This window comes from Dreissena polymorpha, chromosome 5, assembly GCF_020536995.1.
Source record: "Dreissena polymorpha isolate Duluth1 chromosome 5, UMN_Dpol_1.0, whole genome shotgun sequence".
NCBI classification, from domain to species: domain Eukaryota; kingdom Metazoa; phylum Mollusca; class Bivalvia; order Myida; family Dreissenidae; genus Dreissena; species Dreissena polymorpha.
This window is the reverse complement of record NC_068359.1, coordinates 13,419,250-13,491,338: the sequence shown is the minus strand read 5'-3', so window position 1 is coordinate 13,491,338 and position 72,089 is coordinate 13,419,250. Positions and strand designations below refer to the sequence as shown.

Sequence of the window (72,089 nt, the reverse complement as noted above, 5' to 3'; positions counted from 1 at the left end):
GTAGTAGTAGTAGTAGTAGTAGTAGTAGTAGTAGTACTACTTCTACTACTACTGCTTAGAACTATTTACTTAAGAACTACCTTAATTAAGTGCATATACTCTTGATACGATTTTGAAGTTTCGTTAACTTCAATCGATTTTAAGGCGTGATATGTTTGTTTATTTGCCCGTTCTATTTTATTATAAACGGTATATGCAATTCTCTATGGCCTAAGGATATTAAACTACTACTCTTCCATTTCAATTGTATCTACACGTATATATTCTCGTTTAGTGTGTTTGATGGGCATACCTCAGTGTCTATAAGAAGCTAGTCAATGCGGACACTAAACGATTTCACAAACATGTTTCAGGCCGGAATCTACGACGTAGTGTTAACATGTGACTGGAAAGAGGGTTCAGGCAGATGCCCAGATCAACAGTCCTCGTGCGTTAAGACGCCCGATTTTCTTGACGAAAGTTACAAAACGTTTATATCCCCATTGCCTTTCTTCACAAACGAAGAATTACTTGTTAGTAAAGCTTCTTCATGTTTTGTCTTGCGTACTATTTAAAAGCTTGTTAGTAACAGACAAATCACGTATATCGTTTTAAACAAATATTTAACTTTTAAACTTTTACATATCATTTGTAAATACAACGTAATATGATTACTAATGGTACAAAGGGTGCACCCAATTACGCCATCTTTGTAATACGTATTAGTCCACATGCCTGTTTACTGCTAAGGTATGGGCTATGTGAGAGGTAAGAATATCCATCAAAGTTCTTTATTCGCCATCGCATCGCCATAGCCGATGAAAATCTATATTTCTTTCTTGATAATAAACTTAACGTTTTAAGTTTTAAATAAAAAATATGTGTATGTTGTTTTAAGTTATATACTTTTAGTCGCGTATTCCATATGAAAATATTCGTATTTATACGCACAAACATATTAAAGCGATGATAGTTATCAAAATCTTTAATATCAAGGTGGATTAAGACACTCCTTATTTTCAATCATTTTCAGCTACACAGCTATATGGAATTCACTGAAACGGGTTGTACCCCAGAAATCTACTGGAGCGTCACGAATGTTCAAACAGCAAATACTCCAGTATACACAAATCTAGATTCGTTAGTACAGCCGAATACCTCCGTTCTGAAGCTGGAGAAGGAAGTTCTTGAACCAGGCGATTACATCGTATGTCTTGAAGTGAAAATGCCGAGCAAGGGACCAACTTTCTGGGTTTCGGATTGCATAGTTATTCGAATAGTTCTTCCGGAACTTATTGCTTACATCGAAGGTGGGGAATTTCGAACAATTCCTTACGGCGGTGTAGCGATCATGAACGCTTCCGTTTCGGGTGATCCTGCAAAGAACATGTCGTCAGTAAATGCCATACCGTTAGAAGCAACATGGGCATTCGCGAGATATAATTCTGGAAATATTTTTGACATTTTCCAAATGAATACTCAAGCGTTACCAGCAGGAGGGACCTATAACACGATTCGGAATGGCAATAACTATTTGTTGAGTTTGGACACATCTTTGTTCAGTGACGGAGACATGGCTTTGATTATGTTTAAACTGACAAGGGGGCCAAGAATATCGTCTGCTTTTCAAGTAATCAAGATGGTCACTAACGCTGTGCCAATGGCTTTGAGGTATATTCCTTGTAACATGTAAGCAAATACTCCAACAACTGTTTATATTTAAGTCGGTGGACATGTTTTATAGAACGAAATATAATTAATCAGAGCTATTTATGTGTCACGTAATGGTGCTTGTGTCTTAGCAAATGTTAAATTGTGTACGTTGTATTCCGTAGATTATAACTGCTATCGATTTAAATCACACATAAAAAACGCTGAAACGAAAAACTTTTGGCAATCTGTACAACCCAATATTTCAGAAATAGTACCACATATGAAATTCTTGTCTTTTAATAACCGTCCATATGCCCCCGCACAACTAATATCGGACCGAACTGGAGGAATCATTAGAGAGGACCAAACGTAAATTATTCTAGCCGGGTAAACATTAAGGCATCTCTCTCTGTTACAAACTATTTCTCTTGTTCTTCCGAAAAGGACACCCTGGCGAAATGTTTTTCTTTGACAAAACACAATAGTTTGATTGAATAATAATTCATCGAAGAGATATAGAGAATACTAGGTTAGCGTTGAATACAGAGAAGTTTATGTTGCGAGGCTTACAACGCCGGGAACGCCATCAATCAGCTGATTCATTATACGGATGGCGAAAAATTATGTCCCTTGACCAGAGTTAAAGGTTGAAGGTCGTATATGGTCACTATGTGTAAACACATAAAAAAGAGGCCACACGGGGAGATAAACTGAGTAAAGAAAATTACCGACAACCTATGCAAAACAAACATTACGCTATGACTCTACACTATTGTTACACACATACAAAAGCATTAACCATTCAACAAATTCAAGTTGACATTATAAGTAAAAATAAAGCAAATTAACAATTAAGCATAAGAAAACTTTAATAACTTATTGATTTGATATTCACAAGAGCAAAATAATTTCGAACCTGTGAGGTACATTATATAATGAAGACCATTAAGCTAGCATAAAATTTTGGTGTAGTAAGTATGCAATTGTTTTATAAGTAAATTAAATTGAATACCATATTTGAAATGGATTTTCTGTGGTTACTTCTTTAAAAAAATCTAAAAGTAGAATAGCGTGATAATGGCAGGTATTAAGGATATACCTCTCTACATTTAAAGAGAAAATTAAAAAGAAATAAAACTGATACAGGTTTTTAAAAATAAAACTCATTTTGATAATATGAGCATGTTTTTTGTCCTTTTTATGCGTACCTTTCTGCATCATAATTGTGCGTGTTCTATATATCATCATTTGATATATAAAACACACTATCGCAATCGGTTAAACACATGTTCACTGCAATATACTCGTGTGTCTCCGAAGTAATCGGTTTCATAACGTTTTATACGTTTTGCTTATTTGTTTATATCAATTTTTGTTTAATTTTTATTTTATAATATTTAACACACCTTCATAAAATATGTTTTATAAGTTTCATCTATATACCATAAAGACAATGAAGATTGCAGAAGAAATCCACTTTTTCCTTGCAATTGTCCATTTAAGCGTTTACGTTACCATGGTAATCGGTTTGCTACAAACACACTTATAACTACATCCGCAATTATGTCATACGATCGGTTAAAACTAATCATTAGTAATTTACAGTAGAATGCACTAACAATTTACGTGTTGGCTTTTTGTTGGTTTTTTATGTTAAATGTTATTTATTGCATACTGTGTATGCATAAACTATTAATCCAATATATATGTAATTATTATAAATCATATAAAACTGTTCATATTTATGCATTTAGTTTTTCAAAGAGATTTTAATTAAAGTAAAAATAATTCTTTATTTTTAATTTTGCACAACTATTTGCAGATGCGTTTACAATTGCTTTACTGGACGCGAAAGACTGTTCAGTAAAGATAAAATAGAAGTGGATGCTGATCTCGATCCCACCGTTGACCCACGGACCTTGAAATACCAATGGACATTACGCATATGGGATTCATACTATAACGTTTTTGTACCCGTTCCTTTTTTATCAAAAACAGGTAAGAGACCCTTCCTTTAATGAGCAATCCATCTAACTCATTTAAATATGTTTTGTATTGCACATTGCTTGCAGATTGGTCATGCCATTACTGGACGAATGAACCAACACATGTTGAAGGTGTATTCGTTCCAAACAAAACACATGCCAATAAGTTGAATTAAATATGTATGTGTCAATATTTACGTCCGTTAATGCACTTCTCATCGACGACTACCGGTACATAAGTGCACTTAAGATTATTGTAATCAAGAGGCAAGTGTTTTTGAATTTATTTAAAACACAATTTTTCTTGATGCACATATCATCGTATTTAAGGTTTTCTTAATAGAACATTCCAAGCAACTGCTGATAATTTACCTATTAAGTTCTACGTTTCTTGTAGGAACTACATCACGTGCTCTCTTAATCGACGACGTTTTGTTACAAGCGAATGTTTACGAGATACTTCTGACTGTAACAAGGAAGGGAGTTTCAACAACGGCTGCCTTCTATAGAAGGATCAATGTCCTGCCAAAAGGCGGCATTTGCAGTTTGGATAATTCGACAGGTAGACTGCACAATGCCTAGAAGCACCTACAAACTTGTATCATACTAATGTACAACAAATTTGTGGGCAAGATACTTGTAAAAACAAAAGTGTTGGTATTCACAATGACCATACTTGCCTTGCGGCATCATTTTCAATGCGCAACGCTCTTAATTGCAAATGGTTAAAGTGATATTATGGGCATTTTACACTGATGAATTGAGCTGAAAAGAATTTACAGGTCAAAAGAGTTAGTTAAAATGTGGTTACTGACCAATTATCTGCAACTCATCTTGCTATTAGTTGTTTATAGAAATATGTTTTATATTCGATATTCTTACGTGACCCACCCAGTCCTGTAAGCCGAAATGATCCGTAAAACGAAATTGTGTCGTTGTGTCTTTGTGTCGTATGAACGAATCTGCACTAAAACTAAATTTAGTATCACATCATACATGCATGATCAGTTGTCAAACGAAAGTACGGTGATATTCAAATTCATTATTTTTTCTTTTTCCGGGCTAATGTTTTAGTATGTTGATGCTGCATTAACAATTACAAGTGTATATGAAGTGAAAACACCAAAAATAAACAACGGTTGCGATATACACCTATAATCTGTTAGATGCCCATAATATCACTTTAAGTAAGGCATATAATCCACTAGAGAATACGGTAAACGATTATCTTACAATCTTTCGACTAGTATTGGAAACCCATATTGATAAATTTCACCTTCTGACATTGTGCTATCTAACTACACTGACCGTGTTGAAATGACAAGCAAGTTATATAATTACAGCTGTGTCAGCAAGAGACTGGGTAACTGTCACGTGTAACGGTTGGACTGGTAACGTTCTGAATCCTCATTTAACGTTTCTCGTACGCCAGTTTACAGAAGGAGCGCTGGTACCACAAGAGCCGATCCTTAAAACAAGTAAGTGTTGTTTGAAGAATTGGTATCAATTACCAGTAGTCATTAACTACGAGTATATTAATAGTCACGTTCGCACATCGTAACTAATTGGTGCCGATGCGTATTATGTCACTTGTTTTCTTTATACAAACAAATCTTCAAAAAATAATATTGACCATACCTGTAGTTTATTATGATAAATAGAGATGTGTTTTTCTTGAAGAATGCTAGCGGTGAAAAATAAGATTAAGGTAATACAGCGTATACTTTAAATTATCCTTTAAATTTATATAGCACACACATCATACCTATGTCTGTATTAATGTCGAGGAATTTGCGTTCACACGTTAAAGTTAAAACTTTCATGACGATAAACACTTTTAAATTACATTTGATAATACTTAACTGATAAATTAAAAATATGAAAAATACACACACACAAATAAGTCATATAGTGTAATCTATGTTCCCTGTGTTATATGGTCTTTTAAAGATTACTCATTTGGAATCAATGCACATTAGTACAATTGTAGTGCAAACTTTCAGGGGCACGAAGATCGCACTTGATTCTGAAGGTGGGGGCTGTTGGAAATTACGCTTCCACGTTGACTGTTGAAGTCACTGACGAACTGAATAACTTTCTACCAGTGACTATTTCCCTAGTGGTAAATTTAAATTTATACCAACAGCATCCAATAAAATATCTCTCGATATATTAAAATCAGCTCAGTACAATGTTTAAGTTAAGTTAATCATAGAAAATAATTCATCTCCCGATTATATTTTGGCGCTTAATTGCTCTTTTAAAACAAAATACGATAGCTAATTGGAATCATTAAGTACCGGAAGACCGTTTTTGCTTAAGTCCATGTATCATGCACATAAATTATTTGTGTAAATTGTAATATTATTGTGTCAACATTAAGTGAATGCTATACATTTTGGATGCTCTAGTGAACATTAAAAACGGAATCATCGAATAGAAAAAGTAATATATTAATTAAAGGGATCTTTTCACGGTTTGGTAAATTGATAAAATTGAAAAAAGTTGTTTCAGATTCGCAAATTTTCGCAAATTTTCGTTTTAGTTATGGTATTTGTGAGGAAACAGTATTACTGAACATTTACCATAGTCCAATATAGCCATTATATGTATCTTCTGACGATTTGAAAACCTAAAAATTATAAAGCGTTGCAACCCGAAACGATTGAATAATTTGGAGAGTTCGTTGTTGTCGTATAAATTTACGAAACTACGAAGATTGCTTATATAAGGTATAAAATACTTAAACTGTGTATACCCGGCGGAATACCCGAGAGGGCTCATGCGTTTTTACTTCAGACTAACTCCAGGAATCCGGTGGTCACTGGTTCGAGCTCTGATACAGGCTACTTTTTTTCCTTTTTTTAATTTTATTCTTGATTTTTTACTGGAGCTTTTAAAGGGATCTTTTCACGCTTTGGTAAATTGACAAAATTGAAAAAAGTTGTTTCAGATTCGTTAGTTTTCGTTTTAGTTATGATATTTGTGATGAAACAGTAATACTGAACATTAACCATGCTCTAATATAGCCATTATATGCATCTTTTGACGATTTTAAAACCTAAAAATTATAAAGCGTTGCAACGCGAAACGATTGAATAATTTGGAGAGTTCTGTTTTTGTCGTTAAATTTTGTGAAACTACGAAGATTGCTTATATAAGGTATAAAATACGTCAAGAATGTGTACTCGGCGGAATAGCTCAGTAGGCTAAAGCGTTTTTACTTCAAGACTCTGGCAGGACTCCAGGGGTCACTGGTTCGAAAACTGCTCCGGTCAATGTTCTTTTCCTTTTTTTAATTTTTTTCTTGATTTTTTACTGGAGCTTTTACGATCCAATGTTTACATTTATCAATATAAAGCATTTAATGAATAAGTTTAAAAAATGCCAAAATCTGTGAAAAGGCCCCTTTAAGATCCAATGTTTACATTTATCAATATAAAGCATTTTATGACAAACTTCAAAATAAGCCAAAATCTGTGAAAAGGCCCCTTTAACGCATCTTAAAGTAATTGTACGGTATTGCTTATTGCTTAATATATATAAGAATATTCTTGGAGTTTCGTGTATAATTTGCTAACTGTGATTTGAATGTGCTTGGAGCAAGTGAACACCTCAACATATTGCATTGATCGTACTTATATAAAACACATTACAGCGCAGTTGTGTCAGCAGACGAGACTTAATATGCGAATTGTTTTTGTATAGCAATCTACTAAAATGCCAGGCAATCAGATGCGCATCAACACGGCATGGACACCACTGATTCAATTGAATAAAGCTGGGGGTACCGCGTTGCGATAGTACATGCTAAACATAAATGCAAGATGAAGCAACGGGTATCACAACTAATCCTTTTTAAAGAACATTTTTTTAAATGAAACCAAATATGGCTGTCCTATTCTAATTAAACGCATTAAAATGTGATGCTGGAATAGTTCTGCATTTTCTTTTGATATATATTAGATACTTTACACAGGTGTATCCTGCATTCAACTATCAGGACGTCACCCCCACACTAGCAGGGGCAGCAATCATTGAAACATATTCAAAAGTGGATTACCCTTTTGCGGCAAAGCAATTATTAGACATGGGGAAAAGTGACATGACTATCTCCCTCATATCCGCAATTTGCAGCAACTTCCACCTTGTGGATGTATGTAACAACTAAGTGTTTTTTCTACGACTTATGATTGGTAGCTTATGAAATGACATGTTTAATTGAACTTTTATCTAAACAGTCCAATATCAGATACACGTTAGTTTATGATTGTATTTTGTATAAAAGATACATAAACAACGACTACGTCAGAAGTTTTACTATCTTAAAATTATGTTGATAATACCACAGCTTGTATTCGTAATTAAAACTAAAATATATTGTAAAAAATGCACTTCAACATTTTTCACTTTTCCTGCTTGGCTCATTAAACATGAATATGAAGGTTTGACAATTTCAATAAAAAATGTAAAAATAATGTTTAGCTGCCAGTTTGGAAGCCACCAGTTCCAAGAGTTCTTAATACCGAGGGTTCTATTCTCGATCTTAATCCAAATGGAAACGACCAAACAATTACTTCTTTGCAAGACGCAGCCGCTAAAGCTAACAACGAAACCGTTGATCCAGCAACTGTAGCAATACAGAAGGTACATCACGTCCGAATGCTACCCGTGTTAGGACATTACGATACACATATCTCTCATTTAATCTTCCATTGCAATGGTCATTATATCCATACTGTTGCATGTAAAAATCTTTGACTGACCGCTTCAAATCATGAGAGCTCCCTCCGTTAAGTGTCTGTAATACTTTTTATTAAGATTTGTTGAGTAATAATTGCCTTATTAATATAGATGGGTAACGACCTGAGGTATTATCAAGATATCGTGGTTCTTTAAATTCCCTGCATATACTTATTATATACGTAAGAACATTATTTCATAAATATAAAACAATCTTCTCAGTTTGAGCGAGATCAGTATACAGTTCATTTTACTCGAAAATCCAATCATTTGATTTATGCCAGAATACATCGTAAACGTAACACCAATAAGTACGCTTTCAATATTGTTAATTGTTCAAAATAATACAAATTAAATTGTAACAAAATATTTAGTAAAATATAAAATTTTACTCAAGTTCTAATTTAAAAGCTACACAATAATAGTTTTTATACCTTGTCCATTGCATGGAGTCAACATGCTGATGCTTTAAAAAATATTATTGTTCACACCATGTCCATTCCATGCTAAAACAGGGTGGTTACGTCCGATATAATGCATTGCCAATCATTAAAGTACATAGAGAACAGGATAAAACAATATCATGCTATTAATATTTCTGTCTCAAAGTCTTTGCAATCGCATATTAGTATTACTATAATTGTGTTAATCAGGTCACAGCGAGCATGGCTGCTGACCTCAAAAGAGTTGCGGAAACTGATATGCTCGGATACCGCAAGGGCGATAGGTACCTCTCATCAATTGTCACAAATGGCTTCACGAACCTTGCAGCAAAGTCGCAGTTCATTGATGATGATTCAAAGGTAAGCATTTAAAACATATACTAACAAGATATGTCATTTTTATTGTTTTATGTAAACAACAGAACATTCTACATTTAAATGAAGAACAACCACCAAGATAACACTTTCCGCTTTTATGGTATTTTTAGTTTCAAGGAAGTTCCTCCTTACCGAAAATCAAGTTTAGGCGGAATGTGTCGTCCCTGATTAGCCTGTGCGGACTGCACAGGCTAATTTGGGACGACACTTTACGCACATGTATTATACCCAGTTTGATCAGAACAAGACACAATTCATGACGTAAGTTTGTTAACCATGCTTTCTTTAAATATCAATGAATAAAAATGCGCCCCCTTTACGCAATCTGTAAAGTGTGTTATTCAATGGTTATTTAGTCGCGCTTTAAGAAAACGGGGTTTAATGCATGTGTCTAAAGTGTCTTGTCAGATTTACCCGTGCAGTCAGAGACGACACAGTCCGCCTGAAATTGATCTTCGTCAAAAAGAATCTTCATTAAAATTAAACGGAACGTGTCGTTCCTGATTATGCTTATCTGAGACAACACTATACGAACTTACATTAACCCCCTTTTCACAGACCGAGGCTCATATCTTTTCATTTAGTTCGAGCTGATCTTTCTGAGTGAAACAGTGGGCGGATCATCGCTTGAGTTTCCACAGGAATCGGTAGTCGACTTATCGGCCATTATTGAAACAACCGCTGGAGGTATCATACTACGATTTCTTCAAACACAAATCTTACACACATTATACAGGATACATGAAGTTGGTGTTAGCTTGTTCATAGTTCTGAAATGCTAAATTGTTCAAATTCGAAAACTAGAAAAAATTAAACTCAACAATTGAAAGTTAAATGCTTAAATCATAAAACATGCATTTGAAGTCATTACAACTCAATGCGTAACTGCAAAAGTAAAGTGCTATTTTATTTAGAAATAATGTAAAATCATAGTTCAAAAGGTTAATTGCATGGGTTGGCTTCTAGAAGTGGCTGCGTTTAGTGAAGGCTTGGGGACCTAAAATGGCCGTGTAACACCGCATTACCATTTAAAATTTGTAATTTTACCATTTAATAATGAAAATAATACAATTATATTAAATGTAGATCATCAATTTTAATCATATCATGCACTGATTGATGCTTGAAATCGGTGGGCGAGTATGGAAGGGGTCGGTGTGTGTGTGTGTGAGTGTGTGTGTGTTGTGTGTGTGTGTGTGTGTGTGTGTGTGTGTGTGTGTGTGTGTGTGTGTGTGTGTGTGTGTGTGTGTGTGTGTGTGTGTGTGTGTGTGTGTGTGTGTGTGTGTGTGTGTGTGTGTGTGTGTGTGTGTGTGTGTGTGTGTGTGTGTGTGTGTGTGTGTGTGTGTGTGTGTGTGTGTGTGTGTGTGTGTGTGTGTGTGTGTGTGTGTGTGTGTGTGTGTGTGTGTGTGTGTGTGTGTGTGTGTGTGTGTGTGTGTTAAGGTATCTATCTCTTTAATTCGTTTTGATCGAAATAAGATTGAGACAGTGGGGGCATACGTTGCAGAGATAGTATGGTGTATATGGTGCAGTGCAAAAGGAGAAACGAATAACATCTATTAATGTAACTTAAAGTACCGCTGCGCCTCTAGTAAATTGAACGGGTAGGTAATTGATTTAGATCTCCCATCGGACCAATTGCGATGTAAGTGATTATTCCGATCGACATCACATCCATTGCAACCTAGTTCTCTAAGCCTGTATGTTTCATAGTAGCTATTGAACGGTACTAAGTGGCACAAGTTTAAACAAATGAGTAATGAAACTACAGTCATCATATCTATTCCAATAGAAAGCATTTGTCGTTCGACTCTACTAAAAATCACTAGTTCTCCAAACAATACGAGACAATACATGATTTTTTTTTAAATTTAATTTAATCATTTGACATTATTATTCACTATTGTAGAGGTGTATTACATGATGCAAGCAGTGGCGAACTCAGCAGTCCCAGACAATATGAAACAACGCAGGCCTGTAAACAATCTGGACGCTGGGCGGGCACAGGTTCGTCGTCATTTATATGAGTCTTGTTGTAGGAACACTGGGCTTGATGTGTATGTTGGGAAATTGTACATGTTACGACGCTTTCGCGCCATTGCGCGGAACGTCACGTTACGTTAACGTCATAACTGTGAGTTCGTTGTTTATATACATTGAGATTTGAAATAGATTCAGAACTAGACACAACGCTGTCTTCCTTTTATACGATCAAAAGACATTTTGGTGCCGTGACAAACTATTAAAGAGTCGAAATATGCAGCTGAACAAGCTCATTGCGATGCGCGACGGTCATCGTCGCCTTATATCCAGAGAACTAGAGAGATTCTACTCAACCGAGTTAACGACATCAGAGTACGAGAGATTACTTCACATGATTGTGGAAGAAGCAGAAGAAGTGAGAACGCTGAACGATAAGATCGTCAACCATAACGATATCGAAGATTTATCATCGGAACTGGTCGAGGGAAAATCATATTCATTCGACCTAGAGTTAAAGATACAAAGACTTAGAGATAATCGGAATAAACGCATCGGAAACAAAGAAGAAATAACATCGAACGTTTCACAAGACATTTATCAAAACAGGAAGCAGCCCGACTACACCGTGCACAGCATTCCGGTCGTGAACAACGCCCCCTACCCTGCACAACAACTGCTGAATCAGGCGACACCGGCCGCTCCCTACATACAAGCTACCGCGCTACAAATACCACGCCATGGAGAAGCATGTGATGTGTAATTCAGCGATAATCCTGACCAGACCGGATGTGCTTCTGGGAGTGGATAACGCTACGATCGAGATGTGCACAAATAGCAGAACCCGAAACACACACTCGGAAAAGAAGACACAAACGGATGCGGTTAATCGTTCAAATTACAAAAAGTATACATTGACTCCCCGGCGTGTATTTCTAGTACAAAAGGGATCTCACGCCGGAAACCAAGAAGACAATCTGATGGAAGCGGTACAAGAGAGTAGTTCAGACGACTCGGGTAGAAAAGATGTTTCGTTTACTTTTGGTGGTAACAGTCAGGAAGAGAGCACGATGATCTCCACGTTTATCACGTTTATTAATTATTATTGATCACTGAAATAGAAGCTGTAATAGATGATCGACCTCTGACCTACATCAGCACCGCGCATAGTGACTTGCAGCCGCTGACACCTTATCATCTTGTTTCCGGTCGCCGAATCACAGTGCTACCCAACAGCCGTGACGTGGATTTGGATTCTCAAAAAATTTATATTTACGAGAGAATATTTCCAAACGAGCGCGAATGCAGCAAAAACTCATCGACGATTTCCGCTGCAGATGGAGAAGAGAATACCTCACAGCTTTACGCGAAAACCAGCGGATTTCCGGGCGTAATGAACAAACGATTAAAGTCGGCGACATCGTCATGGTACACGATGAAGGTCCACGGTCACGATGGAAATTGGCAAGGGTCGAGGCGCTCATCCAAGGCAACGATGGACGAGTACGAGCCGCTTACATTCGGACAGACGGGGGAATTACGAATCGCCCAATTACCAAACTATATCCATTGGAGGTCGGAGACGTAACAGTGTCATAAATTGACTGATAAATCTTGTTGCGAAAGACAATAATCGTGCTAAGAACATTTTGTTTTAAAATGTATTTTCGTTCCAGATATAACATTAATGTTAAATTTATATAATTATTTGTTTCATGCTTCGATATTTTAAGTGCATATTCACGTATTTCTATATGTTTATTCACATTTTGCGGCCCCGAGTATGTTGGGAAATTGTACATGTTACGACGCTTTCGCGCCATTGCGCGGAACGTCACGTTACGTTAACGTCATAACTGTGAGTTCGTTGTTTATATACATTGAGATTTGAAAAAGATTCAGAACTGGACACAACGCTGTCTTCCTTTTATACGATCACAAGACAGTGTATGCGTAAATTGTCGTCCAAGATTAGCCTGTGCAGTTTGCACAAGTCAATCAGGTACGAAACTGTCATCGTGACGGGAATATTGCTAGACGAGCCTAACGCTTAATAAACAAAATTTCGTAGAATCGACACTGAGTTGCCTTCGCAGAGTGCGAAGTGCATTCAGCGCATTTTTCGAGAACGAGTCTTTTGTATTCATATATGCATTATCATTACAGTTGAACTACACGTGTAGAAACAAGCATATTATTTCTGGCCACGGATTCCATTTTTAAGAAAAATGAGTAATTTTTAGAGGAAACTTGCAAACAGCAATTCAAGCCATAGTGAGCACATATAACGATGCATTTCATTATTAAATCTGTATGTTTAGGAGAATACTATGTTTGAGTTAAATCGTTTTTCGATCATACACGGTCCGTACTATTTATCAATGTTAACAGATCAATTGGATACATAACAAACTAAATATAAAAATAATTATTAACAAAACTGTATTTGTAATACAAGCTTCAATGCGAAGAAATGAAAACAACGCAAACAAACACAACTTTAAAAATTAGATCATACACTCAATCGCAAATATGGAACAGTGTAATCCACGAGTTACTGAAAACTTAATACGATCATCGGTATACACGAATTAATAAAAACTTAGTTCGACTTTGGGCGTCACGGTTGATTGAAAACTTAGAATAATGATCATAACAATTAACGAGTTTTATTAAAACCTTATACGACCATGGATAAGTAAGAGTTAATGCAAACAGAACACTATTATTTACGAACATAATTTGCTGAAGAAGGGATTGATTACTCATTTTATGAAAAATAGTTAACATTCACTTGGCTAGATAGCTAGTTATAATACAAGTTTTACGTGAAAATGCAAACCGCTGCAACTTGATTATTATGTAATATTGTTTTCCGTAATAACCGTGTACCGGTTTATTGTATAATTCATTCTGTTCAGATTTCGGACATGCTGGCAGTGATCGGGCAAGATATCAATCTGACAAATTCTACGATGTTTGACAGCGAGAGGGCATACTTGTACCAGAGGATGCAGAGGAAGTTATCATACGAGCTAGCTAATAAAAAGAACACAGTACGTACACCAAGGCTATGTTATGACCGATACTGTCGACAATTACATTCAGCTCGACATGTAGAGTTTGATTGTTTTCTTAAAGGGAAATTAATGCGCTGCTTATTCTGCTTTGCTAATTTTCGTTATTTCGTTATTTCGTTGTATGTGTTTATGTTAACGAGAGGTTAGTCCACACAAAACGTTTATGTATCAACTGGTATGTCTGCAAATTTAATCGCATCATCTATACCTATGGTTTATGTGTTTTTTTTTAGCTCTACTGGCCAGAGGCCAGCGGGGCTTATGTCATGGTCCTGTGTCAGTCGTGCTTACGTGCGTCCGTGCGTGCGTTAACTTCTCCTTAAAACATCTTCTACTCCTAAACTACTTGACCAATTCTGATGAAATTTCTCAGGAATGTTCCTGGGGTGAACTTCTTGCAAATTTGTTCAAATAATGCTCCTGGGGTCACATTTGACCCTGCCCCGGGGCTCACAAAAATTAAAATTTGCTTATATAAGGCATATTTTGTGAAAATCTTTACGTCGATAACCATTGGACCTAGGGCTATCAAATTTTGTATGTAGAGGCATCTAATAGTCCTCTACCAAATTTCTTCAAATTATGCCCCTGGGGTCAAATTTGACTCTTCCCCGGGGGTCACAAAATTGAACATATGCTTATATAAGGCCTATTTTGTGAACACTTTCAAAATCCTTTCGTCCATAACCATTGGGCCTGGGCTATCAAATTTTGTATGTAGAGACATCTAATAGCCCTCTACCAAATTTTTTTATATTATGCCCCTGGGGTCAAATTTGACCCTGCCCCGGGGGTCACAAAATTAAACATATGCTTATATACGGCCTATTTTGTGAAAACTTTCAAAATTTTCTCGTCTATAACCATTGGGCCTAGGGCTATCGAATTTGGTATGTAGAGACATCTTTTAGCCCTCTACTAATTTTTTTAAAATTATGCCCCTGCGGTCAAATTTGACCCTGCCCCGGGTGTTACAAAATTGAACATATGCTTATATAAGGCCTATTTTGTGAAAACTTGCAAAATTTTCTCGTCTATAACCATTGGGCCTAGGGCTATCAAATTTGGTATGTAGATACATCTTATAGCCCACTACCAATTTTTTCAAATTATGCCCCTGGGGTCAAATTTGACCCTGCCCCGGGTGTTACAAAATTGAACATGTGCTTACATAAGGCCTATTTTGTGAAAAGTTTCAAAATCTTTACGCCCATAACAATTGGGCCTAGGTCTATCTAATTTGGTATGTAGAGATATCTTAAAGTCCTCTACAAAATTTCTTCAAATTATGCCCCTGGGGTCAAATTTGACCAGCCCCGGGGTAACAAAATTGAACATATGCTTATATAAAGCCTATTTTGTGAACACTTTCAAAATCTTCTCATCCATAACCATTAGGCCTAAGGCTACCCAATTTAGTATGTAGAGACATCTAATAGTCCTTTACAAAATTTGTTCAAATTATGCCCCTGGGGTCAAATTTGATCCTGCCACGGCAGTCACAAAATTGAACATATGCTTATATAGGGTCTATTTTGTGAAAACTTTACAAATTCTCTTGTCCATAACCATTGGGCCTTGGGCTACCAAATTTGGTATCAAGTGACATCGTATAGTCCTCTACCAAGATTTTGAAATTATGCCCCTGGGTTCAAGTTTTACCCTGCCCCGAGGGTCACAAAATTGAACATATGCTTATATAAGGCCTATTTTGTGAAAACTTTCAAAATCTTCTTGTCTATAACAGTATGGCATAGGGCTCCCAAATTTGGTATGTAGTGACATGTAATAGTTTTCTTCTTAGTTTGTTAAAGTTATGCCCCTGCGGTCAAATTTGAAACTGCCCCGGTGGTCACAAAATTGAATATATGCTTATAAAGGTATTATTTTTTGAAAACTTTTAAAATCTTCTTGTCCATAAACATTGGGCCTAGTGCTACCAAATTTGGCATGTAGTGACATATTATAGTCGTCTTCCAAGTTTGTTCAAATTATGCCCCTGGGACCAAGTTTGACCCTGCCCCGAGGGTCACAAAATTGAACATATGCTTATATAAGGCCTATTGTGTGAAAACTTTGAAAATCTTCTTGTCCATAACCGTATGGCATAGGTTACCAAATTTGGTATGTAGTGACATGTAATAGTTCTCTTCTTAGTTTGTTCAAATTATGCCCCTGGGGTTAAATTTGAAACTGCCCCGGGGGTCACAAAATTGAATATACAGTGTATGCTTATAATGTTTTTTTGTGTGAAAACGTTTAAAATCGTCTTGTCCATAACCATTGGGGTTAGGGCTACCAAATTTGGCATGTAGTGACATGTTATAGTCCTCTACCAAGTTTGTTCAAATTATGCCCCTGAGGTAAATTTGACTCTGCCCTGGGGGTCACAAAATTGCGCATACGCTTATATAAGGCCTATTTTGTGAAAAGTTTAAAAATCTTCTTGTTCATAAACATTGGGTCTAGGGCTACCCAATTTTGTATGTTGTTAAATCTTATAGCTCTCTACCAAGTTTGTTCAAATTATGCCCTTGGGGTCAAATTTGAACCTGCCCCGGGGGTCACAAAATTGAACGTATTCTTATATAATGCCTATTTTGTGAAAATTAACAAAAAAATTGTCCATAACCATTAGGCCTAGAGCTACACAATTTTGTATGTAATGACATTGTATAGTCCTCCACTTAGTTTGTTTAAATTATGCCCCAGGAGTCAAATTTGAACCTGCCCTGGGGACCACAAAATCGATTATATGCTTATCTAGTGCCTATTTTGTGAAAACTTTAGAAACTTCTTCTCCTTAACCATAAGGCATAGGGCTACCAATTTTGGTATGTAGTGGCATCTAATAGTTCTCTACCATGTTTGGTTAAATTATACCCCTTGGGTCAAATTTGAACCACCTGCCCGGGGGGTCACAAAACTGAACATACGCTTATATGGGGCCTATTTTGTGAAAACTTTAAAAAATTTCTTGTCCATACCCATTGGGTCTAGGGCTACCAAATTTGGTATGTAGTGACATATAATAAACCTCTACCAAATTTGTTCAAATAATGCCTCTGTGGTCAACTTTGACCCTGCCCTGGGGGTCACAGAATTGAATAAACGCTTATAAACGCCTATTTTGTAAAATCTTTTAAAATCGTCTTGTCGAAAACCATTCAGACTATGGCTACCAAATTTGGTATGCAGTAACATCTTATAGTCCTTTGGGTCAAATTTGACACTGACCCGCAGGTCACAAAATTAAACATAATATACGCTTATATCTTGCTTATTTTGTGTAAACTTAAAAAAAAAATTCTTGTCCTTAACTCTAGGACCTAGGGCTACCATACTTTGTATGTACATGTAGTGAGATATAGTAGTCCTCTACTATGTTTGCTCAACTTATTCCCCTGGGGTTAAATTTGACCAAGCCCAGGGGGTAACAAAAGTGTACATGTGCTTAAATAGGGCCTATATTTAAGTATTTGCACATGCAGAGAATATTTGTTTCAGTCTTTTTTCAGCAGTGGAGGTATACAGTGCCATCATGACCATCTTTTTAATATATATTATTAAGAGGCAATTACTTATGTGTAATTGTTTTGCATTTGCGGGTAAGAGTTTGATTTAATTGCCATTACATTCAGACACGTTGAATTACACAGAACCTCAATAATAATCATTATTATTATTAAGTTATTGCCGTTGGCATGCATAACATGTCGGATTTAGAAGAATGTTTTGCGATGTTTGGGTTTCTTTCCATCAGACAAAGGAGGCAGCTAAAATGGCCGAACGTCTGGCACTGCGAATGCAAGACCAACTTAGAGTTTGTCTGGTCTGTGACAATTCTGACAACACTAAAACAGAGCAGTTGATACGTAAGAACACTGCTGAGGTCCTAGCAAACTCGACTTCGACAACAAAGACTTCGGAATTTACACTTGACGGGCTCGAAGAAGCAGTTGGACCAGACGGGCAAGGTGGTGAAGAAGACGTGTCCGTATCTGTAAGTGTATCGGACATAAGTGTACATGAATATGTGAATGTAAATTAATTAGCAAAGAACCACTTGTAGAGTGTACGATTTTAAAACCACGACTTCGTGTAATGTTCAAGCACAGCAATAACGTTGATCTACGTATTATCGTTTCGTACAATACAATCATGTTTCGGGAGAACTACGCAGCTAACACTCCATATTTGTTCAACCGAGTCAAGGATGAGTAGGTCAGCTCTGAAAGAGTTAAAAAATGTATACCACAATACTGTACACAACTATATGTAATCATTTTTTATAACACATCTTGTATATTATTTGACTAATTTGCATTAGTCATGTTTATATGCTTAACAATTAATCCAATGAATGGGCGCTCTCGTTTACTTAATGTATTCAATTGTTTGACATAGGTTGTGAACAAACGTGAAAAATATTCCGTCCATTATCTTTGACTGAGGTATATAAATCATGTTTTAAAATAAGGACACATCATAGAGCAGACATTTGTCTGCAGTTTTCATATCTGCAATGTGTCTAGTTGCAATAGGTTGTTAGGTCTGTAACACGACTTAAAATCATTTTTGTCGCGAATGATATTTCTAAAAGTACTCAAGCTTGGTTGATAAAATTTCTTGAATTTCTTATTGGCACCCGACAAAACTTACCAGTATGTGACAGCTGTTTTATTTTGACAAAGGTCTCCTCTTAATCCAATTAAGTTGAGTTGTAGTCAAATTATATGAAACAACATAACAAAACAAATGAATTGTTAAATTTAATTTGGTATGCATGTATTCGTTTAATTATATGATTGCAGGCAATAGAGTTCACAGAAAATGTATACATGTATGATAACGACGGTACGTCAAGCTTTGTGACGTCTAATATTTTGAGAATAGACACAAAAACGAAGTCACGTCGGATCACACCGGAGAGAATGACGTTTTCACAAAACGCCGAAACGCCCACGCCAACCACGATTACGCCAAACGAAACAGTCATAGCAGAAGACGCATCGGAATTTTCGTATCACAGATTTGTATATGGCAAATCCACTGACAACGTTTGCTTAAACGTGGTGCCGTTAGGTGATAACAATATTACGTCGTATCGGATGTACTTTAGATTCCACCAAGCTCCGAGCATATTGGACTTTGATTTTGATTTCTTGCTCGAGGAAGACGATGATTGGCAGCATTGCATAAATGCAAGTGCAATGATAGGTCATACAGGGCTCACCTATTTCGCAGTCCAAGTCCCTGGATTCGGTAAGCTTATACTGATTTATCATCATTTACTTTTCCTTTTATAAAGGGTATTAAAAGCATTAAATACGTGCATCATTAGCTCTAGTATCTTATTGAATCTATCATGGCTATAATTGAACGTGGACTAGGACAACGCAAAATGGGTGATTAAGTATAGTATAGACACTTATTCACATGCAATGAATAAATCACATGTCGTTGATAACAAGAACTTCTCCCGTTAAAATGATCACTTAGTTTATATTATTATTTTATATATCATGAACATAATCTGATATTTTTATGTTAAGATTTATTTATGCATCTTAATAAATTATTGCAATATTTAAATAAAAATAAAAACTAACGCGAAACACATAGAATCCCCACACACAAATAATGTCCTTAATTAATCGCAGAGTTTATTGTAAACAATAAAACATACTATCCGAAACACCTTAAAAGTATTTCTTTTAATAGTTGTTGGATTTCTACCTTTTGAACAATCCGTTATGTTTCAATGATTACAACATCCCAAATTTCAGTGAAAGACATCCAATATAACCTTACTCTGATCACTGGTGGTTGTTTAACTTGGAACGAGGCCGAAACTAAATGGGAGACCGACAAATGCAATGTAAGAACCTTTTTGTAGACGTTGATGCTTTTAAAGTACATACTTTATAAGCGTACACATTTGTATAATCAAAATATATTGTTTATGTTGCTTTAAGAGCTGTTCCTATTTTCGTGCCACGTTATAAAAATAACCGTTACGTTAAGAATAAATTGTATTTGTTATCTCCTTTCATTGTATGTCACAACTGACAAACTGATGTGTGTCAGGATTATAATGTTACAGTATTATGCATTTTTTCCAATCTAAGAAATAACGTCGTCAACATGATTTGTATGTACCGTACATTCCGCCATCAAAACGGGAACCTGTTCTATGTATAATTATACATTCAAGTGACTCCTTACAATTGGGTATATACCATACATCGATCGTTATTTAAGTGTGTTTAACCTTAATAGATGACGTGGAGACCAAAAGAGAACAAAATAGACTGTCAATGTACTAACATCACAGACCTGGTGTTCGCGAATTCATATTTCGTTGCTCCTAATTCCATCGACTTTGCTACCGTGTTTCTGAAGTTCTCACCACTAAATCAAGCAGCAGTAATGGGGACCTTTGCGTGTCTGTTGCTTCTTTACATAATTGGCGTTGTTGTCTTTGCAAGAATGGATAGACGGGATAGGCTGAAGGTATTTATTGTTTCTGTTTTGTGTTCAAAAATACATATTTACTTATATGGCATATATTAACAGACAAGCAGCCTTTGTTTTGTTTATTTTTATTTATGATGATAACTACTAATCAGTCATGTTGATCATATAAGTGCAGCCAGTACCAAAAAAAAATATACATTTGCTAAGTGTTGTATGAGTTAAACTATATAGAAATATAAGGTCTTCTTAATGTAAAATAGTCATGTTTTCGTGGTTCGTATTAATTTTTGGCAGACGGACAAGTAACCGATATGTTTAATACCCTGGCAATTAGGAGACAATTCAAGAAAACATGTTATATCATTCCAATTTCGGGCCAATATAGATTTGCATATCGACCCAATATAATGATTTATATCGAATTAGAATTGCAAAAGCTCGCGAAGTCGGCATTCACTTATGTACACGTCTTAATAACACTTAACATGATATCATTCATTTAAAAATGAATGCAACACAGTACAATGCAACGAATACATTCTATTAAATTTTCATGTACTAACTAGGTGGTTTTATTTACACCAGTGATACAGAAAAACAATTAATTGAGGCGCGAAGAAATTATGCAAATGCAACTAATCACCTAACCGCTTTGTTGCTTCCAATATATTTATTGATAAGATTAGTCTTTCAATCGATGGGATTCAAATCAAAATACAATATCAAATGCAATAATACATTTTGAAAAGTGCTATTTCTATTCAATTAGTTCCGATATAGGTAGCATACATTTAAATAACATTATACATACTGGATGTTGTGTTCATCAGCTAATGTGTTTGTCTTAAGTTGGACATATATCATATATGTTTCACAAATAACACGTGTAATAAAAGACACCGATGCGATGGCGGACCCAAATGCGTGTACATGATCGTATTGTAATAACATTGAAATGCACATGTATTTCTACGAAATGCTGTGACAGAATTTTATCAATATAAAATGATCACAAAATTAATATTTCGGAACATACAAGCATCTTACACATTGAGACGATCGTCTAAAAACACACATTAACTCATATTGTTAGCAGGTCGACAATAATTAAATATTTGTTGGAAAAATATGTTTAGTGGGGCATAACTGCACTGCGCGACAACCGACTCTCGGGCTCATCTTATTATCTGATACGGGTTCTAACGGGCATGCGGAAAGGGGCTGGTACAAGGTCGCGCATAGCTTTTGTTTTGACGGGACAAAATGGCGACACAGGATCTCGGGAGCTGTTTGATGGAGTTAGGGAGGTGAGAGAATGTTTACATAATGAATGCATTAAGATGTTACATCATCATATAACATTTATCAATAGGACTAGCAAACCGTCCTTATATATAAAAAGGCATACACGTTCAGTTGTATCTGATTTGCCCCATGTAGATCCTGATCAGTTATCCAGGAGGCTCGAGTTGTTTATAAATTCCGCGCTATCGTTTTTCCTAAATGTGAACAGCGCGTTATCCTAGTTTGTATGTTTGTCTGAAATACTTATATGAGGTAACTGTGTATGCCAGTGTATAGTTTGGCCATGATTGAACTATTAACATTTATTTCGCTCCTTTATTAACAAAATTAATCTAGCAGATTTGTTCATAGAATATATTGTCGTTTGCCTTATTTGCTTTTGATTATTACACTAATCAACAGCTCTCTCAAACATCTTGCTTTATCAAATAGAGACGACATAGAATTGGAGTAAGAAATAATTTTTCATACGCAAGTATATTCAGAAATACATTAACAAATCGACACACATTTATAGGAATTCAGCACTGGAAGTGTCATGACCTTCTTGATGGCGACGCGCAAACCGTTGGGAACTCTAGAGCACATGTGCATTTGGCATGATAACTCAGGAGAGGGTGACAACGCTTCCTGGTACCTGAATCAGGTGTCTGTGTATGACGCCCACACAAAACAAGCGTACGTTTTTTTAATTTTGCAAAAGTTAATCAGTCTGTGGGTTTTTATATTCTTTATAATTAACATATTTTATCACAGCGGTTTTAAGTTCGCGAGTTTATTAAGACAATTATGATGCAAATGAGTATGATATATAGAGGAGATAAAGAACATACAGAGAAAAAAACGTAATTTCAGATATACGTTCGTCGCTGAGAAGTGGCTCTCTGTTGAAACGGAAGTCTTTGTGACTATGAATGCAAGGAGTGAAAATGAGCCCATAGAGTTCGAAAGCAGGTTTTTCTATCAGGTACTTAGTATAGAGGACAATCATAGTAGAAACTTAACATCCGTTCAACAGAATGTTTGTAAGATGTAAACCTTCAATAAATTATTCCCATGGCTAAACATAGACCAGCAAGTTGTATTATGGTGTTCGATTCGATGATTTCTCGTGTTGATTTTGATTATCATATAGCTTACGTGCTTTAAGCATTTAGTGCATTAAGTATGGCCTGAAATTTCACTTACTTTATCATTTTCGTCACATTTCCGTTTGTTCATTCATTCATTAATTTATTAAGTCATTACTGCACTTCGCTAATAGATGCATATCTTTGTGAATGTGTTTTACATATAAATTCATTTACTTAATTTACATACAGTTATAAAAAAAGTGTTTACTCTATATCCGCACGCTTTGAAGATTACTTTGGTTTATTTAAACTTCTAGACCCGAGACCGACTGTCAGAGAGTCATATGTGGGTCTCCATTATCTACCGGCCACAAACCAGCCCGTTCACTCGTGTCCAGCGTTTGTCGTGCGCGCTTGTCTACATCTGTCTCACTATGATTGCTAACGCCATGTTCTATAAAACGGAAGCCGACTACGAAACCCCGCCTCTAATACAAGCGGGACCGTTCCGCTTCACTGCACAACAGGTGAGAATTTTAGTTAAGCTTAAAGCGGATCCATCCTGTTTGAATACTATTTGTTTAACTCTTTCACTTATTAAAGCAATTTCAAATTTATATAAAATACATTATATTCTATATGTTTATATGTATAAATGATACGGCATTACTTTTTGAAATTTTCACAAGTCATAAGGAACAAGATTTTGTTAGCGCCTAGCCAATCCCGACATGTTTTCTATTTCGTGTTTCAGCTGGACTAATTGTGTATATCTTTTGCATAACCAAACGGTCTGCATGTCCGTAATACATAAATGAGTGTCCGATTTCTCAAACAAAACTTGTTTGAAATTGTATAAATAGAAAGAGCCTTGAGTCCGTTTCCTACAATGCGTTGTTGGTTGGAGTATTATATTGAGATTTGAAGACCGCCCATTGATTTTGTACTGTTACCCGGTCACGTACACAAATCATGGACACTTGTTCAGTATTAGCGTACTCGTGTTTGAAGAATTGAAGCTATACGATCAGTTTGTGCAGTATAAATTAAGTGATTAACACAATGTGGAATTCAATGCAGGTGGGCATTTGGGGGCGGGGGGGGGGGGTGTTCACACCGTGCAATCGACTAACGCATCGTCTGCGGTTCATCCATCGGCTGCGGAAGTGTAAACATGTCGGGTAAAATCGGAGTGTAAGTATTTCGCTATTCTTTATATTTTACGTATTGAATTGAGCAGATTTGCGTGTGTTCTTTCAGAGCCTAAGTAAGAATGACTTTGTGAGCGTAATCCTTACCTTCCTAGCTGCTTACTTTTAAAGAAATATGTTAGAATATGGTAAAAAATCAAACAAAATTCACCACTCTTTCTGTCAAACTCTTATTACACAGGATTTACACCAAAGATAAATATGAACAACATTTTATTGAAATATTTAATCGTTCTCTTCGATTTATTCCAAATTACAGCATCCAACATGAACACACAACATTTTTATCAACGTTTAAATTCGAGTTGGGTTGGAAAAACGGCTCAAGACAACGGCCGTGGCTTCTTATTCAATGGTAATGACATCGGCTGCGAAAATAAAATTATGCTCAAGCCATCCCTTGGTAATATAAGTATGTTCTTCATCGGCAACAAGGTGAGAATACCAGTCGTTATAACGATTAAGGATTTCACTCAATTAATTTTACCCAATCTTCGGCATAGCGAGAGTCAAGTGTACTCTACATGATGTGGAGACATATTGCGTGTAAATGACTTGTTTCAATATTGCCAAAGTATAAATTATTTAAAGCGAAATCCATCCCATTTATTTCAAAATACGAATGAAAATCTTAAACTGTTTTTGTGATTTAAACATCTGATAATTCTATCGAATATCGTCATTGAGTAACGTTCACATCTCATCATGCAACTTTTCATTGCCGCAGCCGATGGCTTGAGCATAATTTTATTTTCGCTGCCGATGTCATGACCATCTAATAAGTAGCCACGGCCGTTGTCTTGAGCCGTTTTTCCAAGCCCACTCGAATTTAAACGTTGATAAAAATGGTGTGTGCTCATGTTGGATGCTGTAATTTGGAATAACTGAAGAGAAATGATTAAATATTTCTATAAAATGTTGTTCATATTTATCTTTTGTCTAAATCTTGTGTAATTAGAGTTTGACAGAAAGAGTGGTGAATTTTGGTTGATTTTTGACCACATTCGAACGGATTTTTTTTAAATAAATAGCTATAAAGGTAAGGATTACGTTCACAAAGTCATTCTTACTTAGGCTCTGAAAGAACACACGCAAATCTGCTCAATTCAATACGTAAAATATAAAGAAGAGGGAAACACTCCGATTTTACCCGACATGTATACACTTCCACAACCGATGGATGAACCGCAGACGATGCGTTAGTCGATTGCACGGTATGGGGTTGTTAGTAAGAGAAATGTGTTTACCTTTATCTACAGTTGAAAAAGTTCAATTAACAATGCAACTACTTTGGAAGCGATCCATTAATGTCATATTTATGGTTTAATTTCAGATATTTGTGTCCATAATATGCGCTCTTATTACAACACCGCCAGTGATGCTGCTGATATTCATATTCAAGCGAACAAAGCGGCGCCAGGACATGCTTTGTAAATGCTGTACTTGTCCTGGTGTGTGCTGCAGGTATGAGGCACTACGGAATGTGTTTAGTATATATGTTTGTGTATTTATTATATTTATGTAAAAACATTTGGGTTCGTGTCATTGCATTCCGTGAGGTAACGTAAACAGATTGCATGCGTCCTCGTTGTCAGCTGAACTGTTTAAATTGAAAATCTGCTATTTGGTGTACGTATGCGCGGTTTAAGGTTATAACTAAATACATACAATACGAGCAATGATTATTTATATAGGTATACATCTATTTCATATTAGATTTCCGTGTTCATCAAAGAAAAGGGACGCATCTCCAGACGTCGCAAATAAGTTGCGATCGATAATGTTGACATCGGAAGTGCCAGAGTTTACAGGTTCCCGACTTCCATGGTGGTACGTGCATTCTCTTCATAGGTTCATTTTGAAACACATGGCAACGTAAACGTTTCGCCAAGCACTAACGAAGTAGCGTATTATTGCGTACATATTATACATACATTCATAACTTTATTATTTACATATACATAATCCTTTACATCATACCTATTATATATAGTTGACTTATTTTAGTTTAATCATGAAATAAGTAATTAACATGACTCATTCCATGACAAAAATGTGCAAATCAATATCATGGTGGCTCTTTTCCAGGTTTATAATATTCGGGTGGTTCCTGGTTGTTGCAGGCACATTGGTTCCCGCCTTTTTCGTTCTTCTCTACAGTATGCAATGGGGGAAGCAGAAATCAGAGGAGTGGCTCACATCTTTCCTTCTGTCAATCTTTGAATCCATGCTATTTGTTGACCCGATCATGGTATCTAACACGTACAACATATACATGCATATTTCAAGTGTAAATGTGTTGCAGTCTTTTTTTTTTCCAAAGTTGGAATAAGTATATTTCCTATGGCTGAACCATAATAATTGTTTACGCAGTTGATATTTTATTATTCATATAAAAACGTAAAAAAAAACCGCAGAATTTTAAATGGTTTTAAATTCTTGATTGTTTGATTTAAACCAACACATTTATATTGTTTTTAACAGCTGTGTTTGTGCATGTGAAGGTGTATATACTTGCAGGTGATGTGTTTTGCCTTTGTACTCGCCTGCCTTTTCCGAAAGTCTAAAGTGGAAACAAATGTTGATATAGACACCGTAGTTCAGAATTATAAAAAGCTTACAGGCGAAGACAAGGGTAATAAACTGTGTTGATATTTGTTGATTAATCACAATAAACTACATTAACTCAATAAACGTTTTCTATATGAAACGGCATGAATTATTTCCGAGTTTCTGTATATGCCATGCACACAGTTCATGTTTAAAAAATATTAAGTTGAATACTACACAACGAACAATCATTAGTTTGTTTGAAACGTTTATTATGCGGGTTTACCGAAAGTTCAAGGTGTGATTGGCATTTTTACTAGACGTCTTACTAGACGACTTTCGCTGTTTAAATAAATTTGGATATTGTTCTCTCATATGTGACAGATTTATAGATAAGCAACATTGTATTCGTATTTCAGATGATATGACCTCGACAATAAGGATCTTGAGGAAAATAAAAGATGAATATTTTTCGTATACATGTAAGTTTAAAGAATGAATACCGTATAAAATATGTTCATACAAATTATTTTGTTCATCATTTACGTTGACTTCACCGTTTTAGTTTAGCATTTTCTAAATAATAAGTAGTGTTTATATAAAAACGTTTTAACACACTTGTCTGTTAAAAAACTTGGACAACTATATTTTACATTTCGCGTAAAAACAATCCTACCTGAATTGCTATAAATTGTTGAAATATTTGTATGAAAATGCAAAATAAATAACACCTTGTAAGGCTTCCAAAAAGGTGCAGCAAAAAATCACTATTTTCGCCGTACATGTAAGTACGAATTATAATTATGATTGGACTGAATTTGCGTGTGCCGTAATGGCATTTGACTAGTAATTATTTTTTGTTTAATTGTTGTCTCTCCGAACGCCCACCATTTCGTAAGTTTACATCGCTTCGTCCCGGGCGTTATTGCCCTTCAAATAATAATTCCTTTCCAGTGTTCACCTCTGACGCTCATGGTCCGAATTCAATGACCCTTCTTGTTCAAAATCCTTCTTTCGTTAACAGTATTGTTCAGGTAGTTTTACCTTCTGATTGATGATGCAGTTTCCAATAATGTGAACGTTTATGTGAAGACGCACAAGAATTGAAGATACCAATTTCTATAACAAAACCAAATTTAAAGTATGCCTACAAGTCTGCGCGTACTGTCCGCTCGTACTGCTCAAGTGAGATTTCAAGGATGTATTGCGCATTGAACAATTATGCGCTCCCACATAATAAAATACAGTGACAAAGTGAATAATCGGGGATAATCAATACCATTAACTGATAGTCTTGTTTTGAACTTCGATAGTTGACGATGCTCATTATTGTTCGTATCCCAATTCATAATAAATAAATAATCATACATTTTCTTGTAAGCCACTCCTAGGAACGTATCGATGCCCATGACGCCAGAAGAGATGGAAGAGGCGGCAAAGCATAGACGACTGGAACTGAACTTGATCAAATGCATCATGGACTTCATCTTGAATACACTTCTTATGTTTATTGTCTGCGTAATAGCGTTTGCTAACCGGGATGATTTGTAATTGTTATTTATTCGTATAATATTAATATCAGAGAAACCTATCTTGTTCAAGAGTTTTTTTCAAATGCCTACATTTCATAGCACTTAATTTAAATTGAATTAAACAATGATCGAGTATGTGTACAAACGATAAAACACACCTCATCAAATATTATGACAATTTGAATCACTTGTATAGTTACTGATCACTTGACCATGGAACTGTAAACGTGATAAGTTTTAACCTTAATACAATTTTATTCATTGTGCAGGTCTTACTATCATCGAAAGGAGCTCATTCGGCACTTTGTTTCGCCAACACACCTTCCAGCTTTCGAGTCGGTACGCTTAATATTATATACAATTAGAAAGGAAATGTTTGTTACCGATTGTTTGTTGGGATTGGGTGCTTTGCATTGCTAAAAGCAATAACGATTAATAAAATCTCATATGAATGTTTGTGTCATCAAGGAAGACTCCGGAAATGTATAGTTCATGACAATGCGGTCGATGTTGCTCGACATATTATATATACGCGTATTATATTTCGACGCAAACGATTATCAGAAAATATACTCAAATTAAACTGAATTTGTTATTCACATTAACATAATTATGATGTTATTTGCTTTCAGATTATAACTCAAAGGGATATGTTTAATTGGATCAAATACACGATGATACCAAACCTGTTTCCGGAGACCGATATCAACGGGGATGCTCTACACTGGTATTACCGCACATTTATGACAGGCCTGAACAACTACAGGTTAGGGCCCCCAAGACTGCGTCAACTGCGGACACATGCAGGTATGAATCTGAATTTGAAGGTAATAAATCTCTAACAATAGTTAACAATCTCTTACAACAGCAAGCGTTCATTCTCTGTCACCGTTAAATACCGCATACCTTAGTCCGATGCATGTTTGTTTTTAACGATTACAACGAACGTTTTATCCTAAAAATGAATACAATTCAACTGACCAATCAATTTGTAATTCTAACTCTCCATTTTATTTGAATTTGTTCTATTCAGAAACAAATCAGTGTCATTTAGATATCATGTTGTATTTTATTCCCACAATTCAATGCCCACAATTCAAAATGGTATTAATGCAAACTCCATATGGCCCATATTTTGTCAATGACTTCATCAACAGGTTACTGCAACATACCTTACTTTGGTAATAACACTTGCTACGGAGGATACAACCTTCTAGATGAGGAGACGGAGGGCTACTGTATAGGATGGCAATCCAAACCGTGTTCTTTTGTCCAACAATCCTTCAACGTAACCGTAGACGCTTGGTCTTTTACTTCAGGTATATCAATTAAACTCCTCACTCATCAATACTCGTGAACCTTCTTCGAAAAAATGGCTGAAGCATAAAGAATCGTTTAATTGAAGGCGTACTTTTGACAAATAGTTCTGCACATTGCTTGTACATGCACATTTTACTTAATCGATTCATATTTCAATTATGATTGGTTTGACTTAAATCTTTTTTTTCTAATTCCAATGCATTATTAGTGCACCGGTATCCATTACAGTATTCTTACTTTCGAGATTCTAGCTTTGTGAGATCAGTTAATATTATGATTATTTGGAACGTTTCTTGTTATACATACATACATTACTAAAACCACCAATTTCGGTAAAATAGTTTTGTTATTTTCCCGCTGTATGTCATATTGGAACGTATTTGTAGTTTTGCTATCTATATTTGTGTTGCTTGAATGTTCAACAGCGCTCGATATATGGGGTCTACCTCTAACTGGTTTCTACACGACATACGGGGGCGGAGGATACATCGCGCCATTTGATGTTAACAAGAATGTGAGTGTGGACATCGTCGAAGAATTAGTTAAAAACCTGTGGGTCGATCGTCAAACTAGAGTGGTGTTGTTTGAATTTACATTGTTTAGTCCAGAAACAAACATGTTCATCTATAACGTCTTCATGGTTGAGTTTCCGCAAACAGGTGGCGCATTTAAAACTTACTGGATCTATCCGATCAAATTGTATAACCACGTTGGACCGAACGGCATGTTTGCCCTTGTGTGTGAAGTCATATTCGTTATCTATCTTCTGGTCTTGCTTTTCAAAATATGCGTGAGAATATATCAGCAAAGGCTTAAATACTTTGGTCAATTTTGGCAATCCTACGAGTGTGTACTATTTGTTTTGGGCGTATCAGCATGTGTGATTTATTTCATAAGGTCGGGCTTTACAGATAGTACCATCAGCAAATACCGAAGCGATATTAAACGGTTTGTGAACTTTAGCCATATAGTGCTTTGGGACGAAATTCTAGGTGTCTTGTTAGCAGTTATAGTCTTTATGTCAACTATTAGAATACTTGACGTATTTGCTACCTCAAAGAAGGTTAGTAGCATTGTGAAAGTATTTGAGCAGTGCGGAAAAGATTTGTTCTGGTATGGAGCTACGTTTGTGTACATACTTCTTGGATTTTCTTTCTTTGGGTTGGTTTTATTCGGACCATATCTACTGTCGTACATGAGTATCTACAAATGTTTGACCACTTTGTGCCTTTCAATGATTGGTAAGAGCACGTTTACGGAAATTGACGAAACGAATCCGATCTTGGCTAAAATATTTTTCACCTTGTACATAATTACAGTAGTGTTTTTTATATTGTCAATATTTTTGTCAATACTTGGTGCAAGTATAGACAACGTTGTCGGCAACAAGACAGAGGAAACACACACAGACATAATTGAATACATGATGGCTAAGTTTACAAAGATGTTCAAAAAAAGTGGAAACAAAGAAAAGCATGTCAACGTGTCACTTGTAAGAGAAGGTAAGCTATTCCATGAACTGTCTTTGCCATAAAAATATGGTTTTATTATATGCAGAGTAAAAGGCTAGGTGAAAAATAAAACTAAATATAAAAATATTTTCCAAGACATGACCTTCTTTAATTGTTTGTTCCTTCCCAATGTTTTAAGTATACCAGGTGGTGGTGTAAATCAATCTGCCACATTCAAACATATACACGCAATTGACTACCATATTTTATTGAAATGCAATTGAATGCTTTGTTGTCATTGCGTTATTTAGTTAACCTTTGAATTTAAACATGATATGTTGCAGAATCTCATATTGAAAACTGTAGTATCTTTATACTGTAAGATTGCGCACAACATTAATAACAAAGTCGTTGTTTTGAGATTCATTAGTAAAGTAATGCACTTATAGCAATTTCTGTACAAAAACAATGTCTTAAACTGTTTTATGGCATTATAGATGTTGAAAACGAATATTAATCTGTATTCAGTGCGAAAACACAGTGTTAAAATCAATCAGTGCACACATAAAAATTACAAGCCAATCTTAAATGTGTACATATGGTTGTCACAATAACATATGCGTGGATATGAAACTGCGTTGTTGCATTTTACAGAGGTCAAGCAGCCGACGCTCTACAAGTTGTACAATATGGATAATAAGGGAACGCCGACGTTTACGTGTCAAGTAATAAAAGCTATTGAAAACCAGAAGGACGAAAATAGCAAGCCTCTAAGAAAACGCCGAAGACGCATCAAACCAGTATCAGGCATTTTTGATTCGGTGTAAATGTTTGAGCTTTCATGTGATATTAAATGTGTATATATGCAACGAATTATTGATACTAATGTTGGACACTTCTCAACTGAAAAAACTCAAATATCTGCATCGATGTTAAATGTTCCTTCGATATTATTGACGTTTTGATTAAAACGACGTATTATGTGATTAGTTCCGTGGCATTTGTTTTATCACCCTACAGTGATAATGATTACATTTAAATGTAAACATGATCTCCGGTAAGCATATTATACGTTACGTTTGGTGTTGCAGAGGATCTTTTTGTAAAAAAATTTTATCTGCATTTTTGTATGTACAGATTCAGGGTTACGTTGTTGTTTTTTTACAGCGTTCAAAATATTGTGTATACTATATGTGTATGATTTTCATTATTATATTTAAAAAACAATAGTGTTAAATCTGGAACAATATGTTTTGCTTCCCGCTGATTCGGCTCAGATCAAATTATGCTCGATCTGTATGTCTAAAAATGTGTTTGCAATGTTTAAAATTAATTCTGCACGATTTTAGTCTTTTCTTCATTAACTGTTTTCAATGGAAAAATAACAGTGGTAGGGTTAAATTATATTTATATGTTTAATATGTAATAAGCACGATGCAAGTTGAGATATAATTCGGTTTAAATTAATTAGATGAAATTTGATGTGTTGTTTTGAGCATAATAAATGCAGATGGTTTCAAAAAATATTTCTTAATCAGTCAAAAGTAGTTTTCTTTTGTTGATGTTCGCAGATCAGCTTTGAAATATTAGCTCATGATTATTAACCTTATAAGCTAATATTATATATAGTAACGTGTGTGTAATGTGTTTTCTATTAATATAGTAAAATCCTAGATATCGAAAAATTTGTACAGAGCGTATTAAAAACTAAGCCGATATAAATATTTTCAAATAGATGAATCTTGATTATCTGCAAGTAAACACTTGTACAGTAATTTCCCATGGAGTAATACTTTTGATACAGGAGGTAATATTGGCGTTTTTCAACTAAAATGGCCTGTTTGTATGCCATTATAAAAATGTAAAAACGATTTAGCTTATAACGCCATCAACGACAGCCTTTTATTATTATACAAAATCAAACACGCGATTTCTTGAATTATTCTGTCGAACTTGTTAGTCATTTAGTTGTATAGTTTTTTACCTCCATGATGTTATGAACGTTAATTTGCAAATTATACGTACAAACAACGTTTTATATATGGCAGTATTCAACAAATAAAATACTTCATTTTAACCAAGCGTATAGGACTTGACTTAAAGGAGTGATCTGTGTAAGCAACTAGAATATCAATTTAACATTTGTTGTTACCATGAGAAAAAAATATGATACCATTTTCATAAGATACAAGTGGTGTGTTTTGTTGTTCTTTTTTTTCATTCCACATGAAAAAGATTTTAAAACACAAATGTAACAAATATATTCTGAAATGTGATGACGTGTATTACTTTTAACATCAAAGTGTTAAAATTACTAAGTTTGTTCAATAAGATGACACAAAAAAGCTTTACCACATAAGTCACAAAACATGTTAATTAGCATTTGAAATTATGCTACTACATACTTATGGCTCAACGTAAGTAATTAGTAATATTCAAATGCGAATTGTTTACATTTAAAAACGTGTTTACGGAAATAAGACAATCGCTTTAATAAATAGCGAATGCCTGTATTTATGCATCCATAAGTTAAGTCCGTGACAGCTTTGAATGCAATATAGTTATTACAATCGTTTCACTGAAATCGATAAAACCAATTGTCATTCCCATACATTCATCTTAATTACCAAAATATATTGACTAAACTTGACCCCTTCAAAAAAGACAACCGGGATTACATTGGAACAAAGCGCTAGTATATCATGTATACTCTATCAACGGAAAACTGAAACACCAAAACCAATTGAAATCCACACTTTAGTCAATAAATATACACACACGCCAAAAACTGCGCTACACATTAATTTTATCTTGCCTGCAAAATGCTCCAATCAGAACACGAAACAATCCACATGTGACAATCGCCAACGACAGAAAACGCAAATAAATTGATTTATCACATGTTATACCCTGTTTCCCATGTAATACAGCCATTACATATCTGTTTTATTAAATTGATTTATCACATGTTATACCCTGTTTCCCATGTAATACAGCCATTACATATTTGTTGTTTTACACATGATATTTAATATTTTTAAGAGTTTTCATTGGCTTAGTTTTCGTTCATTGACCAATCGCATTTTGTTATTTTGCTAAAATGACGTCACGGAAAGTAAACAACGTTCAGGATTTATCATTATGTTTGCGTAAATATTTATTTGATTTGCTCATTGAAAAGCATGTGATAAAAATCTGACACTCGTTGTCATATCATAGCATATTTTATCTAACTCGTCCAGGAAATTCGTTAGTAAGCTCGCCAAAGGCTCGCTTATTAAAAAAATCCTGTACTCGTTTAATAAAATATGGTATGATATGACAACTCGTTCCAGATCCTATATTACTGTGCCACAGCAACGTAAACTTACCGCGCACCATCCACCCCCGTTTATATCTCACAAAACCATGCACTTCAGTAAAACAATTAGAGAACTCAAACAAATCCACGCAGTATAAAGCAAAAGGAAATCAAGCTTGAAAGCACATACATACACTATAGGGCCAATAATACTAATCTATGAACATACCAAAAGACAACTACCTCTCAAAACGGACATCTCAATGGTACACATACCCGTAACATAAGACAATAATTTACGAAATGCATTCACTACTGGTATGATATATATTTGATCCGCGCTATAGGAAAGCGGGACTGAATGCAATAATGAATGAATGAATGAGTAGTTTTTTCGCAGATTACCCATGTGAAGTCCGCTAAGGACTAACATAGCCAATACTTACCGCTTTGTTAAATGTATCGCTTACAGAAAGTCTCTTCTAAACGAAAATCCTGTCGCCTAGACTAAGGAGCTTCTCTGATAAACTTGTGCGATCTGAAAAGGGAAAGTTGCGAAGATACGTTGCGCGCATGCATGCACCTCTTTTTCCTACAGCGTGGCTCAACGTTCTTGAAAACTATACGTCAGCTATATCAATATTTATCGTTAGGCACATTGAATTGCAAACACTGCATTACAAACGGAGCGTAATAACTGGGTACATATATAGCGCAAAACGCGCATCTCTTTATGTAAGAATATTATGTAATATGTTTATACTCAATGAAAACTTAAAGGGACAATTTAACGTTTTAATTAATTTACAAATTTAAAAAATATGTTTCAATATTGCAAACTTTCGTTGTAGTTATGTTATACCGAACATTAACCATGCTCTTAAATATCAACTATATGCATCTTTTTACGATTTAAGACCATGAAATTATGCAGCGTTACAAATACGAAACGTTTGTATCATTTGAAAAGTTGCGTTGTTATGCTTGTATTTTGTTACATTACGCGGATTGCTTTTATATGTTATAAATACAAGCAGTTCTACGTTACCACGGATGGCAAAGTGGCCTAAGCTATAGAAGTGTACTCCAAGAGTCAGCGGTTCTAGCCATGGTGTGGAATACTTGAGTGGTCTAGGCGCTAGACTTGTACTCCAAGAGTCAGCGGTTCTAGACCAGGTGTGATACACTTGAGTGATCTAGGCGCTAGATTGTACTCCAAGAGTCAGGGATTCGAGCCCTGGTGTGGAATACTTAAGTAGTGTAAGCGGTAGAGTTGTACTCCAAGAGTCAGCGGTTTTAATCTTGTAGTGGGATACGTGGATGGTCTAAGCGCGAGACTTGTACTCTTAGAGTCCGATATTCTAGCTCTGGTGTAGAATACTTGAATGGTCTAAGCGCAAGACTTGTGCCCTTAGAGTCAGGGGTTCTAGCCCTTGTGTGGAATACGTGAGTGGTCTAAGCGCTAGACTTGTATCCAAGAGTCAGCGGTTCTAGCCCTGTTGTTGAATACTTGAGTGGTCTAAGTTTTAGACATGTACTCCAAGATTTAGCGGTTCTAGCCCTGGTGTGGAATACTTGAGTGGTCTAAGTTTTAGACTTGAACTCCAAGATTCAGCGGTTCTAGCCCAGGTTTGGATTACTTGAGTGGTATTAACACCAGACCTATACTCCAGGAGTAAGCGGTTAGATCCCAGGTAGGTATTACTTGTGTTCTTTCTTTACTATTATTTTTGTTTGTGTTATATACTGGAACTTTTTTACATTTATCAATTAAACACATTTAATAACATACTTCAATATATTCCGATTTTTTAAAATGTCCTTTTGTCCATTCATTTTCACCAATAATGTAAATATCTGAATGTATTTCGAAGACGTATGGGCTGGGGTCACATCGCAAACAAGTCAATAAAAAGCAATGTGTCTATCTATTTATTGGTAGATTCTTACCAATATAGTACATTAAAGAATATACCTTTATAAAGACAATACTATTGTTTGTACAAACAGAACAAAACACATTATACTATTGCATATAAATTGAATGAATATACGATTAATTCGAAAATTGCTACATCGAAGAAAAACCACGTACAAACTTACTCGATAACTACGTAAATGCGACAAAACGGAAAAGCAATTCAATTGAGTGTAAAGAAGTAAAACACAGAAAAAAAACTGTTTAAAACGAGTAAATTACTTTTGAACAAGATTCGCATAGTTATATAATTTTGTTAATGTTAACCACCACTTTATGTTATTGAAATTATTGGGTTAACTAATGTTTAATACATTTGGGCGTTATAATCAAAGACAGTCATCCGTCAGCAAACATCATAATAATGCATGTCTCATGTCTCATTAACAGCTGCAGCAACAATAGTCATGTTAGCTGTAAAACTCACATTGCATCCTGATAATAATCCATATTGAAGAATATTTTGCAAAACATGTTAAGGATTTATGATATTTGTTTTACAACTTGTCTGACTTTGTAGGGGTATTGTTCCCGCATGGGCGCCCATGTTATTGTTCTTACGATGATAACGAGAACCAATTTATAAGAACCATGATACTACCAGGTACGTAAAATTGTCTTGTTTTTTACAATATGAAATGCATTTCCTCAGTATTACAATCGTAAACAATACTCGTGTTTAAACAAATACAAGATATAATTGTATCGTTAAAAGATGACACATATTAAATATCTTTAGCCAACTACAAATAACAATATGAGCAAAGCGACGTCGTACACTTCATATAATAAGGTAACTTATGTGAATAAAACGTTTTCATATTAGTTGTTGCAACACGACAATATCATATGTCTTACACCAATTAAAAATGACAATTTTAGCGAAGCGACGTCGTAAACGTCTAAAAAAAGGTACCTTATGTGTACAAAACGTTTTCATACCCGCATATTTATAAATACATTCTTATTTTCTTGATACTTGTCATCCTTGAATTGAATTAAATGTATGCGTAAATATTTTTATTCAGCATTAGCACATGTGGATTGGAATAGAAAAAGATATAACGAGCACGTGGTTCAGTTACCATGACAACAAAACTGTGAACTACGTGAATTGGGATTTCGGAGAAACAAACGGTGGTATGATGGAATTGTGTGCTGCCTGGGGAAGACACAACCAAGCTTAGTGGCATGATGTAGCTTGCGATTTGATCAAATATGTAGCTGGTGAAATTTGAGAAAGAAAGTCGAATTACTTTTTCGATCGCGTAGTTGTTCAATCTATCACCGAGGACGTTCCATCGCATTCGTAAACTGTTTTTAAGCGCGCATTCCATGGCATATGCGAAGATTTAGGGAGTTCAAACTCTTATCAGTTCTGCAAATTCTTTTTCTCACTAGCTCGACCGTTACTTTTGATACCAACTCTACACGTATTTGCTATTCCAGAATAGGGATTTATCATGCTTTGCTTCATTTTATCGCAATCATATTCGAACAATACTGTTTTTATTTCAATAAAAATATGTTGCTTAGAGATTTGAAAAATGTCTCCTAGTGAACATAATTAATGAAGTGGGAAATAACTTGAGAATAATAACATATCAGGTAGAAATCATATTCCCCTTTTTTGGTAGATGTTAGTGGGGAACAACAACTTATTTTGTCTTGAACTTGTATGTTTTTAGCGTGCGCACTCACACGTACATTTAAATGCATTTGCAATATAATGAAAACGCTTCGCTTAAATATCGTTTCAGCCGTTTTACTCTTTTTGTTCATAGCTTGTAATATGCTAACCAGCTAGTGGTTAATAGTATGTGTTGTAAAGTTCTAATGAGCTTTTAATTCTTATACATAGTTATACAGATAACAAAATTCAATTGAACAACGCAAAAGCAGTATGTGAACATTTCTAAGTTTTATTCAGGAACGTGGAGAAAATCTCTCTGCAATCAATAACATGTATAGTGATATATTCTGTATATCAAGTACATGTAAGACAGTTTATGTTATCTTGCCGTAAACAGTCAAAGGCAAACGATTTGAAGAACTGAATTTCAATGATCTAGTGCTCTTTTTTGTAAATGGTTTATGTGCTGTATTGTTTTCTTATTTTCAAGTTAAAGTGTTATGTATTTTATGTAAATAGAAAGTATAGTATGATAAATCCAACAAAAACACATATTTTTCTTTCCTTTTTAATCAACGTTTCGGCTTACGCCTTCATCAGGATAATACAAATAATAACAGAAAGCGGATGTTACGTCATTGACTTAACGTACATTAAAATGCGGGAAAATGTACGTCAATAAAATGAACGTTAATTAAATTAAGCTTAACTTTCGGATTCAAGAATACACAATTTCCTATAAAATTATATATAAAAATACTAATAGGAAAAAACAAAAGTAAGCTTAATTAAATTGAAGAGCTAGTCTTTTATGTTAAAAAGAACTTTGTTATTCATACCATTAGGGTGTAATGTTTTAAGTCTATGTATATAGTAAGTTTCTTTACATAGACGATCTATGTTGTTATTAACAACATCAATTGGCATAAAGGAAAAGTCATTTGCGCTGTGGTGATCTTCATTAAAATGTGATGCGACCAAAGTTGAAAATTCAGGGTTAGAAAAGTTTCTTATGTCAAATCGATGACTGTTCATTCTTTTTGACACCGGTTGCATGGTTTGTCCAACGTACTGTTTCTTACACTGTTTACATGTAATGAGGTATATTACATCTTTAGATGCACAATTCATATTCTTCTGTAAATTAAATTGCTCGCCTGTTACTGTACTTTTAAATTTTTCTCCAACGTGTATGGATTTACAATGGGAGCAACGTGTTCTTCCACAGGCACTGGACGCACGTGAACTGTTCAAACTGTTCGTAAACTGAGCACGTGTAATGAAGTTTCCTATATTATTAGGCCTTTTAAACGCCAGTATTGGCTTATAAGTTTCATGCACACTTTTCACTTCTTCTTTCTGTGACAGGTTAAGTAAGTCCCAATACTTGTTTATTGCGGCTCCTATGTTTGGCAATGACGGATTATATTCCACTGTAAATGGGATAACTTTTGTTTTTGCTTTATCGCATGTAAATAGAAATAAATAAAATACAATAACGGAGCATACTTTGTTGAGTTGTTAATTTACTTCTATTACATGTACATGTTGCTGTGATGCAAATTAAAATTATGTTTTACAATATTCAACAATGCTAGAAAAAAACTTTGGCAGGTTGTCGATTTTGGATGTACCCTTTTCACTTTCGCATTATTCGTAGTAGTAGTAGTACTAGTAGTAGTAGTAGTAGTAGTAGTAGTAGTAGTAGTAGTAGTAGTAGTAGTAGTAGTAGTAGAAGTACTAGTAGTAGTAGTAGTACTAGTAGTAGTAGTAGTAGTAGTAATAGTAGTAGCAGTAGTAGAAGTAGTAGAAGTAGTAGTAGTAGTAGAAGTTGTAGTATAGGTAGCTGCTGATGATTTGAAATGTATGTATTATGATAGTGGTGTTGTTGTTGTGTATATTAGTAACGTTGTTGTTGTGGCCGAAAAAAAAGTAATACAGTGATAGGAATAGACCAGGGATAACAGTTGTTTATTTCGTCAGTAACTTCGACAGTCAATGTGGAAGCGAACGTCCCAACCTCTCCAACCTTGAGTATTAAGTGCGATCGTTGAGACCCTGCAATGTGTCGAACATTACATGACGTTTTTACTCTCGGATATAGACTTGCGTTCAAAATTAAATGATTACAACAGGTAAATCAAATTTCACTCCAACGAAGAAACTTGGCATATAGGGTATTCCCACTCTAATACTTATGACATTTGGTTAACGAACTATGTGTTGGTTGCATAGGAACTGCTTCATTAAGGTACTGACATAAGTCTGACACTGACATATGCATGCTATACTTATAAATTGCATAATTGTATCAATTTAATAAAACTTCACTTAGGATTGCTTTCAACACATAAGTTTTAAAATCGCGTGAGAAGCGGGCCACATACGTGACTCTGCTTACAAATCTAACACAATCCAAATCTAATTCTTTCAAATAACACCAGGAGATTTTAACTTATGTGTTACCTGATCCATATATATTTCCAAAACAAATGATCATACCTGTTTATCAAGTTCTGGTACAACCTGTGGATTAAGAATGTGGAAACAAAACTCAGAATCAGTTTGTTATTAAATTTCAAACACGTCAAACCTTAAAGTTGATGAGGTGTTTATTTAGATTGTTGTTCGTCCCGCAGAGTTTTATTCGGCGTTCAATTACATGCCAATAATGTCAAGTGCCTGTTAGTATTTACCGTACAGCTAACGGAGAGGTTTACAATAACACATACATTAACGAGTCTGTCTCTTTTATAGTAACAAACAAAGAAAACCTTTATTTTACATTTTTATAGCCTTAATTTATAAAAAAAAATAATAATAAAATTACATTTTCATATAGTTTGTCAGTTGTTTATGTTTTTATGAGTGATTAAGTGTATGTAATTAATTTTGTGTATGCTTAACGAATTTAAATAAAAGAACATCATCATGAATTTTTTTTTATTCTAGCTTTTAATTATATTTTTCGGAGTAGTTGTTTAACCCGTGTTTAGTATTGTGTACATATATACTCATATGTATAAATTATTTTCCAAAACAACGCCCTAATAAATAATGGGAATTTTTCATTGTTAGAAATACGTTAACTACACACAGAGGTAAACATTCCCTCGCGTCTTGCAAAGTGTCGATCAAGTGAAATACATCGTATCAGGTATAGCATATAAAAAGATGTTGTGAAGTTTCCACTATACCGTGCTCATGTTTTTTTTCTACAAAACATCAACGTAATGTATTGTTCTGCAAACTAAACAACAGCCTTGGTCAGTAACTATATAAGCGTTTATAGGCGTATGCTAAATTCGTATAGAAATTATCATAATGATTCTGAATTGTTTACTTTATCCATTTCATTTTCTTTAAATGCATTCAATGTGGACATGTTTTCTGTCAAGAATCGTTTCATAAAATAGCATTACCTAGATGGTTTGTGCACATGATATGCCGATGGCCACTCTATAAAGGTTACTTTTGGGTCAATTGACACTTTGCAAGTTTTTTGTCATCGTGATTCGAAACGAATGACATGTATACGTTTATTCAATCCTAAATCCTTCGTATCATTAAAAAACCGCTTTAAGTGAACTTCACAATCGAACCTGGTAAAGGTATATAACATACTGCTGATAAAACGCTTGTTTTTGTTATTGTAAACGCGCATATATTATTGTATAATTATGTAATACGAGCGGTAAGATGACCAGGCGCTATTCATATCATAATTTTGTGTTGTATTTCTCTTAAAATGTGAATATGAAATGACACCAGCTTGTTGTGCATTTTTTACATGTACCTGTTTTATAGACGTGTATAATCTGTTAAAGATATTGATATTGAATGATATCATCCTTTCCTAACATTGGGAATTGAATGACACTCAAAACCAAGAAAATACACATGCGCAGTGTTCTTAATCCCGACTATTTCAACGTACTTGTTTTAAGGATTGGCTCGCTTGACATTCTTGCATTCGTCGTGCTCTGGCGCACGAGGTAGGTGAGGTGCGGACTAAGAACATTACCCGTCCAATTTGTACACGATAATGTCACCCAATCTCTCGCGGAAACAGCTAAAATACCATGTATAGGTCATATAAAATAAGTACTAAAAATAAGATGATATCAGTGAGAAACGTTGGGTATTGTTGAAACATTATGTCCTAATTAACATATATTTAGTTACCATTGTATTAAATGTAAAAGTTAAATTAGAAACAAGTAAAGTGTTTTTGAACACAACTAGGAGATTATGTGTTTTTCCAAAACGTATTCTAAAGTTAGAATTCGCAAAGCTCTTAAGGTGAATCTTTCCTGTGCTTACGGTACAATATCTAATCATTTGTATAGAAATGCTTTTGTTTGATATTACTATATGTATATTGAAATCTGTATTTCATCAATACTTTTTTTAAAACTTTAATGTAATAAATCCAACAAATAGAACAGCCACTTGTTCAGATTTAAGGAAATTCCTTAATATTACATATGCTGCTTTGTAAGTACGGGTCCTATCAGTGTGATAAGGTAGGACTATGGTCAAGAGGCAGGATGCTGATTTAGTAATCGGAAGGTCCCGCTTTTTGAATCCCGCTCAGATCACGGAATTTTCCTGAGCAAAACATTAACCATACGCTTTCTCCTCTCCACCCAGGGGTATGAATGTATCCCTGAGAGGGAAATACGCCTGTGGCTGCATACTGCGCCGAAAATAAACGATCTATATTCAAACGACCGGGTGGAATATGTCAAAGTCGGTTAAAGATTAGTAAAGTATGATAATCTGACTGTATCCATTTTATATTGTATCATAACTATAGTTGATCATATTGTCATGACCCCATGTTGACATTTTTATTAAATAGGTCAAGAGTACATGTTTGTTTTTATGACCATGTTTTACATTTTAAATCTATGTCAAGTGTAATTTCTTATTGCATTCAAAACTTAACATCTTATTATCAATATCTACTCTGCTTAATTTACCGTGTGTATGGTTCGTATCCGTGTAAAATCCATTTTTGTTGGTCACTACAATCACATGTTTGGATAGACGCCATATTTAAAAGAAGTGACTTTTGACTTTTTTGTTGAATTATGGGTATGTGCATTGACGACCTCTGTCAAACTTTCATCAGACGGTTTTATCTTGCATTTTCGCAGTACATTTCTTCATCATGCGGAGGTTTGATTTTTTATCAAATAATTACAGTCATGTGTATTTATATGTTCTAAACCTTATTATTATACTTAAAGAAACATTTCCAGTCATTTAAATAAAGTTTTTACTGTTTAAACTTTAGGCGGTAACTCTGTTTATTTTGAGGTGATCGGTTACGCTCGGAAGACGCGCGGATGGTGCGCGGTTGAGTTATTGCTCGGATTAATGTTATGACCGCGCAAGGCTCGGACCTGCTCGGAGCGTTAGCATATAAACTCTGTTAATTTCACAGTCGAGGACTCTGATTTTTTTGGAATTAAAGGCACATTCTCATTAATAATTTTTTCTCTAATAAATATTATTTTTAGGCATTTTCATTTAAAGTAAGTTAGAAACATTTTACATATTTTTGCATATAAAAGAGTTTTTGAATAAGATTTAAGACTTAGGTATAGGGATATTTTATCGCACAGTTTTAAGACTATTTGAGCATTGTAAATGTGAGTTTGAGGATTGTATTATTTATGATAAATTGTTGAATGCATTGATGTACTATTGATGCAAGTTAGTTGGAATAAAAATTTGTTGAACTTAATTTGGTTGTTTATTATACTTATTATTTGAGAGTCATTAAATGACTCGGGCAATTATCTTCAGTTTATTTTAACAGAGTTCATTTTATTTAAAATGTTTAAATACAACTTATTGAAAGAAAAGTTGGTTTGACACCAAGAGTAGGCCCGCTATCACATTGCGTTAAGGAAAGAAAAAGAAGAACCGCTCGGCTCGTTACAAATATATGGTGGCAGCTGCGGGGATAAAGTAACATCTTTATTCCAGTGATCGAATTAACACCTCAAACGAAAATGTCAGATACTGACACAGATCAAGAAAATGAAGTTTTCTTCAGGGATGAATTACAGCAAAGGAAAAGACCAACTAGTCATCAAGATGAGAACCAAGTCCATGAAGAACAAGAACCTACTGAACAGGATGATCACTGGTTAACGGCAGCGTTTGGAAAATTAGTACACATGCAAGGTCAAATGAATGAAACACTAGAAGGAGTCAATAAGATGATATCAAACATTCAAAGGCAAAATGAAAGTACAGTTCTTGTACAAAATAGCAACATTCAGCAACAAAATTATCTCCCCTCTCTTCATAGATACAATAATTTTGCAGGAGAACCTGCCATACAGCACAACATGTTACCTAGGTCAAGCATAAGCTACTCCAATCATAAATGTAATAACAGCACTAAAATTCCAACTTTCAATGGGAAGGATGAATGGAAAGTATGGTTCAACCGATTTGAAACTATCGCAAATAGACAAGGTTGGAATGATGAAGAAAAGCTAGACCATCTTCTACCAAAACTACAAGGATCAGCTGGGGAATTTGTTTTCACACAACTACTCAGAGAGACCTTAGATAATTATGATGAACTAGTTAGGGAAATCAACAATAGATTCAGAATAATAGAAACTCCGAGAACGTTTGCAGCCAAATTTAGTCAAAGTTACCAGTAACAAAATGAAACAACAGAAGAATACGCCGCTGAACTCAAGAGGCTGTATGATCAAGCGCACAAGCGTCGGGATGGAGCAAAAAGAAAAGAAGATTTGGTAAGAAGGTTCCTTGATGGACTGCGAGATGAAGATGTAAGGTGGGAAGTAGAGTATGTGAAAGAGCCCAGGGATATCGATGAGGCAGTTTATCACGTAGTTAGCTACATTCAAACTAGGAAGCGTCATCAAGTAGACTCTAATCGGAGACAACGCCCCGTGCGCAGGACAGGTGGCACAGAGACAGATGAAACAGACAGTGAACATGAAAGCAACTCCGATACAGTTGAGTATGCAATTAGGGTGCCAAACAAGAGACAAATCAAGCGTCGTGAAAAGACTAAAACCAAGAGAAAAGAGAATTAAACAGTAAGGAAAACAAGTGCCAATCAGGCTCAGACCAAAACAGAGATCAAGGAAGATGTGATACAAGCTTTGATACAGAAAATAGAAGAACTAAGCAAGAAGGTGGAGACGGTAAATAACAAATCGACAAAAGATGACAACCGTAGAAGCTTTGTGAGATGTTACAACTGCAACGAAGAGAACCACTTTTCAAGAGAGTGTCCAAATAAACATCAGCAAGTAAACAGACCATTATACCACAGTTTTGGCCCTAACAACAGAAATTACCTCTACCCAAACCCGAAACAAAGCAATCAGCCATTGAACCCAAATGCGCAGACTTTTCAACGACCTTTAAACTACAAAGGACCCAACCAAACGGCCGGTGGGTGGTCCCAATAGAAGAAAATGGCCTAGATCAACAAAACAAAGAAGAGCAAATAATACGAAGAAGAAAGCCTGATAGTAGTGGGGTATATGTCAAAGGCAGTATACAAGGGATGAATTTGACCTTTACGGCCGACACAGGAGCTACAAGAACAATAATTTCTGACAGAATTTACAACAAGATCGATCCCAAGAAAAGGCCGGAATTAAGAAAAACAGCTTGTTTAACAGGGGCAGGGGAAACTAGATTAAAAGAGTATGGAAAAGCAAACGTCAACATTATGTTTGGGGACATCAGCTTGACAAGAGAAATAATAGTAGCAGAAATAGAAGATGATGCATTGCTAGGAATAGACATCTTACAAAATGATGAAGGAGGGCCAGCAGACCTATTACTGTCAAGAGGAGTGATTCTTTTTCAAGGGAAAGAAATACCATGTATTCAGGTGGGCCTGAAAGAAGAAATCAGAAAAGTTCGAGCTGCAGATAATTATACCATACCAGGACAGAGCGAGGCCATAAGAGATGTCATGGTAGACAGATTAGAAAGCGATGACCTCATGCAAGACACAGAACTCATTATAGAAGCAACAGATCATTTCAAAGAGACATACCCTGTGCACATGGCATCTGTTTTGGTTGACATTAATACTGCACCGACATGCAAAATCAGGATATTGAACCCTTTTCTTACAAGTTGGTCGATAAAACAAGACACCATTATAGGGCAAGCAGAAAAGATAGACCATATTAAAGGTACAGTAGTAGAAAAAGAGCATAGTGACGAGGAAGACAACTTTATAAGCGTACGAAGAGTTACTATCAAACAAGATGAGCCTACAATAACAAGAGCCACAGAGATGAACACCAAGAAGAGCTTTGAGGTGCCAAGCCACTTACAAAGTATTTATGAAAATGCATGTAAAATTAGGAGTCCTGAAGAAAAGTTAGAAATTGCAAAACTATTTTGCCACTTCAAAGATAGTTTTTCCAAAGATGACCTTGACCTTGGTGTAACCCACCTAACAGAACATTCAATCAATACAGGAAATGCAGCACCTATAAGACAGCAACCAAGACGCGTGCCAATGGCATTTGCTGATTATGAAAAGAAAGCTATCAAGAGCTTCTAGACAAGGGAGTCATCAAAAAAAGCACATCTCCATGGGCAAGTCCAATAGTACTTGTCAAGAAGAAAAACGGAGAAGAACGACCGTGCGTTGACTACAGAATGATCAATGAACTAGTCAAACCAGATGGTTTCCCTACCCCTTGGGTACTAGATTGCTTAGATGCAGTTGCAAATGCCACTTTATTTAGTACTTTTGACCTCACAAGTGGATATTTCCAAATCCCACTTAAGGAAGAGGACATCCCAAACAGTGCCTTTGTGTGCAAGTATGGACAATTTGAAATGCTCCGACTACCATTTGGTCTAAACTCAGCGGCTAGTACTTTTCAAAGAACTATGGAGTTAGCATTACAAGGATTGCAATGGGAAACCTGTCCGATCTATATTGATGATATTATCGTGTTTGGCTCTGACTTCAGGCAACATATGGTAAGAATTCAACAAGTTCTAGAGAGAATGGAGGCAGCAGGACTCAAGCTGCGCCCAGACAAATGTGAGATGTTGAAAGAGGAAGTGGTTTTCTTGGGACACATTGTTTCAAAAGAGGGAGTTCGGCCAAACCCGGCAAACATTGCAAAAATAGTAGAATGGCCAGTACCAAAGAATGCAAAAGAAGTGAGCCAGTTCACAGCCATGGGTTCATAGTACAGGAAGTTTGTGAAAGATTTTGCAAGCAAAGTTAAGCCGATGACGGAGTTGACAAAGAAAGACAAGAAGTTCAAGTGGGATGACAGGTGTCAGCAGTCATTTGAAGAACTCAAGAGAAAATCTGGTCAGCTCAGAAATCATGGGGTACCCAATGAATGATGGCGGAGAATTTCGACAAGATGTAGATGCCAGTGACCTTTGAATTGGGGCAGTCTTACATCAAGTACAAGGAGACAGAGAAAGAGTGATAGCGTATGCAAGTAGAGCTTAAAACAAAGCCGAGAAAAACCACTGCATTACAGAAAAAGAATTATAAGCCATACGCTTTTTTGTGGAATATTTCAGGCAGTATCTACTAGGCCGACATTTCACGATTAGGAGTGACCATCAAGCTTTAACATGGTTGTTCAAACTCAAAGAACCTCGTGACAAGATAGCTAGATGGATTGAAATTCTCTCCTACTATGATTTTACAATAGAGTATAGACCCGGAAAGAAACAGGGACACTGTGATGCTATCTCTAGGTGTGAAAACCCGAAAGATTGTACATGTCCGGAGCAGGACACTAATGAGATTTTAAAATGTGGACCATGCAGGAAGTGTATCTGCCGCTCACACAACTTGATTGCATCGGGAGTGTATGCAAAGATCTTAGGAAAAGAGAGTACACTGGTACCAAACAATGATTCCAAAGAGTCCAATACAGTTAGAGCAGTCAACAATGACCGAGATAACCTACCAAGTACCTCTAAAGCACCAGACGATACATGTATAAGGGAGAGAATAATTTCTCAAGTATTGTGTTTCGCATTAATAGGAGGGCGGTCAACAAAACAATTAACTCAATTACAAAACGAAGATACAGACATTGGACCTATACTACAAGCGAAAAGTAAAGACACCAAAATTATAAGTGAAGAGTTGCTATCAATGAACCCTGCATCAATACAATATTCGTTACTGTGGGACACATTGGGAGTTAGAGATGGATTACTGTATAAAAGATTCATAAAAAAGAACAAAAACTGGGAAATTTTGGCAGTTTATAGTACCACACAGTCTCAGGAAGGAAGTCTTATTTTAGAACCATGATCCAATAATAGCAGGGCACTTTGGAGTTAAGAAAACTTGTGAACGCATTAAACAGAATTTCTATTGGTATGGGATGAAAGGGGATAATGAGCTATATGTCCGTCATTGTGATACGTGTGCATCAGACAAGAAACCACCCAATACACACAGAGCACCTCTTGGTACAATTAAAGAAGGCGCTCCAATGGATATTATAGCAACAGACTATCTGGGTCCTTTTTCACAGACAAGTCAGGGAAACCGATATATTCTTGTGTTGACAGATCACTTCTCTAAGTATGTAGAAACTTTAGCTGTTCCTGATCAAACAGCAGAAACTTGTGCATCAAGGATTCTCAATGATTTCATTGCTAGGTGGGGATGTCCGTTATCAATACTTAGCGACCAGGGGCGGAATTACGAAAGTTCAGTTTTCAGAGAGTTATGCAAAATTCTCGAGATAAAGAAGATACGAACCAGCCCTAAGAACCCCAAGTGCAACGGACAGACAGAAAGGTTCAACAGAACCCTGGTAAGAATGATCTAGGCATACCTCTGTGGTGAGCAGGACCAGTGGGACAAAAACTTAGGATGTTTATCTGCAGCCTACCGGTCGACACCCCATGAATCAACTGGCATTACACCAGACCTTTTGATGATGGGAAGAGAAGTGAGACTCCCGTCAGAGCTGGTATTCAGCAGGAACCTCAACAGCGAAGAGGCCACGTCGTATGTTGACTATGTTGCGGCACTTAAATAAAGATGCACTACGCCCACCAGGTGGCAAGGGAACATTTATCTGTAGCAACAAAGAGACAGAAAGAAATATATGACAAAAGACAATGTGTGCCTGGAGACTTTATATGGCTTCTTGAAGAGTCAAGGAAACCTGGGATTAAACATAAACTGGAGATGTCTTACGAAGGCCCTTTTGTTGTAAAGCAGTCGCTGTCCAACGTCAACTTCAAAATACAGTTGGATCGCCATGCCAAAGAAACAGTAGTCTATCACAACAAGTTGAAGCCGTATGAGGGCACCAACGCACCAAAGTTGCTGCAAACTGAAAGAAGAAAACTCAAGATGAATAAGGAAAAATGTGATTTTGAAAGTTCATAACAATTTGATGTTCAAATACTTGACATTTTGTACTGTATATAGATGATTGCTAGATATTGGTTCAAACAAATTTTATACAAGTTTACAGATGCGATGTTAAGTACAAGTTTTGTTTGTTTTGATGTTCAACTTGCTATTTTATGGATGTCATGTACGATGAAGTTTTTTCACAATCACATGAAGATGTTAATAAATGTCAGTTTGTAATTGAAATATCACTTCATGTTTTGATGTGTACTTCAGGGGATATGTTTTTGCTGCAACTATACTGTGTTATTGCGCCATTAATAATGTGTTTCACTGCTGAAAACAATGCTCAATCAGATGTTATTCTTTGCATATATGGGACAAGTACTTCAAAATATAATTAATGTGAAGCTGTTATGTAGGCACTCGTGAAAAGTAGAAAAACGAGAATCTTGTGATACAATGATGTTTGGCGACATAAATAGGGAAATTGTATATGTTTGGGGAAAAGAACAGTATGGCGGAGAGCAGTATGAGAGTAATACAGTTTGGGTATTAATTTTATAGAGATTAGTCGACAGGATTTTTGCTGGTGCAAACGGGGTGAGAAAGTTTTAAGGAGTACAGAGAGAGAGAGAGAGAAGAGAAAGGACTTAAAGAGCGAGCAACTATTCCGTCCAGATACAGCATATGTAACAGATTTAATGCAAAACGCTAGTACACGTTGGTAAAAGTAAATTAAATTTTCTGTTTTAGAATCATGGAAGAGCAGACGAAGTCAGGCCATGGCTGGAACGACCGGAAACGATATCAGTGTCTACGCTGCTACCATGTGACTGGTGAGGAGAGAGTCGGTCCCCGGTACCGGATCATGGATCACTTTCTTCACCAACACCTTTCGCTTGATCAAGCGCCATTTCATTGCAAGCTGTATCTGTTCCGCTGCTTCCAGCTTGAGGATTAACAGCGACATGTCACCAATTTCCCTCGACACAGGATGTTGCTACGAGAGAAGGGGGTGGAGGATACCGAAAGCTACCTTGAAAGGAATCCAAACCCATACACAGTAGGACCTAAGGATGTTGCTCCAGTGGCTGAAGACACGCTGTCGCGGGCAGTGGAAATCACATTGCCTGACGGATTGGACTTTCTGGACAACATGATAGAGGCACAGCCATATATGCCAGGACCTTACACCCCTGAAACATCAGCAGCAAGGCTTGAAACACCAAGGCCAAAGGCGAGTACGCCATCATTAGTATACCACGCAGCACCATCTCCAGCAATCCTGGACAGCCTCCCAACTATCGAGGAGTGCAGACAGCTGAAGGAGAACAAAACAGATGCCTCCTCCTCATCGTCATCATCCTCTTCAAGCAAAACTTCATGCGAAGGCTGTCGTCAAATAATGAAAGAGATGGAAATCATTAAGGGCATGCTGCGAGGTGTTTAGAACCAGCTGGAGACACAGGGCACCACAAACCAGCAGTTGGCCATGACCGTGGTCAATCTTGCGGGAGCCATCACATCTATGCGTGCACAGCCTGTCCAGATGCCTCATGCCGTTCCCGTGACACAGCCTACAATGCAGACAGAGGCCCCACAGCGGAGAGTAGAAGAAGTAATCAGGGAGCGCGGTCGTCATCAGGACCATAAAGAAAACAGGCGGCTACAGTGGCACAAGGAGAACAGCAACCACTACCACCGCCGGGATCGCAGTCCATTGCACCGAAAAAAGAAGATTATAAAATGATGTTATCACATAGTTTATAGTTTTTATCACAGTCAGTGTAAGGCACAATTAAATAGCTAAATAGTATCACAGTAATTTAGAAATAATAATGAAACTTAACTTTGTAAATATTATCACAGACATTGCTATATACTACACTAATATCTAATGTATTTGTATCCTGTGAATTAATAAATGATCTCCGTTATATCTAGAAGATTATAAGTTTTATAATTGTATTGTAAATTTAAAGATGCTTAAATGAAAATCTAGTTCTTTAAGTGCACACAATTGGTGCTGACATTTTGTAAATATATTAAAGTTGTTGAACTTTGTTTTTAACGTTTAAAGATTGTTATACATGTGTGTGTGTGTAACCATGAGTTTAAATGTTTTTAGGCATTAAAGAGGGACCTTTAATGTTAAGGAGGGAGTAATGTCATGACCCCATGTTGACATTTTTATTAAATAGGTCACGAGTACATGTTTGTTTTAATTACCATGTTTTACATTTTAACTCTATGTCAAGTGTAATTTCTTATTGCATTCAAAACTAGACATCTTATTATCAATATCTACTATGCTTAATTTACCGTTTGTATGGTTCATATCCGTGTAAAATCCATTTTTGTTGGTCACTACAAACACATGTTTGGATAGACGCCATATTTAAAGGAAGTGACTTTTGACCTTTTTGTTGAATTATGGGTAGTGTACATTGACGACCTCTGTCAAACTTTCAGCAGACGGTTTTATCTTGCATTTTCGCAGTACATTTCTTCATCATGCGGAGGTTTGATTTTTATCAAATAATTACAGTCATGTGTATTTATATGTTCTAAACCTTATTATTATACTTAAAGAAACATTTCCAGTCATTTAAATAAAGTTTTTACTGTTTAAACTTTAGGCGGTAACTCTGTTTATTTTGATGTGATCGGTTACGCTCAGAAGACGCGCGGATGGTGCGCGGTTGAGTTATTGCTCGGATTAATGTTATGACCGCGCAAGGCTCGGACCTGCTCGGAGCCTTAGTATATAAACTCTGTTAATTTCACAGTCGAGGACTCTGATTTTTTTTGGAATTCAAGGCACATTCTCATTAATAAATTTTTCTCTAATAAATATTATTTTTAGGCATTTTCATTTAAAGTAAGTTAGAAACATTTTACATATTTTTGAATATAAAAGAGTTTTTGAATAAAATTTAAGACTAAGGTATAGGGATATTTTATCGCACAGTTTTAAGACTGATTAAGCATTGTAAATGTGAGTTTGAGGATTGTATTATTTATGATAAATTGTTGAATGCATTGATGTACTATTGATGCAAGTTAGTTGGAATAAAAATGTGTTGAACTTAATTTGGTTGTTTATTATACTTATTATTTGAGAGTCATTAAATGACTCGGGCAATTATCTTCAGTTTATTTTAACAGAGTCCATTTTATTTTAAATGTTTAAATACAACTTATTGAAAGAAAAGTTGGTTTGACACCAAGAGTAGTCCCGCTATCACATTGCGTTAAGGAAAAGAAAAAGAAGAACCGCTCGGCTCGTTACAATATACTGTTAGTGACTGATTAAGGTTTATGATTTACCGATCTAATTATCCAAAATGCAGATCCCATTTCTTGGTAGAGAGTTTATTTTCCTGACGTAGGATGTTGTTGTGCTTGCATACCCGCCTCCTGACAGTGTCAGACTGATCTTGTTAACCGTTTCTTCAGACAAAACGTCGTTGATTGACAATGCGCGTGAGGTGTAGCCTGTGTAAAATACGACCAATGTATAAAAATGCATTGGTTATTGGTGATAATAAATATAAATTCTTAATGTTTTTCAATCATGCCAACTTGCAAGCTAAATCGGTGCAATACACGTGGGTATAATTTAACATAGTGCAAACACAGTCCGTGATTTCACATACTTCTATACTGCTACTATACGGCATAAAGGCGGGAAAACAGACATTGGCTTGACTCGAGCAGTTTTTAATAGTATAATTTAACATGTTCAGTGCTGTGGGAGGTAGTCCCACAGGCAAATCATGAAGCGTGAGAATAAAGAAGTAGAAACCTTCGCATTGTCAGTTTTTCAAAGCTAAAAATATTGATAACAATAGTTACCTGTAACTTTGATATAACTATTTTTTCTGTTATATTATTTTTTGTTTGATGTTTTACTAAGATTAACAGTTACAACACATGTTTTGAAACTATACTTTAATTCTTATTTAAATTTAAGAATAACAGTACTCGCCATTGAGAAGATATCGCGTAATAATGTATATATGTTTAAATATGTGTATTTACATGAATTATCATTAAGTATCTAACCTGTTGTTGATGATAGCGATTGCTGACGAAATTCTCATGTATTCAATGTCGAATTTAAAACTTCGTATGCGCTAACGGTCCAAAGGTATTTCAAGGACATTGGGTAAACAGCGGCGCCCAAATCGGCTTCCACTTCTGTCTTGTCCTTCTCTTCCGTCCAACCAAGCAATTGTAGACGCACCTGTTTTCATATAAGATAAATGGGTAATGCCCGAAAAGCAACGAATCGATGTTCATGTACTTTATTAGGTGATTAACCATTTGTATCGAGTTGACTGGCTTACTTGTGTCAATAGATAATCTCACGAAATAGTAATTTTAATTTATTTGCTGTTTATAAATGACTATTAAGACGATCTTTCTCATGAGTTGCCGTTTTCATTTGGAAGCAGGTCATGTTAATCCAGGCCGATATTACGATTACACATAATTGTGTTCGTTCGTTTTTTGGTTTTTAGTAAGTTTACAAATGTTTAATAAGCCGCTTATTTGTGAAAAAACAATTATAAAAATAATTTAAGAGAAACATGAACAAGAGTTTCGTTTTTTCCATTAAGAAACTATATATAGAAAAAGAACTTGCGCATAGTAACAAACCTTAGCAACGAATCAAAAGGACCGATATTATGAGAAACGTTGTACATGATACTGATTAATACATGGAGCTTAGTCTCGCCAGTATTTTGGAAAAACATTACCGATGTTAATGCAGATTTTGATGTCAATACACATTGAACTATAGATGGACGTTTTAAATATGTAAGTTTTTTATATTTTTTTTTACTTAAAATATTTGGATGTTTTCATTAAGAGGGCCGATACTACGGCAAGCAAGGTATTAGGATTGATTTTTAAATTAACGGTTTTATTGCGTGTTTAAAAAGAACCAGAATCGTCGCGTCTACGTAGCGGGACATCTCTGATCTGGTACTTCCAAATTAACCCATCAAACAAGTTTCTGGAAATTGCCGAAAAGGATAATACCGATGCACTTTAAAAAAATCTACTTCATACACATATGTACAGCGAAACAAGTGACAAGCGCACTTTTCTATCCATGTCGTTGCCAACAAAGTTACTCATTAGAGCTGAAAAGCTCTATGAACTTTTCCCGAGTTATCAATGCCTGATCATCATTGGCGACTTAGTAAGATAATTGTATTTTTTCTGGAGTTGACTTTGGTGCAAGAGGTTTTTATTTTCTTATTATTTTCAGCTTTTTGTTGTAAAATATAAAGGTCAAAATTGTACGTTCCAATTGTTTCCTACTGTGCATCTAATCAACAAAATATATAGCCCTATTAAGCTATTTTTATAAACAGACACTGTAACGCAAAAAATACCCCACTCTTTCTTGCATACGTGTGGTTAAAACATAGTGATTGTCTTGTTCAAATTTGGATGCACTGTATATGTGTAAAGTATTCAATATTCTTATTTGTGCTTCATTTTCTTACTGTTGATCTCAATTAACAAATATAGCTTACTTATAACGTTATTTTCTATAAACAGACACTAAAATGCTACAAGCGATGTTTCTTGCATACTCTGGCACAGAAAAAAGTGATGTTCTATTCAACACGTGTTATTGTGTTTTTTTCCCTAACATATCCAAATCAATATTTGGTAAGTGATAAACTTTCCAAGTGTTCATGTTGTAAAAAACAGAAATAGCATTCATAGCATGTCATTTATTACAAACAGACATTCATAGGCTAAAAACAATCTGTATTGCCTTCTTTGGGTTAGACAATAGTTTTTTGGGGGGTTAAATGTGAATTTTCGGCCGTCAAATATGCAAGTCAGTATTCTTATGAGCTTAATGTTTAAACTGGTCACGCTTTTCAACAAATTTAGCTTTCTTGTAATATTATTTTTTAGAAACAGGCATTTCAATCTTACAATGGGCATTTAAGGTTGTACAAATTGTCTTATGTGCTTTATTCTTTATCTGATCTTTATCAAACAATTATAGCTTAATTATAATGTAATTGTTAAGAGACAGTCCTTAAAATGCTTAATTCAATGTTTCTTATATACTTTGGTTCAGAATTGTTTTGTTAAATGAACATTTGTAAAGTAATCTTATGTGCTTAATAACCCAACTATCCATTGTATTCAACAAACATAGCTCGCTTATTAAAGTATTGTTAACGAATAGGAACGCAAGGTCTAAAAGCAAATTTTCTCGCATACTTTGAGGTAGAAAGCAGTAATATTATTTTTATTTAAATTGATATTATAGGTCATTCAAGATGGAAGTAAATGCTCTTATGTGCCTTATTTTTCTAATTATTGATCTTTTGCAACAAAGATATTTCATTACTTATAAGGTTTCGCGTCGCAACGCTTTATAATTTTCGGTTTTTTAAATCATCAAACGATGCATATTATGGCTATTTTAGAGCATGGTAAATGTTCAGTATTACTGTTTCCTCACAAATATCATAACTGAAACGAACATTTGCGAAACTGAAACAACTTGTTTTCAATTTTGTCAATTTACCCAAACGTGAAAAGGCCACTTTAAGAGGAACGTGTGAAATATTAAATTGACAACAATTACCCTGCTAAAATCTAACAAATTCAGTAAATAAAATATTCGGTTTACTTGAACCCTAGGGCATTTTAAAACTGATACTTATTGCATTATGTTGTTAAGTACAAATTGTCACGTTCTTATATGTTGTTTATGTGTGTATTTAACACCATAAACACTACCTGATTTCTCTTAAATGTCGGACATTCTAAATTGTATGTCATTTCCTTTTTAGCCAAAATAATTATTGTTCGTGATTCTAAATTTTAGGACATACGGATTTTTGTCCTTTGTTAAAGACTCCTATTTTTTGGGCAGTGAATTATACAGCTCTATTTTATCAGATGTTGGCCTGTTTTCGCCTATCTGGTTGACCTTTCGATCAGAAACATCGTCGTCCATCATATAAATCTTCAAAGACGACCACTGCCGCCGCTGCCCCAGCTGACGCCGCCATCACTCGAATAATCGCTACCGCCGCTGTCTCTCTCACCATCGTAACATCCCCACCTATAAAACTACCTCTTCCACTACCATAATATCCCTCACTACATATACCGCCACCACCACCACCGCACCCGGTGCAACTACCACCATCAGTGCTACAAACTTAATCACCATGCTTCAACTCATAAATAATTCGCTTGTATTTTCATATAAATACTTGATGATTGTGTTACACACCTAATTTATATACTGTCTCACTTTTCATCAAGACGCGCTGTTATAACTCATTACAGATGAGATGAATTGAATATCTGTACTTGTTTTAAGAAATTTATTGCAAAAACCTACTTTGTTTTTTTTTTAAGGGACATTAAAGATGAGTACATAACATCAATCACATTAGCGCAATAAGTACTTATTAAGTTTATTTAATGTTCTTATAGTACAGAACCACTTTTTAATTTAATGGATCAGTATCCGGAAGGGTTAACTATCCGGATTTAAAACGATACACATCGAGACGAACAAGTCCTTTACAACAGGCTAGGCAAGATGTTTTCCTTTTATCACAGATTCTTTTACCAGTATGCAAATATTCTGCCAAGCTCACAATCCGATCACTCAATTGTTATTATGTATGTATAATTTACTAACTTTAAACATCTCAAAGATCTATGGAAGCATAATAATAGCATGATATAAATGATCAGGACTTACAATTCATGATTGACGATCAACCTTTTTTGGATACTTTACTATGCAAATAAAAGTTAAATCGATATTTTACAGCATATACAAGAAGAAATTGACTAACAATCGTGAAAAACAAATACAACTTGAAATCGAAGAACTAGAAAAAAGTATCACTTATGAAAATGCTCAACATGTTAATATTTTGAAAACAGAAAATGACAACATAGATGATGTATTAAAAGTGTCCGTTATTAGGCCGAGAGCTGAGTAGACTAAAAATGGTGAAAACCCTCAAAACATTTTTGAAGCTTTGCAAAATAAAATTATACGACACAAGCTATGAACAACTAAATTAATAAAGAAGGACTTGCATAAGTTAACCAATAAGATATTGTAAACGAAACTTCTTTATTCTACAAAAAAAACTATACCATTCTCAAGATAAAACTTTGGCGATGAAGATTTAAATAATAATGTAAATGACTTAGATATACACAAACGTTCAATCAAGTTAAAATACACTTCTATTGTTTTAAAAAGTATGGCAAATAATGTGAGTCCTGGTTCATCCGTTTTTACGACTGATTTTAAAGGCATTTGGTCCAAATTTGGTACTTTTTGTTTTATGTGCCTTAAATCACGCTTTTATTGATGGAAACGTATCCGTTACTCAAACAAAATTAATATTACCTTAATTCCTTAAGGTGATAAACATCGACAGCTTTTGCAGAACTGGCGACCAATTACGTTATCAAATACTGTATTCAAAATCGGCTCTGGATGCATGTCAAGCAGGTTGAAACTATTTTTAGATCAATTAATAAACAACGATCAAACTGGTATTATCAAGAGTAGGCTCATAGGAGATAATACCAGATTCATTTGCGACATATTTAATTACACAGATGAAAACGATATTCCGGGTCTGCTGTTGCTTAATGATTTTAATAAGGCGTTCGACTCTTTGTCATGTGCATTTGTAAAATTTACTCTATCATGTTTTATTTTGGTCCTGACATGATACAATGGTTAAATGTATTGTATATAGACGGATTATCAGCGGTCACGCAATGTGGATTTTTATCAGATTTGTCCCTCTAAAACGTGGATGCAGACAGGGATATCCGCACATTTGTTACGTTTTCATAGTTTAATAATGTCTATTAAACTATGGTCTAATCCAACAATTAAGGGAATTAAAATTAATGCCATATAATACAAACTGTAACAATTTGCCGAAATCACTTCTGTTCTTCTGGATGGCTCTGCAGAACAACTTAATGAGACATTAGATGTAGTGTCACTCTTTTTACATAACTCAGAATTAGGAGTTAATTTCGACAAAACTAAAGCAATCTGGATAGGTATAAACAAGGTATTATACGGTATAGGTATTAACACCGAAGAATTCAAGTTATTTAAACTTAAGCACTACCGGTGTTAAATCATCTCTAGATTTCTTTACCAAATTCAACCCATGAATTGTTTGTAGATATCAATGAAGTGTATTTTAACTTTGTGTCGAGCGGAAAACCACGAATTTAAACATATTTTAATGAAATATTATAAAGAAGGAGGTTTAAAGATGATAGATCTGTTTTCCTTTGTGAGTTATCTGAAGTGTGCATGAATCCATAGCCTTGTCAATGGAAATGGAAAACGGATACATAATTATTGTTAATACAATGATTGATTTCTTAATTAACAAGATACACAATGAATTTAAGAAAGATCGATTTATATCATTTGTTGAACTTAGTAGAAAAGAAAATCAGCTCTGACTTCAGAATCCACTATTCTATCATCAAGAAACAACAATTGGTAACAAAAGTGTATTTTTTAATCATTTTTTTTTTGACAAAGGCATTAATTTTGTTGGGGACTTGATACACAATTATGAACTTGTAACCTTTTACAATTTTAATTTTGTGTTTGCCAAGCATACAAATTCAAACCAAACTGTTTGCTTTTCCAAAGCATTATTTATGCAGTTACAAAATACACGAAACTGAAAGGCTGTACTGACAACTGCTCTATGAAGCCGTTTATTCCGACAAGCCTACTGTACATCTTAGTTAGTACAAAGGGTAAAAAACCAATGTATGATATTATTACAAAAAATAAGTCCTCACCAGTATGTTTAAATATATGGTCAACTATTTGTAATTGTACTAAAACAAAAGATTGGTTGCATAACTTTTCGGTGCCTTTTCATATTACACCATATACCAATTTAAATTGGTTTCAATATACAATCGTACAAAGTATCATAGGTACGAACTCCTTCTTATTCAAATGGGATATGCAACTACAGCCAACTGCACCTTTTGTCGAACTGAATGTGAAACTATAGAACATATGTTTTGGGAATGTAAGCTTGTCAATACGTTGATAACATTTTTGTTTTTTGCACGCAATCTGTTTTCAAATTGCCTGTTTATACTTTCCCTTAATGAGTCATGCAAATGCAAATTAACCCTAAGTGTGTTTATTTGTTTGATCAAAATGTTTATTTACAATTGTAAAATGAACACAACTATACCCTCTATTAAAGCATTTTAATCATACCGGTCCTTGTATTACCATGTATTAAATGAAATTTATAATGTTTAATTTGAGTCAAAGTATATGAAATTATTGTTAGCTCTTTTGCAGTAGCCGTGATAAGGGATTTTAGAATTCATGTAATGTTGAGTGGGGTACCCTCGACCCTTGCACACCTATTTACGAGGATAATTACATATATCGAGCAGAAAATATAAGAAAGACAAAAATAATGCATTGTGAGTTTCAACACCAAACATAACAATTGTTGTTGCAGCTGTTCGTGTGACATGAATTGTTATTCTCTTGGCTGAAAGATGACTGTCTATAAATAACCAATGAATTGCCAAAATTATTAACCCAATAATTTGAAGTGGTGGTTAACATTTTTGAATATTGCTGTTAATATTAATTTATATTTGTATTTCGGTAGTAATAAGTAATAAGCATCGGGTACTTGTGTATCGACTTTTTCAGTAAACGCTATTTAATGATGCAGGAAATTTTTTCCAAAATATGGACAATGCTTGTTTGCTTCCAATAATGTCGCTTTAATGGAATTACCATTTTTATTCATTTGCTTCTTAATATTAAATCACCTAAACTTGTTTTATTAGTAGCACAGCCCCATTAATATTTTTATTTAGTACTGCCCTTGGAATTTGTTCACGTCATGTCATTATGGATTTTTGTGACGTCATACGACCGACTTTCCCAGTTGTAATCTACATGCATAGGTCATTGGGTTTATAACGTACCATTTTATTTATATTTTCTCTCTGATAGGCGTTTCTTGTTTGATTTAACTATTTTTAATTTGTTTAGCAGTCACATAAACAACCAAGCTATGTTATATGGAATTTTTACACCCTTATTGCTGCTTCTTCCTGTATTTGCGCGATGATTATCTGAGATATTAACTCTATGATTCTATATTCTCAAATATTTTCTATAAAGAAGGAATGAAGTTGACAATTGTTAATAGTTTTTTTTGATCGTTCGTCAAAAAGTTGTAATTCTGTTACTCTTGTATCTTCAATGCAATTGAGTAATTAAATAGTAATTAAATTGAATGCGTTTTAATTCCCTTTTATTATTGTTTAATTTGAGTTACAATGCTATGACGTTAAATTTTATTTACACTTAAATGTATTATGAATATTGCTGGGCCAAGTGTGAGGTTGAGCGCTCTTTAACCAGGTTTAAACCCCCAATGCTTTGCATTGACCGTTCCAAGGCGGTGACCCCAGCTTTATTCATATTTTGTGTTTATGTTGGTTTGTATTGTGCTGTATTGTGCTGTTTTGTACTGTTTGGGCAATCGGTCACTTGCCTTAAATAAAGGACCAACTAATTGTTTTTAATGAAAATTCAATACTGCTCCAGCAGCTGGAGTTTCACTTCTTTATATTGATAACGCTACAACATCTAACTTTCGTATAGCATATCCACGTATAATAGTTTAATTAAGATCATTGGAACAAAAAAATAATTGTTCTATTGAATATAGAGTTAGAATGTGGATACTCTTTTGTTTTCAAAGTTTCGTTCATTTAAACAGCTTAATTGTTTGCTGCAAACTAATATCTTCTATATTGAATGCTTAATTATTATATATCACCATGCCATCTGCACATTAGGTCAATATATCAACAATATGGTTTCTTTGTACTAATAAGCTGTTTATCTATACAATGTCTCAGTAGCAAAATAGCATCTGCTGAACTATATGTTGTAATTTTTTGTATACGAACTTAATTGAAACTGCTTTCTTTGATGTCATCGGGCATGGTGGACGCTATTTATCAGAACCTGATACTATGTTGTCATCGATCAATAATATACAATTATTAATACGGCTGTGTTTCGATGCTGTGTAATACACCCACAACAAATTTTCGTGTTTTAGCATGTGCAACATACAATTTAAGCGTTATACCACGACACACATTATATGCATTTGGTAAATTACGCATAAAAATTTTAGAAAAACGACATCGTAAATGTCTAAAAGTAACTTATGTGAACAAAACGTTTATATGTGTTGTTTCATCACGACACATATTTGATGTCTTTTTCCATTTACACATAACCATTTTACCAAAGAGACTATGTAAACGTCTATTAAAAATGTAACTAATGTGAACAGAACGTTTACATATGTGTGGGTGTTTTTAATTTAAGTAGACGTTTAGCGTAACAAATCATGTCGTTAAAAAAATCATAGTCTTTTTACATTATATTTATTAAAATCGTTAAGGAAAGTCGTTTTTACTCTCGCCAAAACTCGCTTACTTGCACACTTTCTTAATTCGTTGAATAAAGGACTACGCGTATCAGATCTAATTCATATGAGACAATTGAAGTCAATGAAAAAGGACTACATGAACATTCAGCAATACAAAAAGTTGAGGTTTTCGTCTAGTTAATGTTTAATTACCATTCAAATACAGAGGCTAAGCATGCATTAATGTCCATAACTAAGATCCAACAACGTATATCGTTTTCCTCTTAAAATTAAGCTCAGGCATCATAAGTAGCCGTTATTGTATAAATACATTCTTATTTTCTTGATGGTTTTCATTATTGTATTGAATTAAATGCGTGTGAATATTTTCATTCAGCATCAGCGCATTTTGGGCATTTGGAGTGGGATAGAACACGATTCAACGAAAATATGGTTCAATTACCATGACAACAAAACTGTCAACTACTTGAACTGGAATTTCGAAGAACCAAACGGCGGTACGGCGGAATTGTGTGCTGCCTGAGGAGAACACTATAACGTTCAGTGTTATGATGCAATTGGAACATGAATTAAGCTTGTGAAATTTGAGTAAGAAAGTTGACTTCCGTTTTCGCTCGCCTAGTTGTTCAATATCTCACCGCGGACGTTCCATCGCATCCGTAAACTGTTATTTAAGCGCGCATTTCATGGCATATGCGAAACTCGAGAGTGTTCAAACGCAAAATAACACTGTTATGAGTCGTGCAAATAAACAAAACATTTCCACTAGTCTAACATTACTTTTGATACCAACCATTAACTTGTTTGTTATCCCAGAATATGTTTTTTACCATGCCTTGGTTTTTTATCGCAATCACAATCGACCAATACTATTGCTTATTGGGTCATTGTCGACCTGAAATTGCTTGAAGTCATCCGGGGTGACTAGAATCAGCTTCATGTCACCCCAGGGTATTTCCAGTAGATGAAAAGGAATAAATTACAGCAAGGTAGCATACTTTGTTGTAATTATTTACCGATTTTCAATATTTTTTCCATATTTTATTTATAAAGGTTATCAAATAACAATATATATATATATATATATATATATATATATATATATATATATATATATATATATATATGCTATTGGACATTACCATAAAAATATTAGCAATACAACTTGTTTTGAGCTCAAAATACAGTGTCCTCCAAGTCAATCGTGTTTACAAACAATCAGTTTATTTAACCGCTGTTTACTCGGGAAAGTGAAAGTGAAAGTGACTCAGGACACCAAAAATATATCGTTGATTTTCAACGTTTTCCGGTATCACTCACAAAGTAGGTCTCTTCTAAATGGCTGAAAACGTTTGTAATGATCTAATATAAAGGTTATCAAATAACAATATATATATATATATAGATATATATATATATATATATATATATATATATATATATATATATATATATATATATATATATATATATATATATATATATATATATATATATATATATATATATATATGCTATTGGACATTACCATAAAAATATTAGCAATACAACTTGTTTTGAGCTCAAAATACAGTGTCCTCCAAGTCAATCGTGTTTACAAACAATCAGTTTATTTAACCGCTGTTTACTCGGGAAAGTGAAAGTGACTCAGGACACCAAAAATATATCGTTGATTTTCAACGTTTTCCGGTATCACTCACAACGTAGGTCTCTTCTAAATGGTTGAAACGTTTGTAATGATCTAATAAGTTACTTTCTGCTGGTAAAAGAGTTGTTTAAAATAGAATTAAAATTGAATGCTCTTTTGTAAACATTTCTTCCAATTATGAAACGGGTATATCGTCCATACTTCTTGACAACGTCGCACCTTAGCTGTGTTATTAGCATTTCTTATGCAAGAGTAACTGAAATCCGGCAAAAATAAGACCAGTGTATATGCATAATAATTTGATTTGTCACCTTTATAGGGCCTTTAATGTTAATTTAATGCGTATGCAAATTATGTTTTGCAATATTCAACAATACTAGAAAAACCAGATCGTGTGCCCTTTTTGAACCGGTGACTCTTTGAGTATCAGTCTAGCGCTAAGACCACTCAAGTATTACAAATCTTTTTGAACCGGTGACTCTTGCAGTATAGGTCTAGCGCTTAGGCCACTCAAGTATTCAACACCTGGGCTAGAACCGCTGACTCTTGGAGTACAAGTCTAGCGCTTAGACCACTCAAGTATTCAAAACCTGGGATAGAACAGTCGACTCCTGGAGTACAAGTCTAGCGCTTAGACCACTCAAGTATATTCCATACCTAGTATAGAACAGATGACTCTTTGAGTCCAAGTCTAGCAATAAGACATGTCAAGTATTCAACACCTGGGCTCGAACCGCTGACTCTTGGAGTACAAGTCTAGCAATTAGACATGTCAAGTATTCAACCTCAGGGCTAAAACCGCTGACTCTTGGAGTACAAGTCTAGCAATTAGACATGTCAAGTATTCAACCTCAGGGCTAGAACCGATGACTCTTGGAGTACAAGTCTAGCAATTAGACATGTCAAGTATTCAACCTCAGGGCTAGAACCGCTTACTCTTGGAGTACAAGTCTAGCAATAAGACATGTCAAGTATTCAACCTCAGGGCTAAAACCGCTGACTCTTGGAGTACAAGTATATCGCTTAGACCACTCGAATATTCCACTCAAGGGCTAGAACCGCTTACTCTTGGAGTACAAGTCTAGCGCCTAGACCACTCCCATCTAATACACCTGGGCTCGAATCGCTGACTCTTGGAGTCCAAGTCTAGCGCTTAGACATGGTGACATGGTGCTTAATGTATTTTATACCTTGCATAATCAATCCTTGTAAGGTAACACAATATAAGCAAACCAACGCAATTTGTTAAGTTATACAATCGTTTAATTATACATTATTTTAAAAACGTTTGTAATGCTTTGTAATTGTATGTTATTGTTTTTTAAATCGTCAAATGTTGCATATAATTGATATTTAAGAGCATGGTTAATGTTCAGGATTACTGTTTCATTGACAAAACATAACTACAACGGAAATTGGATTTTTTTTCAATTTCGTTAATTTATCAAAACGTGAAATGGTCCCTTTAAGTAGACATTGATTATACACATGTTTCATAATATTCTTACATACAGGGATTCGCAATTCGGAATGTGCTTAATATGTGTACCCAGCCATGACGCTCCGTTTGTAATGCAAAGTTTTCAATACGATGTCCATAATGTTAAATATTGGTATAGCTGAAGTAAAGTTTGAAAGTATGTTGTTTTGAACAAAATTAGCTACGCTTTAGGAAAAAGAGGCGCATGCATGCGCGCAAAGTTTCTTCGCACCTTTCCCTGCTAAGTTCGCACAAGTTTATCAGTGAAGACCCTTTAGTCCTAGACTGGATTTTCGTTTAGAAGAGACTTTCTGTATACTCCCCAAAAGCGGTAAGTGTCGACTTTATTAGGCCTGAGCGGACTGCGTATGGTAATCAGCGAAGAAACTTTACTCATATTCATTCAATCCCGTTTTCCTATAGCGCGGATCAAATATATATCAGACCAGTAGTGAATACATTGCGTAAATACTTGCCTTATGTTCAGTCTATGTGTACCATTTAGATGTCAGGTTTGCGAGGTAGTTTTTGTTGATTAGTGTTGTTTTTCTATTGGGGAGGGGGTAGGAGGTAAAGTTTAATCAACATAGTTGGTTCGTTGGATGGTTGTTTGGGAATTACAATTTGTTTTCTAGATTTAAGTAAAACGATTGAAATAAATATATTATATTCAAAGCTGTCACTGACTTAACTATTTGATGCATAAATACTGGCATTCGCTGTTTACTTAAGCTTAAGTTTATTTCAGGAAACAAATGTTTAAATGTAAACAATTACCTGCTTGTTTTGTGTAATCTGATTGAACAAACGTTGTAATTTTAACACTTTGATGTTAAACGTAATATACAGCATCACATTTGAGAATATATTTTTTACATTGGTGTTTTAAAATCTTTTTCACTGTGGAATCCCCCCAAAAGAACAACAAAACACGTTACTTGTATCATATGAAAATGGTATCATACTTTTTTCTCATGGTAAAAAACATGTTAAATGTATTTTGTAGTCGCTAACACAGATCAGGCCTTCAAGTGAGGTCCTATATGCTTAGTAAAAATGATGTATTTTATTTGTTGAATAGTTCCATATATAAAACGTTGTTTGTCCGTGTAATTTGCATATTAACGTTAATAAAATCACGGAGGTATAGAACAATAACAGTAAATAATCTTACAATTTTGACAGAATATTTAAAAAAACGCGTGTTTAATTTTGTATCGAAATGCAACGATGCCATTGTTGGATTAATTAATTCAATCGTTCTAATGGTTTTTTTAAATGTATAGAAACAGCGCATTTGCGTTGCAAAACACCAGTATTACCTCCAGTACCAAAAGAACTTTCAGTACTAGTGTTTTACGTGCAGACAATTCAAAGCTTATCTTTTTGAAAAACTGTACATCTTTTAGTTTTAAAAAGGTTCAGTACAATATTGTCGATCGAGAGGATTTAACTATATTAAAAGAAAACACATTACACACACGTTACTATATAATAATATCATATAACGTTAATAATCACGGGATAATAACTCAAAGCGGATCTGCGAACGACAACAGAAGAAAACTACTTTGGACTGATTCAGAAATATCTTTGGAAACCATATGATTTTATCATGCCCAAAAAAAGAAAAAAACAAAATATCATCAAATTAATTTAAACAGAATTAAATCTCAATTTACTAGGGACTTGAATCGTGCATAAAACATATGAAACATTGTAATATTGTTTAAACCTACCACTGTTGCTTTTCCATTAAACATTGTTAATACTTTCAGGAAGGACTAAAATCGTGCGGAACTAATGCAAAACTTTACAAACACATTTTTAGACATATAGAAGAAGGATCATAATTTGACCTAAGCCAAATCAGCGGCAAGCAAAACATATTATTCGATATTTAATACTATTGTTTTTTTAAATATAATAATGACATTAATAAACATATTTCAAGTAGCAGACACAATATTTTGTACGCTGCAAAAATATCGAGTAACCCTAAATCTGTACATACAATAATGCACATAAAAATCATTTACAAAAAATACAATTGTATTACCAATCTTGACATTTAAATGTAATATTCGGCACTGTTGGGTAATAAACAAATGCCCGTATGCCACGGAACTAATCACAAAAAACGTCGGTTTCATCAAAACGTCAATAATATCGAAGGAACATTGAACATCGATGTAGAGTATTTTCAGTTGAGCAGTATCCGAACAATTGTATCAATAATTTGTTGCATTTTTATGTATAATATTACACTTTTGATATCAAGTGAAAGCTGAAACATTTATACCGAATCAAAAGTGCCTGATAGTGGTTTGATGCGTCGTCGGCGTTTTCTTAGAGGCTTGCTATTTTCGTCCTCCTGGTTTTAAAAGCTTTTCTTACATGACACGTGAACGTAGGCGTTCCCCTTTTCTTGTACAGATTGTAGAGCGTCGGCTGTTTGAACTCTGTAAAATGAAACAACGAAGTGTCATATCCACGCACATATGTTATTGTGACAACCACAATATGTACACATTTAAGATTGGCTTTCATTTTTATTTGTTCATTGAATGAGTTTAACGAGTTAACTGTGTTTGTTTGTATTGTCGCACTGAATACAGATTGATATTCGTTTAAAACATCTCTTATGCCATAAACACAGTTTATCTTTGTTTACAGAAATAACTATAAATGTATTCCTTTACTGATGACTCTCATCACAACGATTTTGTAATAAAGCTGTGCGCAATTGTAACAGAGAATTAAGACTATACAGTTTTTAATATGAGATTCTGTAACATATCATGTTTAGATTCAAATGTTCACCAAATAACGCAATGGCGACAAAGCATTCAATTACATCTCAATAAAATATTGCAGTTAATTGAGTGTATATGTTTGAATGTAGCAGAATGATCGACACCACAACCAAGTATACTTTAAACATTTGGTAGGCACAAACAATTAGGGAAGGTCATGTCTTGGAAAATATTTTAGTATGTATTTTTAGTTTTCACCCAGCCATTTACTCTGCATATAATATAACCATATTGCTATGGCAAAAATAGTTCATGGAATAGCTCACCTTCTCTTACGATTGGCACATTGACATGCTTTCCTTTGTTTCCACTTGTTTTGAATATCTTTGTAAACTTAGTCATCATGTATTCAATAATGTCTTTGTGTGTTTCCTCTGTCTTGTTGCCGACAACGTTGTCTATACTTGTACCAAGTATTGACAAAAATATTGACAATATAAAAAACACTACTGCAATAATGTAAAAGGTGAAAAATATTTTTGCCAAGATCGGATTCGTTTCGTCTGTTTCCATAAACGTGCTTTTACCAATCATTGAAAGGCACAAAGTGGTCAAACATTTGTAGATACTCATGTACGACAGTAGATATGGTCCGAATAAAACCCACCCGCAGAAAGCAAATCCAAGAAGTATGTACACAAACGTAGCTCCAAACCAAAATCGTTTCCGCAATGCGAAAATATTTCACAATGCTACTAACCTTCTTTGAGGTAGCAAATACTTCAAGTATTCAAATAGTTGACATAAAAACTATTATTGCTTACAAGACACCTAGAATTTCGTCCCAAAGCACTATATGGCTAAAATTCACAAACCGTTTAATATCGGTTCGGTATTTGCTTGTGGTTCTATCTGTAAAGCCCGACCTTATAACATGTATCTCACATGCTGATACACCCAATAGAAATATTACACACTCGTAGGATTGCAAAATTGGCAAAAGTATTTCAGCCTTTGCTGATATATTCGCACGCATATTTTGAAAAACAAAACCAGGAGATAGATAACGAAAATGACTTCACATACCAGGACAAACTTGCCGTATGGTCCAACGTGGTTGTACAATTTTATCGGATAAATCCAGTAAGTTTTAAATGCTCCACCTGTTTGCGGAAACTCAACCATGAAGACGTTGTAGATGAACATGTTTGTTTCTGGACTAAACAATGTAAATTCAAACATCACCACTCTAGTTTGACGATCGACCCACAGGTTTCTAATTAATTCTTCGACGATGTCCACACTCACATTCTTGTTGACATCAAATGGCGCGATGTATCCTCCGCCCCCATATGTTGTGTAGAAACCAGTTAGTGGTAGACCCCATATATCGAGCGCTGTTGAACATTTACATTTAGATAACACAACTACAAAGGCGTTCTGATATGACATACATCGAGGAAAGAAGAGAACAGTTTTACCGAGATTGGGGGTTTTAGCAATGTATGTATGTATAACACGAAACTTAAATGTTTCAAAGAATCATAATATTAAGCGATCTAACAAAGCAAGAACCTCGAAAGTAGAATTACTTTTTTATGGGGACTGGCGCACTAATAATGCATTGAAAATATAAAACACAAACATTTAATACATGACGATAATAATTAAAATATGTATCGATTTAGTAAAGTGTGTATGTACATGCAGTGTACAGAACTATGTGTCAAAATTACTTTCATTAAAACGATGTTGCATGCTTTAGCCAATTTTATGTAAATGATACACGAAGGTAAACTACTAGTTTATTACACGTATCGAATAAAAAAAACATGTACATAGAATGTCATTAAAGTAAAATGACTAGTTCTGCAGTGACATTTTTCAAGAATTTTCGCGAGAAAATAATTAGTACGTTATTTTTCACATATTATAAACGATGGATTTTTTTTAAAGCGACACGATTGCTTATCGAAGTTTTCATTGATGCACTTAAATGTAATACTGTAATGTTGCATCGTAAATTGAAATAGTAATTTCGAGGTATTTTGCAATTATTCGAAAAATATACAGGAGTATTGATGAGTGAAGAGTTCAATATATATACCGGAAGTAAAAGACCAAGCGTCTACGGTTTCGTTGAAAGCCTGCTGGACCATAGAACATGGTTTTGACTGCCATCCTATACAGTATCCATCCGTCTCCTCGTCTAGAAAGTTGTATCCTCCGTAGCAGGTTGTATTACCAAAGTAAGGTATGTTGCAGTAACCTGTTGATGAAGTCATTGAAGAAATATGGGCCATATGGAGTTTGCATTAATACCATTTTGAATTGTGGGCATAAAATACAACGCGATATCTAAATGACCCCCATCACTGATTTGTTTCTGATTAGAGCAAATGCAAATAAAATGGAGAGTTAGAATGACAACTTGATTGGTCATTTGAACTGCATTTTAGGATTACGCTTTCGTTGTGATCGTTAGTAACATGCATTGGGATATGGTATAAGGTATTTTACGGTGACAGAGAATGAACGCTTGCTGTATACGCTCAGGCTATGACTATTTTTAGAGATTGCTTTCCGTCAAATTCAGATTCATACCTGCATGTGTCCGCAGTTGACGCTGTCTCGGGGCCCTAACCTGTAGTTGTTCAAGCCTGTCATAAATGTGCGGTAATACCAGTGCAGAGCATCCCCGTTGATATCGGTTTGCGGAAACAGGTTTGGTATCATCGTGTATTTGATCCAATTAAACATATCCTTTTGTGCTATAATCTCAAAGAAATAATATCATATGTTAATGTGAATAACAAATTCAGTTTAATTTGAGTAAATGTTCTGATAATCATTTGCATCAAAATTTCATAGGCGTTTATATAATATCTATAATCCGTTGTTTTGGGGAGAACTCGAAATATATGAATACATTTTGAACATGATTTCTATACCCGGATAAACCTTCAACCAAATAATAGTGTGTATGGAATTTCTTAAACACGTGTGCACTACGGCTAATAATTATATGTGGATTACATTATTCACGAAGTAAAATCGGTTCTTGTTAAGCAACGCGTATATGGGATACTTCATGTACAATTTGAATGTGTTTTTGTAAAACACAAAATATGTCGAGCAACATCGAGTATAGCCGCATTATCATGAACAATATATATATATATATATATATATATATATATATATATATATATATATATATATATATATATATATATATATATATATATATATACATATGTATATATATATATATATTTATATATGCATAATCTTCCTTGATGACACTAACGAAGATATGAGTTTGAATTAATGGCTATTGATTTTAGCAATGCATAGCATCAAATTAAAACAAGCATCCATTAACAAACATTTCCTTTCCCATAGAAATTAATGTTCAACGCACCGACTCGAAAGATGGAAGATTTGCTGGCGAAACGAAGTGCCGAATCAGCCCCTGTCGATGATATTAAGATCTGCAGCATGCAAAAAATGTGTCAAGGATAAAAAACGCATCACGTTTACAGTTCAATGGTCAAATGATCAGAAACTATACAAAGGAATTAAAATGTAATAACATTTGATGAGTTTTTTTGTTGTTTCGTTTAACATATACTCAATTATGATTTGATTAAATTTCAAGTATGTTCTTTAAGATGCAAGTATTTGAATACAATGAGCAAGATATGTTTTTCTTAAATTTATATTATAAGAATAAATAATAATTACATATTATCGCGATTGGCAAACGCTATAACGCAGACAATAAAAACAAGAAGTGTATTCAAGATGAAGTCCATAATGCATTTGATCAAATTCTGTTCCAGTCGCCTTCGCTTTGCGGCCTCTTCCATCTCTTCTGGCTTCATGGGCATCGACACGTTCCTAGGAGTGGCTGACAAGAAAATGTATGTATAGTTATTGATTATGCATTTGGATACGAACATAAATGAGCAAGGTCCACTACATAAGTTCAAAAAAGAATGTCAATAACACTTATTGATTCTCCCCTATAAAACGCTTTGTCAATGTATATTATTATTTTGAAATGCATAATGTCCAATGAGCAATACATCCTTGAAATCTAGCTTGAGCAGTACAAGCGGACAGTACGCGCATGTTCACTTTTTAGATAAACTTTACATTATGTTTTGTTATAGAAATTGTTATAATTAATT

The 72,089-nt window shown here is 34.9% G+C and overlaps 3 protein-coding genes across 3 annotated transcripts; all 3 read left to right on the top strand.

The window, feature by feature from the left end:
* The first annotated feature begins 13,027 nt into the window (after positions 1 to 13,027).
* LOC127881462 (uncharacterized) lies at positions 13,028 to 22,310 on the top strand. The gene is made up of 8 exons (XM_052429362.1): positions 13,028 to 13,160; positions 14,080 to 14,214; positions 18,002 to 18,241; positions 19,053 to 19,503; positions 20,028 to 20,119; positions 20,521 to 20,754; positions 21,855 to 22,025; positions 22,293 to 22,310. Exons 2-8 carry the CDS (start codon positions 14,089 to 14,091, stop codon positions 22,308 to 22,310), a joined length of 1,332 nt encoding a protein of 443 aa, XP_052285322.1. The 5' UTR covers positions 13,028 to 13,160; positions 14,080 to 14,088.
* A 246-nt stretch (positions 22,311 to 22,556) lies between these two features.
* On the top strand, positions 22,557 to 33,255 carry LOC127882391 (polycystic kidney disease protein 1-like 2). Its single transcript, XM_052430991.1, has 14 exons — positions 22,557 to 22,701; positions 22,879 to 22,990; positions 23,414 to 23,623; positions 25,641 to 25,771; positions 26,024 to 26,137; positions 26,396 to 26,558; positions 26,828 to 26,942; positions 27,277 to 27,339; positions 28,239 to 28,404; positions 28,659 to 28,728; positions 29,022 to 29,196; positions 29,547 to 29,708; positions 30,135 to 31,211; positions 31,815 to 33,255. Exons 1-14 carry the CDS (start codon positions 22,562 to 22,564, stop codon positions 31,985 to 31,987), a joined length of 2,871 nt encoding a protein of 956 aa, XP_052286951.1. The 5' UTR covers positions 22,557 to 22,561; the 3' UTR covers positions 31,988 to 33,255.
* Positions 33,256 to 45,645: 12,390 nt separating this feature from the next.
* On the top strand, positions 45,646 to 46,665 carry LOC127881461 (uncharacterized). The gene has a single exon (XM_052429360.1). The coding sequence runs from the start codon at positions 45,646 to 45,648 to the stop codon at positions 46,663 to 46,665; it is 1,020 nt and encodes a 339-aa protein (XP_052285320.1).
* The last annotated feature ends 25,424 nt before the right edge of the window (positions 46,666 to 72,089 follow it).

What these genes read in the sequence shown, in the direction of transcription:
- LOC127881461 (XM_052429360.1), top strand. Translation starts at nt 45,646, where the DNA reads ATGAATTTGACCTTTACGGCCGACACAGGAGCTACAAGAACAATAATT.
- LOC127881462 (XM_052429362.1), top strand. Translation starts at nt 14,089, where the DNA reads ATGCTGGCAGTGATCGGGCAAGATATCAATCTGACAAATTCTACGATG. An exon ending in GGGAGACCGACAAATGCAAT is followed by an intron (nt 20,120 to 20,520) that starts GTAAGAACCTTT and finishes TAACCTTAATAG; the next exon opens with ATGACGTGGAGACCAAAAGA. An exon ending in ATAGACGGGATAGGCTGAAG is followed by an intron (nt 20,755 to 21,854) that starts GTATTTATTGTT and finishes AAATATGTTTAG; the next exon opens with TGGGGCATAACTGCACTGCG.
- LOC127882391 (XM_052430991.1), top strand. Translation starts at nt 22,562, where the DNA reads ATGACCTTCTTGATGGCGACGCGCAAACCGTTGGGAACTCTAGAGCAC. An exon ending in AAAGCAGGTTTTTCTATCAG is followed by an intron (nt 22,991 to 23,413) that starts GTACTTAGTATA and finishes TTAAACTTCTAG; the next exon opens with ACCCGAGACCGACTGTCAGA. An exon ending in CGTGTCACTTGTAAGAGAAG is followed by an intron (nt 31,212 to 31,814) that starts GTAAGCTATTCC and finishes TGCATTTTACAG; the next exon opens with AGGTCAAGCAGCCGACGCTC.